Here is a 63,375-nt window from a genome sequence, read left to right as displayed (position 1 = left end):
CTCAAGCACCAACCCACCCACTTCACACTCATACTCAACCTAACAACCCACCCAGACTTATGAAACAAACAGTTTTCACAAACAGAAACTATACCACTAACATACTCATAGAACCAGATCTAGCCACAACAGAAACACTAAATAGATGCAAGAAACAAATACACACTACAATCACAAATAACTACATAGACAATCTACCAAACAATGCTGTACTTTCGGCACCAGCACCAGCCATAGACCCTTCAGAAACCCAATTACCCAGACACACACGCCGAGCAATTGGACAACTCCGTACAAACAAGTCCCCCCTACTACACCAATACCTACACAAGATAGATCCAGCCACACATCCGTCCCATCTTTGTCCACTCTGTCTCAGACATGAACACAACACCTGCCACCTGTTCGGCTGCTCGGAACTGGTCACGCCCTTGTCGCCCCTGGTTTTGTGGAACTCTCCCATCGAGGCGGCGGGGCTGTTGGCGCGCTGGGGAGAGAGGTTGGGCTGGCCACAGGAATGGGTGTAGGCCCCGTCCCGCATTTGTCGCGGGACGGGGAGGGCGAACAACAACAGCAACAATGTGCTGCTTTGCCGATAAAATGTGGGTAATATAACACAGGTCGGACCGTACGAACTAAGAGGTTTGATGATCATGATACCCTATTTTATATTCTATGACTAATCAACTTTCCTGCGTTTCTAACTCTGTAATTGTACGTATATATCATGAGATAGGTGTTTATAAACATCATAAAGGGTTCTTTGGTTAGCATTATCATGAGATATTCTCATCATACAAAAATAGCATGAGTAGATATTGTTCTGAACTCTAAAAAAATCTACTTAAAAATTTACCCAAATGCAAATTCAGCTTCATCCGGACAGGATAGGTAAGGTCCAATTCTGTCCGGCTATTGTTCGAAACTCGTTTATATATATATATATATTATTGAAAAGTGGGGTTATTGTACGACACGTTTGTTAAGAGTTCCCGAAAACCGTGTCGCGGTATTGTTCGATCAAAATGTCACTCATACTTTCGACAATAGCGCGACATTTTTGGCATATTGCGCGACAAAATGTCGCGCAATTACTGTCTCGGAATGTACCAATGTCGTAGAATCTACTTATGATTAGTATTTGCTAATAGTGCGACACGAAAAAAAGATGAACGGTATTATGCGACATGCTAATTAACGAAAATCTCGTTAGGTTAGTGTTGGACATTGGGTTAGAGGTGTGAAAAATGTATTTTTAGACACTTTTTTACAATTTTTTCTAAGGTTAAGTCCAGCTAGGAAAGGTTCTTTTACCTTAAATAACTAATTGAAAAACGTCGACTAATAACTGCCGCGGTATTACCAAGTTATATTTATATTCGACTCAGTGAAAAAACGAATATGAAGATTATTAATAAAAACATGCTCCAGTCTTCAATGAAACTTGCATATATATAAATATATGTTTTTAAAGCAATGATACCAGAAAGACGATTCGATAAATGGGCTCAGTAACTTAGAGATCACCTCTCCTTAGTTTGATCGCAATTTGATGCCATTACCCATCTTAAGGGGACCGGCTACCCTAAAATTTTCAATTTTGGCGTTTTCCGGTTTTTGTGCTCATCGTAAAGCTTACTTTCTGACGCATCGAACGGTACCAGAATCATCCCTCTACGTCGAAACTTGATTTCGTGACAGCTCCCCAAAGGGGGGCGGTTTTTAGGGCCCTTCAGTAAACTCTATGGAATTAAATACAAGGCTGGACACACTAAAAAGGAACGTATGACGTAAAGCGGCCAATCATGGCATTATCCGGTGCTTATACTCATCTTAAAGCTTACTTTCTGACGCATCGATTGGTAGCAGAACCATCTTTCTTCCTCCATTTTTACGTACACCACGCCCCATGGAACCGGGGGCGGTGGGGGGCGGCCTTAACAAATTGCTAAGGCCGTAATTACGGGCGTGACTTCATATACTGCCAGCTGCAGCCAGATCTTTCAGTGCCCATCATGACAGCGAGGTGAGAGGTGTGCAGCCAGTCGCTCTATGCCTCCCTGACTTGGTTTGAGGCTTAATTACGGTATCTTGGCTACGTTACGACTCTTTTACGTCCCTTTACGTGCCGCGCGCCAGTTTTTTTGGGCGTGGTGAACACCGCCTACTGCTCTCACGGCAAACCTATCTCCTCCTACAGTTTTCAAGCTACAGCAATGAGACATATACCATTCGATTCGTAAAGACCATACCTATCGATTGTCACATCACTTTTTTGAATTTCTGTCTGGTTCGTTTTTTATATGGGGGAGAAGTGGGGGGAGAAGGAAAAATGAGAAAAATTGGGAAAAAACGCCATAAAAAAAACTTTGTGGAAAATGAAAAAAGTGATGTGAGAGTCGATAGGTATGGTCTTTACGAATCGAATGATAGATGTCTCGATGTTTTAGGATGATATTTGTAGGAGGAGATTTCTAAAGTACCCCTTTTTAGCCGTTTTCTATGAATTTCACGTTTTCTATCAATTTTTTCGAAAAATTCATATGAGCAAAATGTTCTTATTTTTACATTTTGCGTATGTATGTGAAGTTTCATGATGATCGGATAATAACTGTAGAAGTTTTTCCGGAGGGTAGCCGGTCCTCTTAAGTCCAACTTCGATACAAACATTGATGCTCCTTCTCAACACAGAAAACGGTCCATACATTCACATTGGAGCCAGCAAAGCCCAAATTGTATCCAATAATTGAATGTCGTCATGAGCATGACATCGTTCACTGACACACGCCTCCTGCGCGGCGGCATCAAGCGAACTCTACTTGTGGTCTCTATGACTCTCCTGGTCACCATCACGCTCGTGATTTTTATGGACACGTGAGTAACTTCTTAAAGATACTGTTTATTTAAATAAATTTAGCACAGATGGTTTGAAAAATTTTTTGAAAAAAACTACGAAATCAAACTAGCATACTCTTTACAGAAGGACTTAGGCGAATTAAAATTCCAAGCTTTCGTTGCATCTAGTGAAATTTAGAATTGAGGATTCACTCTATCGATTCATTTCCTGATTCTGAAGCTACCTATTCCACCCAAATATCCAATTGTAAAAATAGCACGCTCTTATACAAAAATGAATAGAATGTGTTACTTAATTATCATTTCAATCATGACATTTTGTTCAATAAGCATTTAGGTGCAAGCTTGACTAGCATTAAACATAATTCGCTCATAATGTACATAAATTTACGAGTAGCAGCAGTTTTCAAAATTAAGCCAACATTTTTCTTACAGATGATTGCCTTAATTTTTCAGATTCCTGCTGAAGTCCTTGCTAAAACGTCAATTTTTAGGTTAGTTTTCCTGTTAACTATCGACTAAAATATCAAATTATTGCATACAATGTAACCCAACAAACATACAACATGAAGTTAGGAGAGATTTTGCTAAAAAAGATTTGGTTTAGCTCGCTCAATTTGAGCCCAAAATATTTTCTATTTTCTAAAACATAGATTTGAATAATACTCAATCTTTTTTTATAGCTGACCACCCATATCGCCTGGGGTATCAGACGTCCGACCATCGCGTTGAAGCGAAAACTCCTGTCGCAGAGGAGCATAATACTTCCTCTAACAATTCCACCCTGAAACCAATTCTGGACTGGCACAATTTTTTCGAGTACATAGAAAAGGCGGCTGGTTGTAGTAAAATTGTGAGTAGAAAGCTAGCTTTCCTATGCTAACAATATATTTACGTTCATAAGGTCAACAAACTTCTCTTTTCTCGCGATGTTGTTTTTGATGATCGAGGGTGACCAAAGTACAGAGAAATCATGCTATTGACAGCGATTACATCATAAGATCAACAGTTTCAACTTCAATCTAAACCACAATCGACGCTATTCACGGATTGCACTCTCGCCTTTCTGAAATAAGATTAATGACATCAATTTTGAGATTGCACAATTTTTTACCAGAGAAGAAGTAAATATTTTAAAAATAAACTAAGCGTCATTCACACTTGCAGGAAATGATCGGAGACCAACCAAATGAAGGAACCACTGTTTTGGACGGCGTTAAGGCAGTTTGTTTGGACGACAAAGTCTCTCCCACACCCGGCTCCTGCATCGTACTTTCCTTCGGCATGGGCAACGAGTGGAGCTTTGAGGAGGCCATGGCGGAATACGGCTGCAAGGTGAGGATAGTTTCAGAAGAGGTTTCCCTGTGCGAATATGCAAAATTACGCTACCCTGATGTCTCGAGCACAAAAAGAAATATTAGCTAATTGCACGGTTGGCCTAATGGTCCCAATTGAACGTATAAATATGGTACAAAATTATTGCTGGTTCTTAAAATGAATTTATTTATCTGTATGCATAGCACTTCGAGAGAGTTCAAAGCACTTGCATGGGTGCCGTCGGGGGAATGCGCGTCGTTTGTTAAGAATGGCTTTTAGTTTTGACGCGCGTAAATCAACTACAGACTGCGTTATATTTGTTAACAAAGATCATTTAACATTTGAAATGTTGGTAAACGAATGTATCATACGTCTTACTCACCATCGATGGTCTTTTAAAGAAAAACATATGTATCGCCCTTGGCATGTGCTGCGTTCATAAACAGATGACTCTCATCTCGGAACATGTGAACTTTAAATGCTTTGCGCTCATTAACAATTTTCTTGTACCAGCGTTTATCGTCCTGAATAAACCTATTTTTGTTTGCAATTATTGTGTCTGAACAATATTATCAATATCAATTCCCAAGCAGGTGTACGCGTTTGACCCCACCATTGGGCAGCCAGCCCGCCTCAGTGGTCAAGACATCCACTTCCGCCCATTGGGCTTGGGGGGCGTAACTGGAGTTGCGTCGTTCCATGGAACTGAAATACCGGTAATCGAGATCTGTATCAAGAAGACGCATGCAGATTAATGACATTAGCGTGACAAATTAGCCGCTCTACTGGGTTTAGCCGCTAATTTTAGAGGTGAATCAGGTGTGAAGAGCCCACAATTTTTCGTTCCAATTTATGTCGCTCCGGAAGACATGGAGTCGATTTAGAGGTGTATTAGGTGCGAATCGGATCGGCCACTTACTGTATTCGGCTGCTATTTAGCGTTTCCTTTCGGAAGACGATTACCCTTTGGGCTGAATCTGTGTAATTGAACCGAAAAAAGCAGGTGCTAAGGCTGCCTCATGATGGCCCTTGTCGGACGCTGGTCAGGCTACCTTGGGATGGTCCTGCTCAGAGTGGGGGCAGTGGTTAACTGTGCGAACGATGATCATCTCCCGATTTATAAATGGCGTCTATGAATGTACAGTTGTACACGCCGTTTTCTCTTGCCACCATCCCGCACCCCTGCCGCAGTCCAGTAATGCCTCAACACATTACAAATGGTTAAAAAGGAATGTTGTATTGAGTAGCCATTGCTTTTCATAAGATCTGTACGACTTGAAAACAATTTAGTTATAAAGATCATTGCACTTGTACACGTTGAACAGAAAAAATGGACATTTAAAGTGCTTGTGGAAGTGCTCCATTGATTCCAAACTGCATGAAGATCACGATTCTGCAAGCCAGCGAAGTTAATTTTCCTACAATAGAAATGTTCAATTTTTGGCATACGTCTGCATGAGCGGCTATGAAAGTAGCTCCTGCAGAAATGCTCATACTTGAAATTTCCAAACAACACGACAGCTTTAGTGAAGATTGCTCATGAACGTTCTCGCTGCCATGTCGTGTGGGTGTTGACTATCGCATACCAGTAGAATGTATTGGAACTGGATAAAAAGCAACTTATTTGAATTCCCGGTTTCCCATAACTGTCGTATATTCCCCAATATTCTTTATTCTTTTGGATCAGTTACTGCAGTAACTTGATTGAAAGCTTAGTAACAGCTAAGAGCAGATCTGCAAGAACTGCCTACAACATTTCAAGGAGACATTTGCCCGAAGCTGAACATTTCTATTGTTGAATAAATTTTTAGTTCGTGAGCTTGCACAAGTAATCGTCACGCAATTTGGAATGAATGAAATAATTCCAAAGCATTCTACATTGAAGAAGCATTTTTTCCTCTTGAACGTCTTGAAAAACAAAGTCATATACACCAAATTGTTCTCAACTTGTATATCTAAGTGAAAGAGAAAAAACTATTCTAGTGAAAAGTTTTACAAGATTGACGCCACCTAAATGCTTCACTATTAGAATTATTCTACTGACGCATTTCTGACTAGCGGCAGCGGCTACTGTTTCGCCTAATAGGGGAGCGTCTGCCCAAAAAAATCTGGGATATCAACTGACGGATCGATTCAAAATTTGGTACACGTATGTAACACGGAATTCTTTTTTTTTGCTCCTGTGAATTTTTTGAAAAAATGAAAGAAAACGTGAAATTCCTAGAAAACGGCCAAAAAAGGGGTAATGTAGAAATCTATCTCCTCCTAGGATTTTCAAGCTACAAAATCGAGACACAGATCATTCGATGCGTGAAGACCATATCTACAACTGGAGGAAAGGGTTTTTTAATTTCTCATTTTTGTGAGTGTGGGGGCATTTTTTCCGAAATGTTTCGAAATTTTCCAATTTCATCCCCGCCCGCTCCCCTTTTTGCAAAATAAAATCCGAACTATAACGAAATTGGAAAAAAGCCTCCCTCCAGTTGTAGATATTTTATTTGCAAATCGAACGGTATATGTCTCATTGATGTAGCTTCAAAACTCTAGGAGGAGATAGGTTTGCAGGGACAATAAGTTAACTTTTCAGTAGGGCCCGACAATGTCGCGCGCGCCTCGAAAAAGACATTCAGGGGTGCAAGGTTGCAAGACTAAACGATATTTGAGCTCAATTTCTGTCAAGGATGGTGTGAACGACGGCACGAGAACCATCCCATACGACTGCAGACGGATAACTTAAGCACAGAGTATTCAGACTAGCTATTTAAGTGTGCTACTGGTAATTTAGGCCTATATTTAATGTTGAAGAACTCCACCACCCCTAACACTTTCGCGCCCTGACGTAAACGCATAAATCAACGTACAGAGATGGTTTTGGTACCGTTAGATGCATCAGAATGTAAGCTTTAAGATTAGCATAATAACCGAAAAAGTCAAAATTTTCGATTTTGGGGCAGACGCTCCCCTTAATTGGGTGCAAGGGGCGGCATGCATTCCCCCTCCTGCTGCATCTGAACGTGTAGGACTTTGGGCGCTTCATTTTCGACATGTGCTCTTGAAGCATTGAAGCATTTTAAAGGTGTTTGTTGAATCTTCGGCGTTATTGGAGGTGTAATTATCGCGTAGATCACGACTGTTTCACCTATCGCGTAGATTCAATTTCTTTAGCCGGCAACTGTAGTAAAATCTGTTCTAGTGTTACTTCCTCTTCTTTATTAGGCGACCTCTTGGAGTTTCTGCAAAAATTGAATGGAGTGAATAGATTGAGTGAAGAAAGTCGTGTTGCCTAAATCTTTCTGTATCTTCTTTATGTTTTCCGAATATTCATCGATTTTTAAACGCAATTTTTAACTACTCACTGTTTCTTTGCATCCATGTTTCTATGCACATCCCACAAGGGTGGTAAACCACGATACACCTCATTGAATTTATCAATAAATCTATTCCTGGTTTTCACGTTATACATGAAAATAAAACGTGGCTGACGAGTTCATCCCACGGCTAGAGGGCAACTGGCAAAATATTGAGCAAAGGACGGCTTAATAATATTTGATTTGCTCAATTCACTTACAAAAGTTTGAAATCACGCAATACATAACACCAATTTCTATTATTACCTACAAACGATCAATTATCAAGCTAAAAAATCTGTATTGCGCAGTAATATAGATCGTCTAAGAGCGCTTTTAATTCTTGTTTCGTTCCAACGCATAACTTTAGGAACGTCCACATGCACAAGCATTGTTTGCGTTTAAAGGGCAGTGCATGGCTTGTCATGCTCACTCTAACACCTCAGCCTGCGTCTGAACAGAGTTAGCATGGGGTTCAGCCGCTTATTTAGGGTGCCATTCGACTCTTGTACTTTTGTTCAAAAATCTATCCTGAAAGCTTTTAATTAGCGGCAGAATGTAATATGTAGCCAATACGCCCTGAATCGTCTTTAAGCCGAATGTAGCAAGCCTCTACAGCATTTAAGAGGTATCCGAAGAAAGATTGGGTACTTGGTCAAGCCGCTTCCAAATTTATTCTGATTAACAATCATAACGAATGAGAGATTCGAATATGCTCATCATCACGTATTTCAGCATAGAATATAAGCTCGTTCATGTGTGAGTGTTTTTCTTCCATTTCAGCTGAGCTCATTTGGAAAGAATCCCACACTGGTTGATTGAAAGTTTTAAGTCTTTTAATAAAAATTAAAATATGAGAGAAACCTATAAGCAGTTTTTTTCACTGTATGTACACTCATAATTAACTGTGCGCTTTATCGCTTCTCTCTTGAACGGTAGATTCTGAATGAAAGCAAATAATTGTAGCTAACTGGTGAATAATATAAACAGTACTTTTTTCTCAGTCAAAAGGTTCGATTGCGCCGCATCAGACCTGTTATCACATTCATGGCATGCCCCCAACAGTGACCGCCTTGCATGCCTATGATCATAACTCAATTTCTGACGAGCTCGACTCAATGGTTACTTGTGTTTCACGCATAGCTTTCCTGTTAAACAGATAATTATAATCGATCGAGTCAGGCTTATCATGCTATTACATTTCTCGTAGTGTTAAAAACTGTTAATCTAACTTAAAATTGTATTACTCATTTGATATATTTTGAGCTCTACATTATTGTACAGGTATGCACATATCGGGATATTTTGAAGTTGATCGACTTGGAGAAGAGCGTCATTGACTACCTCAGGATCGACATCGAGGGCTTCGAGGTGGATTTTTTTCGCAACATCCTTAACGACGATGTCGAACTTCTGGCCAACATCAAGCAGATCGGCATGGAGATCCATCCACGTAAGAGATGTAAAAAGTAATAAGGTCAAAAAGAGATAGTTGGATCAAAGCCGAATATTCAAGTGACCGACCGAGAAATTTCACGAAGTGATATGAATTTATGTGAAGATTTATCCACAGATCAATTGTCGTTTTGGAAAAAAAGAGTATTGATTCAAAATAAATTCAATAACCTTAAGTAAACTTTCCTTCATTCAAAAATTACATTTGCGTTGCCTTGTGCAGTGGCGTCAGAGACCCTGAGAGACCTTATGTGGAGCCAAATTCGTCAGCTACGAAGCCTGCATTTCTCACAGGTGTCCAGTTTACCAAACATGGGCTGGACTTATACCTTTGAGAACAAAACTGGTTCTGCATTTTATGAAATGCTTTGGGTTAATGAAAAGTTCCGGTAGTAGTTTTGGTTTCCAGTGAGTATAAATATCTTCGGTGGCAACGTGTTACGAGTTCGAACTTTCAAAATGGGTTTCCTTGCGGCATCTAAACTTTTTGTGAGTAAATTAATTTTTTTGGTAGGCTTTCTACCAGCAGATAAGTCTCGTCGACCTTGGCAGGTAGCTCATTTAGAATTACAAAACTCCGATTTCAAACCTCCTCTTCCGCGCGACCTACCCTCTTATGTGAAACGCCGAAGGAAAAAATCATGACAGACAATAGGGAGCAGCAGCACCTAAGGCGGTTTGAACTGAAACCTCAGCACCGACAACTTCTGCGGCGGTGTTAATAGCAAACGGTATTGATTTCGTCTTTCTTTTGGCTTCTTTGGCTGTGAAGAGTGGAGGCCACTGCTGAATGAGTACATTCAAGGAGTAACGTCATCGCTTCCGCCTGTCACGGTGGACGGCGGCCGACGAAGAATTTTATGCTTACAATTTATTTATTCAGCAAACATGATTGCATAGCAATTTTCACAGGACGAACGATGCAGATTTCTTGCCAATGGGGTGCTTGATATCAGGACAGTATAAACACTTTACAGTACAACAATTTATAACCATCATATTGATAATTTACATAAATGCGTTGGAACCCTATAATGAAAGATTTTATCTATTTTCCAAATTAGAAGATTCGATCAAACTTTCGCATACTAATTTACCATTGTTACTAAACATTCGTGTCTATGTTTGCACCTATGAAAATCTGACAAGTTTTTTAATGACACAGTTGTTGTCCGCACCTCGTCCATTCCTATTGATAAATAATTTATAAACAAATTTTTGAACACCTTAGTTTTCATTATTACCTCTGTCCTTATTTGGGACTTTTTGTAGATGAACATCCGTAGTAAAGTTCCATCAACAATTTTGCAAATTAATTACACTCCATATTCAACTATTTTGAAACTAAAACAAAATTTTTAACATCAAGTCTAACTTCCAGTGATACCAAAGTTTCATTACAAAAATGAGAAAAGTCAACAAATTTCCCTTTAAATTAGAAATATAAATCAAGAAGAATAAATTTCCATCCAAAATGCATCCCTTACCACCACATTCGTCGTTCTGACGCAAAACATAGTTTCCAGCGCTTGCAGCAGAGATTAAAATCTTCAGATTTATCCACTGCTGTGTTGCTCCAGCACGCGTATTGCTTCATTTAACAACATGAAAAAGGAATTTGAAGACATAGAAGAGGGCACAGAAATTTATCATATCATTATGAAGTTAAACATTTCGGAGTCCAGCTCCATCGCCAGTTCGACAACCTAAAATAAAATACTATCATTGTATTATACAATTAAAATCACTTGTTTGCTTAAATCGCAAGTTAACCAGGAATTTAAAAGCAAAAACAATACCACAAAAATTCACCATATCTTTATAAGAGAAAACATTTCGGAGTCCAGCTCCATAGTCAGTTCACAAAATTCAGTTCAGAAGAATTTCAGTCCTAGAAACACAAATACAATCAATTAGTAAAGTAAAAGGCACTGTTAGGTTTTTAAAACGGAGAATAAGTAAAAAAAACACGAAATTAACGCGAGTAAACGGCCGATCTATTTACTATTTCAAGAGAAACGGAGCTAAAAGCGGCATTTAGACTAGGCTTGTGCTTAAATATAAATAGGGGTTCTAAAATGCGTAGATCAATAACACCGGATGCGGAAGCTAGAGTTTTAAAATCAATATCGGATACAAAAGTGTTGCACTGCCCACTGCAGAATGAGGTGGATGTGCAAGTAGGTTCCTCGTCCTATAACTCCTGCCTTTATGCCCAGCCAGCCTAGTATAGAAATTGCGTAACGTCATACCGACGTACGCTGCTGCGCACTGCGCACAATTATATCTGTAGACTAGCCTACAGAAAACCTAACAGTGCCTTTTACTTTACTATACTAATTGACTGTATTTGTATTTCTAGGAGTGAACTTCTTCTGAACTGAATTTTGTGAACTGACGATGGAGCTGGACTCCGAAACGTTTTCTCTTATAAAGATATGGTGAATTTTTGTGGTATTGTTTTTGCTCATAAATTCCTGGTTAACTTGCGATTTAAGCAAACAAGTGATTTTAATACTTATATCCAATCAAAATACGGTGAAGATGAATACCGCTGTTTTAGAAAATACTGCGACCTACTCCGCAAAGCTGTGCAGACTTCATTGGACATAAATTTTTTAGTGAAATGCAAAGTGTACGGTGTAATTCCACAGTTTCTGAGGTTTTGACTTTACAAACGCTGCCCTCATACATCTTCATTTTACAAGTCATGGCAGAGCAAGCTCCTCGATCTGACGTCTAACTGAAGCATTCAAGAAAACTACCCGCCAGATCCATCAGAAGAAACTTGATAACTTAGGTATTCATAATGAAATTCATTTGCGTAATCCTGATGAAGTCGTTTCCAACTATAGTTCATACAGCCTGGAACCTCAAACCAAGTTCTGGCTCGCTTTGGGCTTGATTTCTGTCTGCCTGTTTTTAAATTGGATTTCTATAAGATTTTTTTAGCTTTTGAAAGACTTGTTCTTAGCATAAAAAATGTTTCTATTACCAACCATCAGGAATTTCTTGGCAATTTCCAAAGTTTTGCTTACCATCATTTTTATGGTTTTTAAACCTTACAATATTTTCTCATCTGCTTTTCAGCCGCTTGATTTCCTTTTATTGAAAGACTTGGCCAAAGATAAGGATATTAAAATTTGTAAGCCAGATGTAAAGGAGGTAGTATTAGTTGAGCGCAATCGTTATAACAGTAGCCTTACTAATCTGATCTCCGACCCTTCTAAATTTAAAGAAATTGTTGATCCAATCGCTAAAATAGTTTTGAAAATAGCGGACAAAATATTACGAAAACTTAAAGATTCCGCTGTACTATCATTTGAAACTTACTTTCAACTTCATGTTTCTGGCTCTGGCCCGGGTATTTTGTATGGTTTGCCCAAAATTCATAATCCAGATTTCAATATGAAATTTCAATTCCACCTAATTTTTGCTGCTTATAATACCCCTAGTTTCGAACTTGCAAAATTTTTGGTTCCACTTTGAACTGATTTGCGACCAAACAATATACTGTGGAAAACACTTTTAGGTTCGTAGATCGCTTGAAGAGTGTTACCAATGTTCAGGAATTAACTATGGCCTCTTTTGATGTAAAAAATTGATTCACCACCCAATTGGCATGGTGCTGTCTTCTGGATTTTAAGCCAATTTTCTATAACCGATAGGTTGATGATACCTTTTCGATTTTTTAAGCATCCTTCACATGTGGGCCTGTTCTTTGACTATCTTAATCTCCAACATCTCTAAGTCTACCAAGTTCAACATGGAGCTTGAATCAAACAATATTTTGTCTTTCCTTGATTGCAAAGTTACAAAATCTGATGGCCGTTTCCAAACTTCTGTTTTTAGAAAATCGACCTTTACCGGCTTAAGCATCGATATATGTCTTAATTCATTGTTTAAAGATGTCAATGACCTTGTCATTGGTTTTAGCCGCAATTTTTACAAATCTCTTCTTGAATTATTGTGCTAATCTCAATTTTTGTATTTGCTGGTAAATTTTACAGAAAATTTACGGTTTGGGCATGGGGCTTCCACTCGGCCCTACCTTTGCCAATATATTCATGTGTTTTCATGAGGCTATATGGTTGGCCAATTGTCCTCTGGATTTAAGCCAATTTTCTATAACCGATATGTTGATGATACCTTTTTGCTTTTTAAGCATCCGTCCTTCACATGTGGGCCTGTTCTTTGACTATCTTAATCTCCAACATAAGTCTATCAAATTCACCATGGAGCTTGAATCTAACAATATCTTGTCTTTCCTTGATTGCAAAGTTACAAAATCTGATGGCCGTTTCCAAACTTCTGTTTTTAGAAAATCGACCTTTACCGGCTTAAGCACCACCAGCTTTTTTAGCTTTTGTTCCTTTCGCTTCAAATTAAATTGGATCCAAGCATTGATAAACCGCGGCTTTCGCATTTGCTCTACTTTTCTAGCCATGCACTCTGAATTTGAATTGTTGCACAATATCTTTTCACAAAATGGCTTTCCCTCGCACCTGGTGTTTACCCAAATTAAAAAGTTTATGGCAAAGCAATATACTGCAGTTGTTCACATTTGTGACAAGAGGAAAGTTCTTCAATGTTTTTTCCCTACTTTGGGCCCGCATCTGAGGCTATGTCAAAGAATTAAAAGTTTTATTTGCTAAATAATCTTCCGGATGTAAATCTTCATGTGTTGCTAGTTAACAATTTTAGAATCAACTCGTTTTTCAGGTTTAACCTGAACCTACCTGTTCTTATGCGATCGTCACTAGTCTAAAGATATAGTTGTGCGCAGTGCGCATCAGCGTACGTCGGTATGACGTCACGCAATTTCTATACTAGGCAGGCTGAACATAAGGGCAGGAGTTATAGGACGGGAAACCTACTTGCACATCCACCTCATTCTGCTGTACGTGTTCATGCCATGCAGTGCAACACCTGTATCCGATAGTGATTTTAAAATTCTAGCTTCCGCATCCGGTGTTACTGATCTACGCATTTTAGAATCCCTATATATTCAAGCGGAAGCCTAGTCTTAATGCCGCTTTTAGCTCCCTTCCTCTTGAAATAGTAAATAGATAGGCCGTTTACTTGCGTTAATTTCATGACTTATACGTATATTTATTTGCCGTTTTAAAACCTAACAGTGCATTTTACTTTACTAATCGATTGTATTTGTGTTTCTAGGACTGAACTTCTTCTGAACTGAATTTTGTGAACTGACGATGGAGCTGGACTCCGAAACGTTTTCTTTTATAAAGATATGGCGAATTTTTGTGGTATTGTTTTTGCTTTTAAATTCCTGTATTATTCAAAATTAAAATGCATATATTGAAACCTAAAATTAAGGTATAAAACTCAAATCAACCCAAATAAGACAGCAAAACTTGCCTATCAGCTAACAATCTCAAATGGATGGGAACTGAGAGAGGAATTCAAACTAGGCTTCTGCTTGAAAATATAAAGGCTCTAAAATTCGTAAGGTAGAAAGACCGCTAGTAGAAGTTGATTTTTTGTAGTCGCTGTCGGGCACCGGAATACTGTACTTCTCGGCATGAATTCTAACTGCTGAATGAGGGGGATGTGCAAGTAAATTTCCTGCTCGATAACTCCTTCCTCTATGCTCAGCAACTCTAGAATAAAAGTTGCGTGACGTCATACCGACGTACGCTGATGCGCATTGCGCACAACTGATATTGTAAACCAGAGACGCTCGCATTAGTCACGGAGTGTATTTTTATACTTGAAAAAAAAGCTGATCTTGAAATCATTCACCAATCATATCCGGAAATGGACATTTAGAAAGTACTTCATGAATAAAACTTTCAAATATTTAGACATGGTTTGCAAATGCTGGGCCGAAACATGGGAATGAACAGTAAACAAAGTATCTATTTTCACATTGGGGAGCAACCTCAGTATCTTATCCAGGCATAAATTTCTTGATTTAATTAGTAAACATCATGTTAGACGTGAACCCATTATTGAGAAGTTATTGAGCAAAATTTAAAATTTAGAGTGCATGGTATGGAAGGTTGAGCAAATACGAAAATCTTGGCGTATTAGTGTTTGAATACAATTTAATTTGTACGAAATAAATAAAAACTAAAGAAGCTGGTGCTTAAACCGGTAAATGTTGATTTTCGGTAAACAGAAATCTGGTAATGGCTATTAAATTTAGTAATTTTGCAATCGAGGATAAACTAACTTTGGCGGATTTAGGTTCCAAAGTGAATTTATTGACTTATGTTGAGGTATAAGATAATCAGAAACAGCTACACATGAGAGGGATGCTTATATATTAGAGATCGATCAGGAGTGCTTATTAGGAGGATGCCTAAATATTAGAGATCGATCAAGATTGATCGAAAAAATGCAACTGATATATTGTACAACTTGCGGCGTTTATTATACGATTCACGTCGTGACCACAATTCATATAGCAGTCTTCCAGTTAGTGAAAAGCGAGCCTGCAGTTGCTCCAGGCCGTATTGGAACAGCAGCTTGGGATACGCTTGCTGCTGGTCCATTGCTGTCGCCTGGGTCTACGATGGTGGATGATGCAGATTTTGTACCCAGTCACGACGTACAAGATGAAGGTCTTAAATGTTTCCAACTTTGAGTAATTATGGTATTGAATAATTTTTAATCGTCAAAATTTAATGTGTTTTATTGATGAATTTCGTGTTGGAGCTCAGTTTGTAGATGCTCAAAATTTGAATACAAAATAACTAGTATTTTGAAACGTCCTGCATTTACTGCCTGCTCTTCAGTTTGCAAACTAAATTTGAAAAGTTTATGCATTTCATTTCTAACGTATATATATATATTTTCATTGATGCCAGCATATTCTGTATGTGTATCCACGGATAATCAGAATTATTATAGTCACGCCTACACGATTCATTCATTCGCGTGTTATGATAACAATACGAAGATTTAGTTTTGCTTGAGAAACATCCCTTTGTTTATTGATTGCACAACTGCATATATGAGTTTATTGCTCCCTCTTCCCTCCTCCCACACGTTCCAGTCGATCCGTTCCCAGAAGGTTAAGGATTCCTCGACGACCTCGACGACGATCGCTTCTTTGCCAAAAATTATTTCTCAAACCAAATCAACGACAATCAACTGAACCTGTCCTCTTGATCGGGACCAAAGACATATAGGATTAAACATAGAAAATCGAGCACAGACACCCTAATGGCCGACTCTATGCATATAAAATATCATTTCGTGACCATAACTCATAAGACTTACCAAAACCGCGCTGGATTTTCCTCAGTTGCCGATGAGAATCTGCCATCGACAAATGGACGTCCAAAAAAGCCACCTAAGTTTTATGAGTACTCATTCGACGTCTGATGATCCCTCTAGACTTTCGATCAAGTCGTACCATATTTTAGATGAGCTTTGCCACGAGGCTCCGTTGGGCAAAAGTCACCACTAATCATTGTTTTCAGTATTTAGTGCTATACAGAAAAGATGCTCCGGAAGCGTGATCGTTTGAACTTTGCGAAAGGCGACAATGTTAAACTGTGTGATGCATTGAATGCGGCGAATTTTTCGGACTGTATTAAGGACATGAATGAGGCTGAGTCATGGTCATTTATCCTAGGCACGGTTATGTCTGGAGTTGATGCATGTGTGCCTAAGATTACGCTCGAATGAGTCAAAGAGTCCCAGTGAATGAACAATACTGTTATAGCTTCGCATAAGACCAAGAAGCAAGCCTACAACCGTTATTTACGACCTCGATGCTGATTATAACTTATACGCAGGAGTTCGAAATCAAGCTAAAAAAATCTGTCGCAGTGAAATTTTTAGAAAAAAATATTGCCAACTTCACCTCGAGATGAACAATGAACAGCAAAATTACAGTATGAGAAGATATGGTTGCAAAGAGAGAGTAATGATTGAAAAGACTGGTGTGAAAAAAATTTGGTAGTTTATGTCGACAAGAAGCTTAAATTTTCTAAGTATATTGAAACGAAAGCTCAAATCCAACAAACTTCTTGGACTGTTCAGAGGCTCTTGCGAGTTCCTAGATGCAGAAGCGATGAAGCAGTTGTTTGTTGCTGTCGTGCGCCCGAATCTAGAGTTTGGAAACGTTGTGTGGTCACCGAGACTTGAAAAGGACAACAATTTAATAGAAAGTGTTCAAAGACGTGCAACAAGTAAAATTCCAGGTTTGAAGGGAAAGTCCTATGTAGAAAGATGAAAGATTATGAAGCTTCCAAGCCTCTGTTATCGACGACCGAGTGGGGACCTTATTGAAGTATACAAGTATACTCATGGTTTATTCAAGGTCCCAGAAGGATTACTAAAATTTGAAAGAAGAACCAACAACAGGGGTCACGGCTATAAACTAAAAAAACTGCGTTGCACCTCATCCACGCGACACTTCTCGCTTCGAATTACCGCATGTGAAACAGTCTCCCTGATAGCATCGCTGACGCCCCGAGTATAAACGCGTCCAAGAACAGACTGGATAAAGCTATGGAGAAATATATGTTCAGACTTGAAATGCCTTTCGCCATATCGAACCTGGTGGAAGTCTGTAGTAGCTATTTCAAACTGTCGTCAGTTTGGAAATGATCCGGTGAAAGGACCTGCTTTTAGATCTCCTGTGAACTAGTCACGAAAAGTACAAAAATCGGCGACAGGCCACATCAGGCCTATTCTTCAGCACCGAAATCACTTTGATGTGATATTTGTTCGATCAATAGGCAATTGCATTGGGAAAAAAGACGTCGTCAGTCGTCAAAGACGAGTGACGTCTTTGAGGTCAAAATTATGCGAGTCGTTAAAGACGAATTGATGATTTAAAAGCGGAAACACATTCAGGGCATTTTTAAAGTCAAAAACTATAGTAACGTACTAAACATAATCCCAACAAACACCACCATATCACGGGTGGATAGCTAAAGGCCAGCATAGCCCAAGTCCACAGTGCGATTCATATACCTTCCCGAGAGTAACGCAGCCGGTCATTTTCACGGCTTTCGACACAGAGCGCCCACCACAACAGCGCCGTTCAGCCACAGGCACTGGTTCACAGCGCCGGAGCACAACTGGCCGGAGCGCAGCAGGCCCTACATACAACGCCTTACCCCGGCCCTACTCCGAACCTAAACTAACCTAACCTAACCTAACCTAACCTAACCTGTAGCGGTAGGGCCTGTTGCGCTCCGGCCAGTTGTGCTCCGGCGCTGTGAAGCAGTAGCTGTGTTTTTTAAAGTTGGAGTGGTGATATGAGTCACTTACACACAGCTCATTGATCTGAGGCTATGTGTAGATGATGCATGCTGATGGTTGGCGTTGGGCCCAGGGCCTGTTTACGAGTTAATTTTGTTACCCACGGCTCCGCTCCCCATATCACAATGAGTGCTAAACGATGGTTTCTTTATTTTTAATACAAAAGTAACATCCAAAAAATTGGAAAGGGAATTTTCATGCATTTTAAATGAAAATACATCTTTTACAGAGGACATGGAACAGCCATAGAGAGATCGAGAAATATGGACTTCACCATAACATCATCAATAATCAAGGCAGTAATGCTCCCTAATCAGTAATGCATGAACTAGATCGATAACTTATCACATGATCACACTACAGCATAACAAAACTTTTCTGGCTCAATTATACTTAAATGGCAAATATTACCCCATCTGACGATATGTCAGCCTTGCTTGTGGCAAAGAAAGATTAGCAGGAAGATGTATGCGAGGAAGTCTCTGTAGAAAAAATATGAAACAAGCATCAAATGAGCCTAGCCTGTAGCGGGTAGCCAATCGAATTTGACTCTGGTCAGCATCTGGATTGCGGGCGTCTACAGCACGCCCAGCGCATAAATTAACGGCTCTATGTCTATGCTTTACGATCTGGTTGTACGAGCGAAATAAGTGCCTGAATAGAATTTGATCCATTCCCTGGCGATCGTGGGTCGAGCGGGGCTCGTGTAATTGGCACCTGATAGCTTCTGAGCGGACACAGCCGAATCTGAAAAGTGCATTGAAAAATGACCCCGCGGTTCCACCCATTATACGGCGGGAGGAGGAGGAGGAATTTGTATTTCTGCACGCTATATATATGCAGCCTAGTGTTACTCGCCTAATTTAAGACTATGCATCAAGGCACTCAGCCTCGATAGTCACCTATGGCGTTTCTTCTCTATGAATTGGTCCACTAACTCCCCTCATAAATAAGATACAAGTCTAAAATACGGAATGTTTCCTTGGCTAATTATTTTCAATTTGCAGACATTAAGAAAAATTATGTAAACTTTTCATTTCAACTTCTCAGGAAGGATAAAATTTTACACCCGATGTTAGAAAAGCGTGCGACTACCATTTCTCGATGTACGCCGGTTTCACTATTTATTCTTCATTGATTGCTATGCAAAACATTTCTAAATAATTTTTCTGATATTAGATATAAGTACTTAAAGCCAAATAGGTAAGTGAAACTTCTGTGGATTAAAGCAAGAAATGACCTTTCGTTGGCGCACTTTCCTGACGGCGCAGGCAAGAAATCTTCTGTTCACGGTAAACACTCCTTTTTCCCTGCCCATTCGTGGTCTCTTCCAATCTCTCAAAGTCCTTGTCTGGGCTGCGGTGGCTTTTAAATGGTCAAGACTACAATAAACGTTTTCAAGAATTGCCAATAATACGTAAATAATGTTAAGCTTGTCATATATGAGCGTCAAGCGTTAGGATGATTAAGAGATAATCGTAAATTTGTTTTTAAATATGAAGAGAATGAATGCATGGACAACTCAGGATAAAATTTTCCATTTGCTACCACATGAACGATTATTGTAATGCAAATCATTGAATTAAATGAGCTAGAATATAGCATATTAAATTCTATACGTTCATGATTCTATGCAATCAGTGGCGTATTCCAGTATACGTATGTGAAGATTTTCCGTGACAGAAATTCATTAAATACTGTTAAGAAATGGAGTTGATTTCATGTGAATTCTATTCCTGTAAAAATTTTTATCAATGATAAAAAGTAGCCCGTAACAATATATTGAACATCAGTTAATAATTTGTAATATTAATATCAGATTAAACCACTGACTAAACTAAACTAGGCTATTGTCTCGAGTTTACACGCAGTTTGGTCTATAGCATAGCGCGGAGTTCAATAGTCTTTATTGGCAAGATCTTCCATCAAATCAAATCAAGTTATACGACAGAATCTCCAATTCATATGTCATAGTCAATGGCTATAAAGTGATCACATTGCGATTTCATTTTTTTAAATTGGGGTCAAGACATGTGGCGACATAAGCGCCCACCAGCCAGGGCCTATACTTTCAAAAAAAGTTAAGAGATCGTTAGTTCATCCGCCAATAATTGACGGCCTTTCAAGCAAATTCCACCAATCATAGACAAGAAAATAGAGCGTAAGTACATATATTCACTTAGCGAGTTTTGAAAGTATGGCCCCTGATCTCTGTCAGAAATGCGATTTCATTATATACGTGCCTAAATGATCAGTCTCAGTCAGTTCTTAAGTATTATTATTTCTGATGTGTAGGATTGCAGATTTAGAGTGGGCTGGACTTTAGATTATTCTCTTCAAATTCGTCCCTGAAGAAGTTTCCTTACTCAAGTGTTTAACCACGTGGACTGGTTTATCACTCTGAGAACTAGAGAAGCGCAGCTCGCTATTATGTTATAAGATATCGCGGATCTCTCGCGTTGAATCGTTAGATTGATCAGTTAATAGTTCAAATAGTTTCATGTATTGTGTTCTTTACCAATGCAAATTTTGCTTCCTGTTTTTTTTTCATGTAAATTCTTGGTGTAGGTTAATGTTTGAAGTATCCGCATGAGTCAAAACGAACCCGATGAGGACAGCCTTCGTTGCACTTATGAAAAGTTTATCTATCCCTTATGGTAAACTTATTGTACCGTGTTGTGGCACCGCTCCACCACGAAAACCAGTCAAAATTGAATGAACAATTTGTTTGAGATTTTCAAATTCCTTAAAATTTATCTTCTATTTTGCTGCCGATACAAGTAAACTTTCAATTTGATTGCAAGATTTATAAAAATCACCGAATGTATGCTTCATGGCTTAAACTTGTTAAAAACAATACAAGAATCTGAAGAATGAATACGATTCTTAAATCAAAGATTTTTTTCGAGCACTGGCAAGGTTTGACGTCTCTTCTCCCACGCCACGCGAACTAGAGTTCGCAGAAGACCCGGATCAGCTTCTTGACGCTGATCAAGTGGCTGTTGGTCGTTCCCATATACGACACATAAGTGTTAATCTAAGTATCCCGCAATATTTCTCACAATAAAAGTAATTATTTTAGCAGTGCCTTTTTTTTGATGTTGTGAGAAATTTAGCAATTTAACTTTGTAGTGCTGCCTACATAGATGAGGTGCAATGAAGTTTTAAATGATGTTGTCACACACAATTTACGAAACGAAATGCATTAGCAATTTAGTAAAAATGTGCCAAGTTGAACTCAGAGTTTTAGGATTGAAGTAATACTGAAATTTTTTTTATATCTTTAAGCCTAATTATGTTCAAGAGGCATTGGTGATCTGGCATGTGGTTCACTAAAATCAAATAAGAACTTTCTTAGAGCCAAGATGCAAGTCATGAAATGTCTTATTATCCCGATCTCATGGTAAGTGAAGAAATGAAGCTCTGTTTGCTTGCTCATAGAAAGTAATTTGTTGTGCGCTCGAATGTCAGAATTGCAGAAAATATAATGTTTATTGTAAAAAGTTTTAAATTTGTACTTTTACTTTATTATTACATACATTCGTGCTCTAATACCTCCATCAATTGGATGTGGAAGGACTCGTGAATTCACCCATGATTTTTTAAATTTAAAATTTTGCGTGCACCTAACGTGCGTATGCCTAACGTATTGCGATCAGTGAGCTGGTATCGAAGGACTGCATTTTTACAAAATCAATTGATGAAATGGCCATAGGAGGGCCACTGCAAACGCTTCACTGAAATGGCATGATTCCAAGCGACACATGAGAGCACCGCACAGATGCCGCTCATTGCCATGCTGTCGAGACGAAACCTATCGTCGATTCAACGCCAATGAGTGACACTATCAAAAACGGTCTTCCCATCACTGCCGTTGAACCGATGCGGCATCCACGCAGCAGCAAATTGGCATGCAGCCGAGGTAATGTTGGCACAAATTTTTGACTGGGTAGCTGGATTCATAATAGGAATATTTTGACAGTTAATTGTGTGCTTAATCATTTTAAATAATATTTTAATGCCTTCATGCAAATAAGATTCGTCACAAGGAAATTCCATTTTTGAACTTTGATCTGTATGAATTAAGCTGGTTTTCAATATGAAGAAACTTTTCATTGTTTCGTCAACCTCTTACCAGTGAATGATTGATAATTTAATAGTAAGATTTCGTTTAAACCTCATGCATTTATTCTGCCGGACGTTATTCGTGTGAAAATTATCATCGAAATATAAGTACATTTAGCCCGCTATCTATTTTCTCATAATATATTCATTTGATTCTTCGAGGTAAGTCACCGATTGTTGTAAATATAACCTGAGTACTGGAATATAGAAAAACCGAACTATAAAATAATAATTCCAATAAACACACACGTGTATAGGTGAGTTTCTCACAGATCATTTCAGAAGCTGCAAGCTGCCGAAGCATTTCGTTGGTCTGCAGATTTTTTCGAGACAAAACCATAAAATTTTTTGAGGTTCTCAAGGTTCTATAAAAAGATTTTTTAACACCAAATAAATAAAGAAATTAATTAAATAATTTATTTACAATGATTATTCACAGTAATTACCTTAAAAATTAATTACCGTCAAAATAAATGTCAATATTTCAACTGGGGAGAACGAAATTTTTTCCCTAATACTCAAGAAATTTGTCATAGCAAACGACTATATAACTGGCAATAAGGCGAATATCCTCCAAGTCAGTCAGATATCAACATTTGTTCGTGCATATGATCACTCGGACTAAAACATTGATCAAGAGAAAAAATTCATGAATAAGTTTCACGATTACTCTCAGGTCTTTATGCTCCTGTATCGGCAGCATGAAATCCTGATTTTTTGCGTTTTGTGTCGGAGAGGAGTTTACTGGAGGTATCGATACATTCTTTAAGCTGCTATTTAAGCCCTAACAATAGTTAGAAACGTGAGAAATCCTGCATTAGGGCCGCCTAGGACTTGGAGAGCTCGTAAATCAGCTTCTCTATGTCCGCATTGGCTCCCGTTACGAAAGGCAGCTGCTGGGCAGCTTGCTAGCTCGGTCAACACTTATCATCCTCTCAGACTAAAAAGTCGGAATGGAGATTCTGACCAAAAACTGATTTTGAACGGGTGACCACACAAACCCAGAATTACTTTGCACCGAGTGAGTGACTATTCGGCCGAAGCCTATATGCGGTTACCGAATTTCGTTAGGGAGGTCATCTATTTTTTAAAGTTTCAGCAGCAGGAGAATTTCTAATGCTAACGTGTTTTGGAACTCCACTTAATCTTTTTTGGGAAGAAATTTGAATCTGGATAAGTAAGATAGCATTTGCATTCACGAGTACGTGAGTTGACTGCTTCTAATTCTAGCAAGGTTTCGTCAGCTTTCACACTTTGAATTCCCTGTTCAAGCCATCACTGAGTTTTTTGTTGAAGAAAAGATAGTCGAAATCAAGTTGTCTAATGAACTCGAAGCCTCTGCCTTCCATGAACTTTTTGATACCTTCAGGACCTTCAGCAGCCCAGATGATCTCGATGGTGATAACTCTGATCTTCACGTCATTCCAAGGAATGCTCTTCAGCACCTGTCGCAAATAAATTCTTATAAAAAATAGCAATGGTCACTACTATAATCACAAATCTATATCAATAATCGCACCTTTGTCTTCGGAATGAAAGAATTTCGCTTAATGTTACATTCATTTCGACGCCCTCGACGTCGAGGGACATGTAGTCCACCACAGGGTTGCCCAGCGCCGCCATGACGCTGTAGAAGGGATAGCACGGAACTCTCACAGAATTTTGTGTCTTCTCGGCATTGGTGAGTGTGTTTTCATTTGCATTTATTTTTCCCACACTGAGAAAGAAATAATGAACATATATTATCTTTACTGATACAGTCAATTGTCAGTGATGAAATAGGGAAGATATATGACCAGATATAGCAACCAAGCGCCAAACATTATCAGGTATAAACTTTTCGTTCATTATTTGTCGACAGCAACTGCTTGGGTCTTCATGAAGTTCGGGGCTCGCAAAATTATAACACGATAGGAGAATTTGACACTTGTTAAATGCTTGAGTGATATTTCCATTCTAATAATTATATAGAATTCATTACTAGATATTTCACAACCGATTAGATAAATTTTAGTTGGCCTAAACCATTGAAAATAGGAGTAAAATCTAGAACAATGAGTTTAAAATTTGATGATATTATATTCTTTTGAGAATAACTGACTCCAAGAGAAGTTCACTGTAGTTTGTGTCAGGGGCGATGCACGCCCGCATGATGTGCGCTCTTCTGTTCTTGCTCTTGAGGGCGCGGTAGCTGCTGGGCGTCGGCTCCATCAGAACCCCCGTCCAGCCGAGCTCCCGTTCCAGAAGCAACGTGTTCGAATAAGTCTCCCCAGTGAAGGCGCCTACTTCGAAGAAAAAGCCTCCTCTCTGTTTTGATAATATTATGTAAAAAGCGGACTCGGCGTTTATTAGGCCGAAGGCCTGTCGCCGATCCTTAACATCGCAGAACATCCACAGCTTGTTGCAGGCTCGAACTCGCAACTCACTGCTGCAATTTTTGCTTTGCTTAACCGCCCGGCCTCCTTGCCGGTTTTGACCAGAAACTGTCGCACAGAGCTGGGATCGAACCCGTACCTCTCTGCGCCAATCCTGGGACTCTGAACTTTAAACACTGGGCCACCCTGCCTTATATTGACTTTTAATTTTAAAAATATTTCGATTTTCATTAGCAACAGCTCGGCAACAACAATTTAAATTATATTTGCTCAAGCGCGCAGAAACGCAACGCAACTTTGGTACTGGGAACAATTACCGTATCTTTGAAAACTTCTTTCAAATAAATATCTTGGCCATGCTGGGAAAAGAACCTCCGGTTGGGGTTGTCAAGATGGTAAGGAACATCATGTGAGGGGGCGATGAGGGCTTCCTGGGCTGCCTTGATGACGGCTTCGTCGTGCATGTCCTTCCCCACGAGGTCAGGATGCAGGAACAAGTCCTCCGTCTCGGGCGACGAACGCTCCATCGCTGGTCTCGAGGTACCTTCAGCTGAGTTCAGTGTCAAAAGTAGGTTAAAATCTTTAGATAAATATAAGTGCAAAAACATAATTTTAAGTAAATAGACTAAGAAAAATAAGTTCTACAATACTTTTTATTCAAAAATTTGTATTCGCCAAAAAATGAGTGGAATTTTCAAACATATATATTGCAGTAATTAAACGTAATTTTGCAGTAAAAAAAGCCGGAACTAAATTTAGAAAAGGTTGAAAGATCTCCTAAATGAGAGGGCTCACTTTCAATATTATCAATGTTCTCTTTACTTGTGAATGCACGAGTCAAAATTATTAGGAAGAGGCATCCGGCAAAGGCAAGCAGAAGAGCTTTGCGGGAACATTTCTGTGCCATTAGCTTCATTCTTCCTAAGAAGGTCCTTTGGTGGGTTTTCATATTTGCTAAGATTTTTTTGGGAATTTTTCTGTAATATAAACACTGTTATTGAAACTGAAAATTAAAATATTTTAAAGGTTAATTAAGAACAATAGACATTACAGTTTTATAACGGGATTGTCATTTAATTGTATTTTATCGATTTCCACAATTGCTTGAAGTCAGTTGAATGCGAATGTTTTGCATATCTGTCAAATTAAAGTAGTAAACAAGATGAGAAATTAATCTATTTATTTGCTGTATTTTACACGCTGGGATCAAGTTATAGCGCCATGCTGAACACACGTGCTAATGTATAATGAAAAGTTGTGACATGTTGCTGGCAGAGAGAGGGCAGAGTAAATATGGTGTAGGTAATTATTTACACCAATGCATTCGCATTGAAAGGAAAGCTATAATTACTGCTATTGATGATGGCCGTGTACCGCTATTTGACGATGCTATTGTACCGCTATTGATGATGACTGAGACCGTAGTTAGGTGACGGGCCGAAGGTATACCATTACAACGAGCCCTCACACTGTCGTCGGCTGTGAAGTTCAAAGCACAGAAGATTGTTTACATTTGGGGTGGGAGGGAGATGGCATGAGGGTGAGCTTGGTTCTTAGCCCTCGAAGTCCTGTTGTTGTTGTTAGTTGCCAGGAACTGTCGCTCGGCGGTGCCCCCGCAGAGGCGGCGGCTCACGGGGAAGAGGAGAGAGCGATGTCCAAGGATATTGCAGATAGATGGGAGAGATGATTGGAATGCCGCAGTCGGCTCAGGGTTAGTCCAGAGGTTAAGTGGGGTTAGAGAGGTGGGGTGCGATGGACAGCTGAAGAGGTGATGGGTGGTATGATCCAGAACGTCGCATGGGTGGTATGATCGTCGCATGGGTGGTAAGAGGTGATGGGTGGTATGATCCAGAACGTCACTCAGGGCAGGGAGGGCTATTTGCTGCTCCAATTCGGGCAAGGTACGAGTTGAGTCGCGGTGAGTAGCCAGAGCGGAGCTGGGAAAGGGCGATTCTGGCTACTCTGGGGAGGAGCCGCTTACTGAATGAGATGGGGGGGGCAGGAATCATTTACATCTTGCTAGGAGCTGCTGAGGCCAGATAGGAGGAGACGGCTGAGCTGTGCAGGGTGCTGAGGGCAGTGGAGTAGGAGTCGGGGGGAAGGACTTCTTTTCCGGTAGGTGAGAGACCGAAGGGAAGTAGCGGGTCTGAAGCGTTTGTAGGGTACCTGGGATGGTGTCCTGTGGAGCATAGGAGAGAGAGGTGCTCAGCCACGGGTATGACTTCAGCTTTGCTGTGCAAGTGGGAAACTAAGGCCATTTGGAGAGAATCCATGGCTATGCTGAGAGGAGAATTCTGAATGGTTTGCAGCTTAGAGATTGCCGAACGAGGGGCGTTAGGGAACCACACATGGGCACAGAGTGGAAGGTCAAAACCCTCCCAGCTGACACGAAGGTCTTTTTTGTGATTGATGGGTGTCGGAGGTGAAGAGGGTGGTGTGGGATTTGGGGATGGATACAGACAGCCCCTTCCGACGAGCCCATGCCGCCACATTGGAAGAGTGGGAAGAGAGGACAGCAGATGCGTCGGCAATCTGCACGGTCCCCACAGCGGCTGTGAAATGGTCCGCACAGGAGGTGATTAAAGGGGCGGACTGGGGGAAGTCTGAAATATAGGAATTGAAAAGGACGGGCGAGATGACGGTGCCCTCTGGAACTCCAGCGTGAACCGGACGTGGGGAGGAGATGCAGCTGTTGTAGGAGCACCAGGCTGACCTGCCTCTGATGAAGTAGATCAGCCAGCAAGTGATGTTGGCGTGGAGGGGAGTGGAGGCGATATGAAAGATGAGCTGAGCGTGAGGCACTGTGTAAAATGCCTTGCTGAAGTCTATGGCCATTGCTATTGTCCGTGTTGGCGGGCGGTGCTGGTTGAAACCTGTAGCAATGGCCTGGGTTAGAGGAAGTAGGGCAGATATTGTGGAGTGGAGGGAGCGGAAACCGTGCTGGGAGTCCATCAGTGGAAGCGTTGCATTGAGGGAAGGGAGGAGCAGACGCTCCAGCTCCTTCACAAATGGGCAGAGGAGGGAAATGGGCCGGTATGAGGAGCTGATGGACGGAGGTTTGCCTGGCTTGGGAATGGCAATGATTGCAGCTTCCTGATGGCAGGAATGTCGGCCTTGGCGAGGGACAGATTGAAGAGTTTGGTAAGGTACTGTATGCCTCTGGGACCCAGGTGTTGGAGGTGGAGGATAGTGAGGGAGTACGGGCCAGTGGCGATGGAGGTACGCGAGCCACATACTGCCGGTCTGGTCTGATCCGGAGTGAACGGGGGAGGTGTGCCATAAAGGGGATTGCAGCACTTGATGCCTCTGTAAGTTGACCTGCAGAATGGGTCACGTTGGTAGCGGAAAAACCGCATGAATCGGTGGCAGAAGAACAGGGCTATGATGTGGTCTGCGGTGGCATGGGAATTGTTGGAGGAAATGGGTTGGTTAGGGGCTTGTCTGGTTGACTTGCCGGAGAGGGAGCGCAGGAGCGACCAAAATTTAGGTGGGTTTTTCTGCAGGTTGGTTGACTGGACCTTCATGATCCAGGTTATGCACGAGTGAGTGGTATTGGCTGTTAAGATGTTGTTGTAGAGGTCCGGAAGGCTAGGATGGTTGGGGTTCAAGGCACGGGTCCTGTCACGCTAATGGATGAGAGGGATGGCTGCGGGTGGGAAGTTGAGAATGAAATCTCTTCTACATCCGAGAGGGATATGTCGACGGGCCGCCGCGGTGAGAATCTTTCTAAAGAGGATCTCTCCCTGGGAGCAAGAAGAACGGGGAGCAGTGGTACTAAAAGCGGCCTTGGTGTCGGCGACATAGGCATCCCAATCTGCTCGACGGAAGTTGATGTAGGTGCGAGTAGGACGGTTTTTGGAGGTGTTCATGGAGTCCAGGGAGATAGAGATGGGAAGGTGGTCAGAGTTAAGGCGGGACCCAGTGTTGTCCAGACAGCGTATAGGGCCAGATGAGGACTGATGAGGGCAAGGTCGGGTGATGATGGGGCTGCTTGTGACGGGAGCCTGGTGGGAGTGTCTTGATTGAGGAGGACAAGCTGACTGGAGTCTACTTGTTTCATTAAGGCTTCGCATGGGGCGGCCGCGTGGTCATCCTGAGTGACGGAGAACCACGCTGAGAGTTATGAGCATTGAAGTCGCCCATAATAATGGTGTTATGGACTTCCATCTTGAGCAGTAAGGTCAGGGAGGGAGAAAATCCGGGGAGCAGGAGGTGGGCGGGGGATGTAGATGTTGTAGAGGTAGGATTGTGTTCCATCAATGGAAATAGAGATATCCTGGGGTTCAATTGTTGAATCGCTAGGAACAAATGGTCAGAAGGGATCGGGGAGTACGAGACGGTGTGGTTGACAAAGAAACAGAGACCGCCACTGCCTGCACGCACGAGGACCAATGGGTCTTTCGTGGCGGACCAAGGTGTAGCCAGGGAATGTTGGAAGGTTAGAGGCCTCGGTCTGCCTGCTTTTCTGAATGGCTGAGACAAGGATGGAGTGGGCGACAAAAAGTGGGCCAACTCAAGTGGGCAATGCCGCCGGCCGTTGCAGTTGAACTGGAGGAAGTGGGTGAGGACAGGTGGAGGTCCGTTGGCAAAGTGAGGACCATGTAGGTACGGCGATCCAGGAGGAGGGCAGTGGGGGGAGACGGCTGGGGTGGAGGTGGGGAAGGAGGAGGGGGAGGTGGTATTGGGGAGGAGGGAGTTGCAGTACACCCGGGGCAGGTGCAGGTGAGGCAATACTGGGACGCCCTGCTGAGTCCGGAGCACAGTTTATGGACCTAGAGGTTGCAGAAATTGCACAGGAAGGAAGTGCCCCGCCAGGTGACTGAGCGCCCGCAGATGCCACAAGGGTGAGAGATGACAGGGCAGGCAGGATGGATACCCGTCATCAAGCGAAGGAGGGCGATGGTGACTTGGTCGAGTGGGCGGGCTGCGGCTGAGGTTAGGAGGAACGGCAGGGAGAAGCGACGCCCCACACGGGAGCGCGGTCAAGCCGAAAAAACGGCTCGCAGCAGGTCCAGGAATTGTGTCCGCGTTTTGGCCTCCGGGAGCAACGGGTCGCCACGGAGGGTTCCATCCACCACGAAGAGGCCAGGACGTTGCATGGTATGGAATTCTTGTGTTGGCTGAGGTTGGGAAGATCACGCCGCCACACTGCTGCGTAACCAGTGCTTATTGGTCAGTACTGTATAAATTCTTTCACCAACTCAAAAAACAGGCTCAAGTATGACCGAAAGGCTCATACATGTCCAACTCTAAAAAAAAGGCTCACCATGTCCGATGGTGAAAATTATGCATATGTTAATGAAAGACCTGTGTGCCTTGAATTTTACACGCACACAATAAAACACCCTTCTTTTTTAGCAATCAATTAGGACGGAATTTTAAGACGGAATTAAATGCTCGCACACATATGTACTATTACACATATATGCTATAAAAAATACACACATATATAGTATTTCTTCATATATTTAAAAATTTCAACCGACCGTCGGATCATGAAGGAATCAGCCTAGGTATCTAAAATCTTCCACCCTAGTGCGCATGTTTGTGTGTACACGAGGACACATCGTACGATCGTTTGTGTATGCACTTCGGAGGCTTCGGAGGAGCGAATGCTTTATCTATTAGCAAGAAATAACCTGCTGTCTGCATTCGAAATGAGAAATTTGCGGGGTAACTTCAGGAAATCGAAAAATTTTAAATAGTAATGAAAATGAATGCCTCAACGTAACTAGTAAAATCCATGCACAGTTACTAGTGCAGCTCATTCCTCACTCTCGTGCACCCTCTGCAACGTCACTACGCTGCTATACGCTGCCGCCGAAAATCACACAGCCCAGTTCGCCCAGTGTACCGAGTTCAGAGTTGAAGCGTCCGTGAGTGGGTCCCTTTAAGATCTGAGCAAAGCCTACCGGAGCATCAGCTTTTATGCATAAACTCAGTTTGTAACTAGTAATCATTTCGACATAGCGTGGTTCTAAAATGAGGGCAAAAATTAGGTCTAACTGTTCTGCGGGGGCCTCAAAATTCAGCGTCAACGATGGCAGAAAGATGTGAACCATAACGTTCGTCAAAATTGAGGTTGCAATTAGTGATCATTTTGACGTTGCTGCGTTGGATGGCAATTTCCGCAATCAATACATTTGAAAATTTACAGTTAATAACAAAAAATCATAACTATGGTTTATTCCTGTACTTTACACCAGTAACTAATCTAAAGATACGAACATAATGGAGCACAAAGTAACTGAACCCGAAGAAAAAATTTACTCGCATTAAATTTTTTACTTGCAGTTATGTCATAACGCAAGTTGCTAGCAATGTGGTGCCCACAAAAGAGTGCCGACAGCCTGTCTTGATCATGAATCTCCACCCGAATTTTCTAAATGCAGTACCTTCCGTTCCACAAATTGATGGAGTTGTCGAGATGAATTATAATTAAAACCTAAGACAAATAAGTAAAAGCCACTCAAATAACAACTGATGCAAAGCATATACAATAGGCTGGTACATTCTATCATTGCCGAAATTACTGCAACGTCCAATTGCGTAGTTAACTTGACAAGTAGTAGTAGTAGTAGTATAATATTTGCTAGCGCTTCAGCTATCAAACTATTTTGCACCGAAGGTCAAAATATGACATCGCCAGCTAGGCGGAAGGTCTCAATTATTCCATGTCTTAAGTTAATCATTACCCACATGGGCAGAAGGTCTCAATTGCCCAGCCCGCTGAAGCTGGCTCGGAAGAAGCAGCGTTAGCATCTCAAAGAGACGAAATGACAAGGAGAGTCAGGTGAAAAGTAACAGAAACTAAGAGACTCGAACAAGAGGTCGCTTACATGGGACGTCGGCCGCCCGCACGAGAGAGACAGAGAAAGGAAATGTAAGGAATCCTGTCTACATAATAACTTAATGTAAGGAATCCTACCTACATAATCACTTAACCCCACAACTGAGACCTGCAGTCAGACACCGCGAGCTCAGCGGCGGCGCGCTCATGCAGGAACAATACCCCTGGGAGCGCGAAATCCCATAGGACTTCTGACGATCACAGACACGCGTCAGAAGTCCCCATTGAGGGGTTAACTCGACAAATCAGACAGAACGTTCGTATGCAATCATCGATTCAATTCTCAGGATGTTTGAAAATTTCAACCAAGAGCATGTCTAAAAGATTTGTTTCTATAACAGCTCAAGCAGACATGCCCTGAGCTGAATATTATTTTTGAATGAATCTATAGTTTATGAGCTTGTAGAACAATGATCTTCACGCGATTTCAAATCAAAGAAACACTTCCACAAGCACTCCTCCTTAGAGAAGCATTTTGTTTTGTTCAACGCCTTCAAGTGCCAAGATTTTAATAACTGAATTGTTCTCTAGTCTCATACACCTTGTTGAAGGAGAAAAACAATTATAGCGAAAAGCCTCGGTCACTTATCACACTATCACCGCGTCACGATTAGAAGTCTACTGGCCGTCTACATCGGCCAACGGCTTTCGGCTACCGGGTGCGGGGGTAAACCCATGAATGCGGCATTTGAACGAGTAGGACTGTCTGTACTTGCTTTTGAATGTGTGCGCATGAAGCATGGAAGCATTTAAACCGTACTTGTTGAAAATTCGTCGTTTTGTTACAGTAAACATGATTCGTCAACTAGCAATTTATTATTTCGCAAATCACATGGTCTTGCTGAAATTGATTCCTCCGGTTATCGTTGATTCAATATTTGCTTACAGACGATCCATTAAATTATTTCAAAAGTGGTATTGTGCAATAATATAGAAATGTCTAGAAATTGAATATAACCTGACTTTTTGCGACGCATAACGTTAAGGCGTAAACACTTGCATGCACAGGCAGTCTAAAGCAGGGGCTTGTTACGCTTGCGCTAAGGCCTAAGGGTACGTACACAGTGAAAGCAGGTTGCCAGCGTGCTGGTTACCTGCTGAGGCTGGCGCCTGAAACAAGCGCGAGAGGGTGTTCACAGTGGAAGCAGGTAACCAGCACGCTGACAACCTGCTTTCACTGTGTGCGTATTAATTAATTAGTCATTATTAACTGATCACTGTGTACTAATTGTAATAATACTAATAGTATCACTAATAGTGATAATTCTAAACTAATAATAATTAGTGCGTATTAATTAATTAATTAAACAGTGATTAATTGATAACTGTCGATGCTCATCATGTGTTATTACCTCTCAAAAATCCCTCCAATTGAGTGCAGACTCCTCGCCACCTTTATAAAGTTGTTTGTTTACATGAGAACCTCGACACGACGCCACAGAAGGGCCAAAGAAACAAAGAAAATGGAGGGTTTAAAGGTACAACTAATTTAAAATGACCATATGCCAAGCAGGTTGAGCAGATAAGAATGTGCAGTACATTCCGGTAAATGAGTATAAGCAGGTTGTCGGCAGAAGCCTATTCGTACAGGTTTTCACTGTGAACACTTACATTATTATCCTATGTTCATTCTTGTGGCAGGTTGGAGCAGGTTGCCCGCGCGGGCAAACCTGCTTCCACTGTGTACGTACCCTAATGCCAGCGTCTGAGCAGGTTTGGCATAGAAAAGCCTGATCAGGTGCTGATTTCGGGCGTCAAAATACGGTGATATTTTTGGTCGAAAAAATCCCCCAAAAGGCTTCTAATCAGCGGCTGAATGCAGTAGGTGGCCGATACACGCCTAATTCGCTTTTACGCCGAGTGAAGCGAGCTTCTCGAGCACCTAAAAGGCATCAAAAAAGAGATATTTAATAACAAGAACTAAGGCTTTAATGAGTGAACGTGGTAAAAGGCTACTGGCAGCGCCATGAAAAGAATATAAGCAGGAAAGAGTAGCAGTACGAAGAAAAATAACTATAAAAAAACTGACAGTTACACACAAAAAGACGTTGTGCGGAACAACTGTGAATCAACCGGATGAAAAAACGGCCTGCATATATAATTTTTGACCTATCAACTGAACGAATGGATTAATAGGCCATAACACAAAGTAAATTCAACGAATTGCGTTTTTTCATCTGGAAAAATGTCAAAAATGTCATTTTCACATTCTTCATAAACTATGCGTATGAAAACAAAGCTACATACAGTGACTTCAGACAATTCATTATCTTACTACCAATCTTTAAACTAGCGAAAGAAAAGATGGTTAAAACTCATGAATAAAACAGTAATAATAAAAAGCTTCATATACAAAACATAAACCATGTGTTCACAAAGCCTATACTACGACCTATATATGTAAATACCACACAACTTGTCTAAGTTTCGGACCTGGGCGCCTTCTGATATGTACAAATGAACTCAAATGTATAACTAGTGATAGTCTAATAGAATCATTTGAAATAAAAGCACAATAAAAATGAACAAGGGACATTATAATTGCCATTTTTAATTAATTTTAATTGCCAAGGGGCATTTTATAATTGCCAATAAAAATCACAAATTTGACACTGTTATCATCAACACTAACTAAAATGCAATCATAAAAATCTCGTATCGCTTGAACAAAAAATTACCAGCATCCCAACACGTTTTCTTACACCACAAATCTCGATTTGACAGTACTCACTCGGCGTGATAATTTTTCAAGAAGAATAGGAGGGTAACGACTCGATACACAGGAGGTCAATTTGTCAGAAATCAAAAGGAACGCCTTGAAATTTTTCACATAAATCTCTTTATCAACTACTTGCGCTCATGAGAATTGCAAACGGTCTCACAATTTTCAGCTTAATCTCTAAGCTGACTTACCACTATCAGTATTAAAATTAACATGAATGATTATAATATACTGTTTTTTTCAGTTATGACTGTTGTGTAATTATTTGTAATTGCAGTAATTCAGCAAAATTCTGTATTGATCGTAATCAGTCGCATATTTATCAATCTATAGGAACTGAGAAATCGCTAAGAAAATTTAGCATATTTTCATCGAAAACTTTTCAGTTCGTTCGTACTCATTATTACGAAATTAGGAAATGCAAGTATAATTGGTTGATGTGACCAAATTTATAAATCTAAGAAGAGGATAAAGCGAATAACGATACCTTTACAATTTTGATCTTATATAGAGCATGGGCGTTGTTCAAACAAGGATTGCGATTAGAAACATACATGAATAATTCTGTATGAGGTGGCAAAAATGGTTAAATTACTTTTAGACACAAAGACATTGCACTTTGCTGCGTAAATGCGTGTCACTGCGTAACTTTATAATTATTTGAAATGAAAAGGGTGTTCAGTGGATAATTTTCAAAATATTTCATCGCTTCTAATTTCTTTGTATCATTATATAACAGCATATCATTGCTACGTACATAATTATTAGAAACCGGTTAATATGTATTAAAATGTAGGTATACGTTATTTTATGATGTGGAGCCTTTCCTCGAGCCATCGGGGTAACCACTTTTCTTCAATAAAAACAATAATAAATCCTTAAAAAATACCGATCATTTTATGTACCTTCAAAACTAAAACAATGACGGAAAGACTCGCTTTAGACGGAGCTCACAATTCAGAAGGTTCATAATTTCTCAAAATTGCGCATTGCATTCAATTAAGATTTTGGAGAATTCTAATATTTATTATCTGAAATAATCATTGTGCGAAGAGGTGCAACCGTTCTTAAAATATAATGAACCTCTGACTAGAAGAACCCCAAAGTACTGAGGCTGTCGATAACTCTGGATATGATAGGGTCTTTGTGCCTCAAGATCGCATCGTCGCGCACTTTGAAATTCTTGAAACCGTCGCACTTACTCATGAGTTCGGCTACGCAGTCCGCTCGGTAGTGTTGGAGTTGCGCGTCGTCGGTGTCAACAGAGTAAGATAAGCAACCGCCACCTATACAAGCAAGTGGATAATGGTTATGTAAAGTCATCACCCGCTCTGTATTATGGAAACACTTGATATAATGTCCAGGTTTTGTGTGGTTCATCGCTCGGTAAACGTGTTGAAACATGTGCATGTAGTGAGGAAAATTAGAAGTCAAAAACACATTATTTGAATTCAAATGAATGAGTCACTGTTCCACGTTTGGAAGTCTCTTTCTCCAATTCTCACCATAACATAACATAACATAGTGATGTCGGCGCTAAAGTGTAGGCCTGATGTGGCCTGTCGCCGATTCTTTTCCTTTTCGTGCCTTGTTCATAGATCTAAACTCGTGTCATTTGACCGGATCTTTTCATGACTGGCGATAGTTTGAAGTAGCTACTAGACTTCCACCGGGTTCGATAAGGAGCTAGGCATTTCAAATCTGAACATATATTTTTCCATGGCTTTATCTAGTCAGTTCTTGAACGCTTTCATACTTGGAGCGCCAACGATGTCATTGGGGAGGCTGTTCCACATGTCGGTGATTCGAAGCGAGAAAAAATTTTGTCGCGTGGAGAAGTTGCAGCGCAGTTTTTTTAGCTTATAGCCGTGGCCCCTGGTGTTGGTTCTTGTTTCAAATTCTAGTAACCCTTCAAGGACCTTGTATAGACCATGAGTATACTTGTATACTTCAATGAGGTCCCCACGCAGACGTCGATAACTAAGGCTTGGAAGCTTCATAATCTTCAATCTTTCTTCGTAGGACTTGCCCTTCAAGCCTGGAGTTATCCTTGTTGCACGTCTTTGAACATTCTCTATTAAATTTCTGTCCTTTTCAAATCTCGGTGACCACACAACGTTTCCAAGCTCTAGTTTCGGGCGTACGACGGCAACAAACAACTGCTTCATCGTTTCTGCATCTAGGAACTCGTATGAGCGTCTGATTAGTCCAAGAAGTTTGTTGGATGTGTTAGCTTGCGTTTCAACATGCTTAGAAAATTTCAGCTCCTTGTCGACATAAACTCCGAAATCTTTTTCCACACTAGACTTTTCAATCATTACTCTCTCGTTGCAACCATGTCTTCTCATACTGTAATCTTGCTGTTCATTGTTCTTCCCGAGGTGAAGTACTTTACACTTGTCAGCATTAAACCGCAGCTGCCACGTATCAGCCCAGTTAACTAAGCTGTCAAGATCATCTTGCAATTGCGATTTATTTGACGCATTCTGCACTGAATTATAAACTTTTGTGTCGTCGGCATACATTTCAAGATCACCTTGCAATTGCGCTTTATTTGACGCACTCTTCACTGAATTATAAACTTTTGTGTCGTCGGCACCATTTTGCCGGTGGCAACAGAACGTAATGATTAAAGGTCAGCAGCAGGCAAAATAATCAGGAGCGGCAGGGTTGACGACCAATAATTGGAAAGTAGAGGTGGTTGGATTGATTCCTATCTGAATGAGACAGATAAACAGTTTGAACCTAAGAATACCTATTCTGAGTGATAACGCATTGGATTCTAGTATGATGTACAAATAAAATCAAAACATGGATAACACTATCTCAATAATCAAAATAACTAAACCTATTAGTTTCCGTTTAGGAACACTACACAAGAGTTCTCATTGAGAGCTATAAGAAGGCAAATAGTGAAAATAAAGCAAGGTGTGGTCGTTCGTAATTACAGGTGTCGAATAAGGGCAAGCAAGCCGGCGAAGCCAAACTCTAAGGCTAAAAGTTAAGTTAATGTAATTAATTAATTAATTCACGAGAAGCTACATGGAGCTACACAAACCCAACGGTGTTCAACCACTGGCGTGGGTCCAGTATAATAAAGGCCTAAACGAACGAACACAGAAGCGCGAACATGCAATTTAATTGAACATATCAAAATTGAAACACAAAATCAAATCAAGCTAAAGAAATACAAGATTAGCCGAGGGTGGTAAAACGGTTAACACTATTTAAACAGGAGGTCAAAATAGAGGCAAGGTTAAGGGAATAATAATTACGATCGAGCTAATGAGCGTCGACTTCGCCTCCTAACACGAGACCAACGGTAAGTATTTAAACAATGACGTAATTGGATAATACATTTTACCAATTTTGAACAATTCGTCGACAGAAAATTTTGTCCTTGTTATGTCATCTGGTGAAAATTTTTAACTTATGATCATTACTTCTTTCAGCATGTTAGTCAAACAGTTCATGTTAGATTGTGTATATTGTTTAAAAAAATACCGAGGGCTGCCTGTATTAGTGAGCTGAACTACAAAGTCAGCTTGTTGTTTTACTTGGAAAAATGACATTCAATCAAATAATTTCAAGCGAAATCAAATGCTGATGTGATGAAATCCAAGCATGGCTTGATCATTAAATTGATCATTAAAGGTGATTTTCCGATCACGGCCATCAAAGCACACGTGAGCGTAGGAACCGTAAGCATCAATTCCATAGGATATTACGACGCAATAAGATTATTAATACGTGAAACACTATAACCTAAATTCCCCATCAGCCCTGGTCTGCGAAAACAAGTAACGATCTGACCAATTATACATCAATTAAAGAACAAGTAAACATGCCAGCCTGTTCTGCCATCATCGTATCGTTTTAATTAACCGTTATCGGCACCGACAGTACAAATTCATAAGATGACCAGACTATCAGTTAAATGGTGGTCTCATCTTCCTGTTCGGCTCGTGGTTCACATGATAATTAAATAGTGGAAATCATGTATATAATTCAGTTCTGTAAATAAGGTAAAAAGTTTATTCATACATCAAGATGGAAGTGCACAAAAAGTTTTGAAATGTTTCTACACGAACTCTGATTCCGTTTTGAACAAAAGAAATGAACTGTTAACTGTGATCGGAAACGAGTGTATAGACATTATTTGTATTACAGAGACACTCCCCAAAAATCACGGGGGGAAAATTTTACCAGTTGAATTTCAGTTGCCAGGTTGTGATTGCTTTCATAATTTAAAAGAAGAGCAGTGTAGTAGAGGTGTAGGTCTGTGGGTTAGAACCTTTTATGGGGCCCAACAAGTTAAGTTATCAGCAGAGCACCAATCAGCTAGAGAATCAGTGTGGTGTGAGCTTTCTTTAAAAAGCAGGGATAGCCTCCTTATAGGTGTCCAGTATAGATCACCCAAAAGTTCCCCTGATAGTGCTGAACAGTCTTCTACCAATCATGACTTTCAGCAGGTCGCATACGTTAATCGTTGGTGACTTTAATCCTCCAGAAATAGACTGGGCACATGAATCCTCTCCAACATTATTTTCGATAAAGAGTTTATTTTCTTCGTTAAAAAGCCTTTGTTTGCTGTATGATCAACTTCTTTTTACTTAGCAATAAATGCCGCATAGTCCAGTGCTCTCTTGTTCATGTCACTGTTGCTTTTTGATTGAATTTACCATAAACATGGGAAGCTACGATATAACTCGATAAACTCGCCAAAAGAAATCGTGAAACCAGTGTCGGATATCCTGTCCTCGGATATGAAAAACTAAAGCTAGCGAGGAACAATGTCACAGTTCTCAACATCAATATAGACTGAGATAGAGTAAAAGTTTGACCAACTAATCGATCGCCCGTCCACACGCTCAAACTTATCGTCAATCTTGCATGAGCCCAATGGTCTCGCACGTCCGTCTTTTCCAGGTTTGTCAAACCTCAAACTCCGCCCACCCGTCATACAAAACGTCAAACTTTGAGCGTCCACACGCTCCGTCTTGTCGTCAAATCAAGACTGACGATAAGTTTGAGCGTGTGGACGGGGCTTAAGAAGAAACCGAGCATGGGACGCAGTTTTATCCAACAATTAATATATACAATGAAACACGGTTTAAATATTATTATTCCCGAAAAACGACTAAGCACGAAAGAGATTACTCTCAATGTTGGAGTTTTAATCACTTTTCTGCACAGCGTAACAGTGCTCGTTACTGTCGAAGGATGGCTCCAAATATTATTTAATCTCTTTTCTTTACAGCGTAACAGTGCTCGCTGCTGTCGAAGAAATGCTCCAAGTCGGCTCGCTGGTCAGTCTTATCGTTGTAGTTGAGAGCCTCGCAGAGTCTGCACATGTGGTACACGGGAGACTGGAAGAACCCGTGCTCGTTGAGTACCCGGTACCGTCTCCTCCAGAAGTGGTACTTCTGGTACTCGGCAGGATGGTCTAAAAGGTACCTGAAATGAAAACACAAAGTATAGCAACCATCGGATAAGAGAGGTGAAGCGGAAGTCTAGACTGAGTACGCCATTGAAAGATGTCACATACTTTCGTTCAACTAACGTTGATAGGAAAGAGGGTTCAATTGGTGTTTTGTTCCGTACTGAACTGCGAAATTTTTCATATTGAAATGCATTGGTGAACTTGGTGAGCGACTAACATACTGGTTGCGCGTACATGTGTCGGACAAATTTACGGCCGGGCTAGCGGCCGGAATCGCGGCCGGTCTCTCGGACAATATCCAAATTTAGTGACTAAGGAATATTTTTAAAACTGATGAACGCAGCTCGATGAAACTTGGTACACGTATTCATTAGGACCTCACGGTGATGTTTAGCTCGTAAAAATTGTTTCAATTTCACCTTTATTCGTGAATTATACGGTAATTTGGGCCGAAGCTTGCAGTGACCAAGAAATTTCTTCTACAGGGTCTGCCATATATATGGCAACGGATGTTTGCTATATAAAAAAGTGGTTTCTAGGAGACTTTTTTTCTATAATGAAGTCTAATATCATCAATTAATTCATATATTTTATATTGCAGAAGTCTAAGGTCTAAGTCTAAGTCTAAGTTTTATATTGCAGAAGTCTAAATTTACTATTACTTATGGCAGCAGATAGAAATGCAAATGTAACCCTTCATGAAAAGGGCGAGAGTAATTAAGTCATTGCAAAAAGCTCCAGATTAGTCTTGAAACTGTGTGGAAGGTTGTAAAAAAATTCAAGGAAACTGGTGAAACATGCAATCGACCTGGTCAAGGAAAGAAACGAACCCAGTTAAAATTTTGAGCCGAGACCGGCGCCGGGTTTAGCCGGGCTGGTCGCGCTTTAGCAGGATGCAGCCGTGAAACTATAACCGGCCATCTATCCCTAAAACGGCGCTGCGCCATGGCTAATATATAGACAAAATTCTATACAGCTCGGCAGGGCCGGAACTCTGCGCTGTTGCAGCGCTGGTACTTGGATTGCCCGGCAGGGAGCTGACAGAGCAGCTAAGCAGGCCGTGCATGGGGGGGTTTTGAGAGAGGGAGGAGGGGTAGGGGTTGGAAACAGCTAGTGGCGGGAGAATGAACTTCTTCATCTAGTTCATTCGCATAGTACGTTATTTTGGGTCAATTTCTGGTGCCAGTTATGATATTTATTTCACGTCAGTATTTTGAGGCTCGAAAGATGCCAGCACATTCTGGATCTCATTGAGGATGGCACGCTGCCCAACTTGATGTTCAGTGACGAGAAAAAATTTGATATTAAACAAAGCGTTAACCGTCAAAATGACAGTTTGGAGTTGGGATGGATCTGTGGCAACCAGAACAGCAAGCAACACGACGTCAAAATCCCATGTCCGTGATGGTTTGGGCCGCGGTAACCGCCACTGGGAGGTCTCCACTCGTTTTTGTCCTCTCAGGAATGAAATTGAACATTCAGCGATACATTTCGGACATTTTGGAAGCTGTGTTGCTACCTACGCCCCGTAAACACTTCAACGGCTCACCATGAAGTTTTCAACAAGACTCTGCCCCATCGCATGGCTCAAACTTAACCCAAAACTGGATTCAGGGTCACATACCAGCCTTCATTAGCAAAATTGTAAAAAAACAATAAAATGAAAAAAATGTCTAAATTGACACGAGAATGGGACTTGATCCCTCAAGAAATGCTGCGTGTCTCCTGTGAAACTTTCCCGCGTAGAATGGAGGCCGTCATTAAAAATAAGGGTGGTCATATTGAATAAATATGTCTGAGAATTGTTTAGGTAATTCTTGGCTACTAGCTCATCCAATAAAAAAACATGCGGTGCCATAAATATGGCGGACCCCCGTAAACTACTGAACAGGATTGAACGAATTATTGATTATACATTTCTAACCACCCAACGGTGATGTTTAGCTCGTGACAATTTTTTTCGATTTTGCCTTCGTTTGCTAGTTATACGGTGCGTTTGCACACTCGACGCAAATTTGAAAATCGGTTTCAGAAATGCCTGCCATTTCTACGTGTATCCGTATAACTCGCGAATGAAGGATAAATAGAAAAAATTGTCACGAGCTAAACATCACCGTTAGGGTGTTACGTAGGAATAAATACTCAAAGTTTTGTTCAAATCTGTTCTAAAGTTTGGAAGAAATTTCTAGGTCACTTCCAATTTAATTTGGCCCGTTTTGCTGTATATCTCACGAATGAAGTTGAAATGAAAAAAAAATCGCAAACGAAGGTAATATCAAGAAAATTGTCTCGAGCTAAACATCACCGTTGGGAGGTTAGGAATTTTTATACAAAGTTTCGTTCAAATATGGTCTGCAGTTTTAGAGAAATTTCTTGGTCACTGCAAATTTCGGCTCGAATTGCCGAATAATTCACAAATGAAGGTGAAATGGAAAAAATTTGCACGGGCCAAACATCACCGTTAGGTTGTAATGAATACGTGTACCAGGTTCCATCGATCTGCGGTAATTAGTTCGGGAGATATTACTAGGTCATTCAATTTGGAGATTGGCCACGAGGCCGGCCGCGAGTCCGGCAGTAAATATGTGTGAGACCTGTTGCGCACTGGCATAGCCCTGCAGATGAAAAAACAACATTGTCGAAGCTCACCGTGGCTCGAAAAAGAAACTCCACAGCAGGTCTCTCTTCAATAATTTTAGACGAGTTTTAGCTTCGGAAACTAATCATAGAGAAGCAAATTACAGATATCGTCAGTCCGCGACTTATGAATTAAATTTTCCCAGACTAGCACGATGATCGGGGACAAAAAATCAAAATAGCTTTCCCTGGCTAGCACGCAACAGATTCAAAGTAGCTAAAGTACTAAATCAACAAGTACACTATACTGACAAGCCACACAAAGAAGCATCAACACAGATCCACAGTCACTCTAAACAACTCCATCATTTCACACACACATGAAACCAAGGTTCTAGGTGTCACTTACAACACTTTCATGTCTTTCGGACCATAAATACAGAATATCAAAACACAATGCAGACCCAGGCTAAACACACTAAGAGCCCTCACAGGAACAACATTCGGACAGAGCCAAGAAACCATCACACTAGTGTACAAACAATATATACACTCAGTGAAGGGCTATGCCAGCCCAGCATGGGCATCCATAATCTCTCCCACACTTCACAGCCACCTACAAACCATACAAAAGACAAGACTTAGAGCTGAACTTGGAAGCACCCAAACCTCACCATCCAGCCACATTCACGCAGAAACCAAAGTCTTCTTTCTAGAAGATCACCTAGATATGAAAGGCACCCAATTCCTCGCATCTGCACTCCATATACAGCTACTATCTCTCAATACTTAACGTCTTACCCCCGCCTACAGATCCAGCTAACTTCATCAAACATACAGTGTATGTACACAAGCATCTAACCAGGAACATACTCTCGAATCCACCAATCAACTATATCATTGATAATTGGTAGATTATATTTATTCCATTCGACTTTTAACCCAATGTTGCAGATTTCACGAACTCCGCAAGGATAGACTGAGCGGCGCTCTAAAATACCAATTTCTGGTCAGGTGATAATGAAAATGTTTCAGTCATGTCTATAAATTTTACATGACAATGTTTTAGGTCCTTTCTTTACCTTATTTGCAACTAAACTAATGGATTTGACTAGTAAATTAGATGTCGCGTCCAATAATAACTGCAGATGCGTTTCATTACTGAATATATGTAGGTAAGCATTTACATGATTAATTCGTCTAATTTTTCTAGCAAGCTGTGGTAATACAATTGAAGGTAAAATAAACTAACTCTAAAATTTGCTTATGGAGATGAACTGATCAATTTGAGTTAGCGATTCAACGTAATATCCTGAAGCGATCCTCCATCAAATCCTGCGCTGGCGTCAAGCTTGCATTTAGGCCATAAGTTCACGACTAACGACTGTCCTCCTGAAGAAACGCTAAGCGCTCCTTCAAATGGAGCTGTCCGTGAAAATCGTTCAGTATTTCCAAATATAACGTATTATAATTAAAAAAAATAACTTTCACATGAGGAAGAATATCTATAACTAGAAATGCACTTACTGTAGGTGTTGTGCCAGGTGTTCGGGGCCTTTGAAGTCATCGACGTGAATAAAAGAGTTCGGGGGCAGCAGCTTCTGATAATTGTGCTTAGGCGCCCCCATCACCACAGGTACAGCAGACTTGTTCAATGCGTTCCACCAAACCTGCCCTCAATTAAAACATCAATTAACTCTTTGAGCCATTCATGTAGTAAACCATTAGATCGAAACGAATCATAAATAAAATAGGAATCAGATCATAAAAAGAAAGCCTGCAAAATAACGTCGAACACTCAATGAACAGTGTGGAGTTTTCCTTTGTCGTGTCATATCGTGTAGTGCCGTGCCACATTCCACACCCACAGAAATGAGTGAGACATTGTCCAAAAAGCTACGCTTCCTTTGATTTTGTGTCGGTCATCCTGACCTATTTTGCCCAGCAAAGAGTGAGTGCGGAAAAAATGTGACACTATTTGTTCGACAAGAAGCATTCATTGTTTTGCGTGATGCAGTAAGCCAAGATATACGAGAAGAATCACTTAAAATAGCGAAAACTCACCTTCTCTGTCACGTAGTCGTCGCAGTTTGAGTTTTCGAACGCCAAGTAGAACTTATAATCGTCCAACTTGTCGCAGTTTGTGTAAAAATGTCCCTCGCATTTGAGCGGCCCACACCCGCCGTACACGTCAATCTCGATGTATTTCTGCAATTCGGCCAAGTACTTGTACCGTCCGTTACTGCCTCCGCAATTAGAGCCCATCAAGGATACATTTTTCGTCTTCAATTTATAAAAATCTTCTATTGCCTCTACATACTTTTCTTTAGGCAGGGCAACAGTTCGTCCGTATGGTGTTGGCACACTTGAGTCCATTCGGTAGGTCATCGACCAGTTGAAAAACCCGTTGAAATGGCTTAGGTTGCGGTCACTCGACACCATCATTACGTGATAGGGACTTTCGTCAGCCAACCACGCCCAGAGCTGTCCGGGGGCTCTTGGTACGTTAACTGGGGGACCTGGGATAAGGTGCATGTGGAAAAGCACGATGTCGGCCGCCATGATGTCACCATCTGGTGATGTTACTTTGCAGTTATTCACAGAACAATCTTCAAATGGATCAAATTTCTTAGAAGAGCCTGTTTTGAAAAATCGTTCATCAAGTTCACCTGAAAATTTTTTATGATTCCAGATATGGATCGTGAAAATTCTATCTTGTTTAGCGCCAATATTTTCGTTCAAGAACATGCGCCGACCGAGTACTGACAAACGACTGATCTCGGCTGGGGTAAGGTTCCTCCAGTTGTAGTCAGCGTCGTTATTTTCTCTATCGGCATCCACATCTAATTTTGTTTTTGGATTGATCTTAAGTTCCGGCTTATCTAGACCATCGATCCCCCTGGTCCCATTTTCGTCATCATCAGGAACTTCCTCCAAGTACAGTACATTAGGTTCTGATCTATACCTCAATGTTGGATAATCTCCAGCCACCAAAAACACGAGCCAAATGAGAAGTGCAGCCGCCCCTATTAGAGCAACAAGATGCTTGCCGCTACACGGACGCCGCAGAAGTCCCAATACCGACTCTTTCGTCTTGCGAAGCATCACGTACATTGTGGCGGAAGACGTCCAAGAGCGTGTCAAATTGAAGCTTTGTGTCTTTGTAGGTGTGGAAAGTTTTAACGCAATAGCATTTCTATAGATAATTCAGTAAATTAAGATTTCAGAAACGCTCTGGAAGTGAGATAAAACAATTAATGTAAAATTGACCCAGCAGACGCTTAAAATTACAAATCACACAATAAGATCTTCAATTTGTAGTCCAAAAACGTATGTGCACGCACACCAATGTGCACACACAACCCACTAAAATACATGTGAGACTCTGCAGACTTTTGACATGATTCGGGACTATTCGTACTTCTCGTGACGTGATTTGAAAAACGCATCGCTACAAAATAACTCTAGCATTAATTTGATTCGCGCTTGATTTATTTGCTCTGCAATGGTTCGACGCAGCGGTAGCACTAGTAGAGTGTCCATTGTCCAACTTATCTCACTATTACTTCCGAACTATACCATACAGCAGAGCCAGCATGAGGCTGCAAAAACTGGCGGTGAAAAACTGGCGGTCTTAGCGCTGATGAAGATACACAATACATAAATACATACATGAAAATACACAATACATAAATACATAAACCAATAACATAAAAATTTCACTTTATAAAGTCTTCGATTACCTCAAAAAACTTAAAATTTTATTTCACGTAGTGCCTGCCAAACAATTTTTTAAAATAACACAAATAAGAATAATATACTAATGAACTCATCGGAACAAGCTACGTGTATTTTAAAGTAATTAACTGATGAAATGCTTCGAAAAATGTCATCAAATAGAGAGCATAAGTGTCGTTGCGATCGAAAGCCACACTGTAGTTGAAGTGAGGCTGGAAGTTCATGTCTGGTTAACGTTGGTATCCTTAGTATCCATAGTATCCTTAGTATTTGTTTGGGACATAGAAGTCCCAGGCCACGATGGATCACCGCCTCTGATTATCGTTCATCTGCCCTCATTTGGGCCACCTGATGCACGATGCTGTTGCTTGCTTCTCGCCGCTGGTAGTGTTGCAGGGGAGGTCGATCTGGGATTGTGCTCAGGAACACGTCTAGTTGTCTATTAAAGGTCTCCAAGGTGAACCCCCCCTCTCTTAGATCCCTTGGTAGGGCGTTGAACAGCCTTGGTCCTGCCACGGAAAGTGAACCTTCCCGCAGGGATTGAAATCTGACTGCGGATCTTTGGCAGTATCACTCTGGTTGAAGTTGGCAGTATCACTCTGGTTGAAGTGGCAGTATCACTCTGGTTGAAGTTGGCAGTATCACTCTGGTAGAGGTGGCAGTATCACTCTGGTTGAGGTTGGCAGCATCACTCTAGTTGAGGTTGGCAACATCACTCTGGTTGAGGTTGGAAGTAGGCTATCACTCTGGTTGAGGTTGGTAGCATCACTCTGGTTGAGGTTGGTAGTATCACTTTGGTTGAGGTTGGCAGTGTCACTCTGGTAGAGGTTAGTAGTATCACTCTGGTAGGGGTTGGTAGTTTCGCTCTGGTAGCAGTTGGTAGTATCACTCTGGTTGAGGTTGGTAGCATCACTCTGGTAGCGGTTGGTAGTGTCACTCTGGTTGAGGTTGGTAGTGTCACTCTGGTTGAGGTTGGCAGTGTCACTCTGGTTGAGGTTGGCAGTGTCACTCTGGTTGAGGTTGCTACTTTATCTTATACGAGAAGAAGGTAGTGGAATGTAGTGGAACGTTAAGAGGACAGCATGTCTTGGTGTAGTCCAAATCTCAGCTCATTATGCCCCAACATATGTCGAGTTAATTCACGAGTTAATTTCACTAGTTAATCAGTGATTTCGATTTCATCTAACACCTGAAATTAGAAGCAGGAATCGAGGATAAGGCCTCACAATATAAATACCCGGCAATTCTCAATGTGCACTATTTCATCCTGACATTTTAGTAGTTTCATATCAGTATTTAAGCCCCCCAAAATAACACTAGATATCACTCGTTGGTTATATGATATTAACATAACGCAATTCTCTACACAACCATTCCCGGTAAAAGCTGAATGCCTATAGTGGCTGAATAGGTTAAAGATGAGGTTTAGCTTAATGGCAGCTGTAAGGCCACTACTGAGCCGTACACCTGGGCCCCATGTTGACTGTGCAATAAAGCGCATCCGCTGGTTACGCAAAAACCCAACCCTAGACCTGCAGGGAAATTTTGGTGAACAACGAGAATGCAAACCAAGCAATCGACACTGATATTTCAAGCTTTTAACCCGCACCCCCCACAAACTGAATTGAAAAACAAAGCTAAAGCAATAGCGAAAAAACTCGTTTCAGATGGAGATACAAATTCAGAAGGTTCATAAGTGCTCAAAATGGTGCTTTGCATTCAATATTATGCGAATAGGTGCAACCGTTCTTAAAATAGAATGAACCTCTGACTAGAAGAACCCCAAAGTACTGAGGCTGTCGATAACTCTGGATATGATAGGGACTTTGTGCCTCAAGATCGCATCGTCGCGCACGTTGAAATTCTTGAAACCGTCGCACTTACTCATGAGTTCTGCTACGCAGTCCGCTCGGTAGTGTTGAAGTTGCGCGTCGTCGGTGTCAACAGAGTAAGATAAGCAACCGCCACCTATACAAGCAAGTGGATAATGGTTATGTAAAGTCATCACCCGTTCTGTATTATGAAAACACTTGATATAATGGCCAGGTGGCGTGTGGTTCATCGCTCGGTAAACGTGTTGAAACATGTGCATGTAGTGAGGTATGTCGTTGGGGCGTGCGTGATCTGCGTTTCTCGATTTCAGCGTGTCAAAAAAGTAGACATTGCGGAAGTCGTATGATGAATATTCGATGTTTTGTCCTTGTGCCGTTTCTTTTATTTTTTCCATTAGATCTTTCCATAGCATATTGCTTCCCTTTGGCATGATAATTTCGTCAATGTCAAGCAGAGCTATGAACTTGAACTTGTTCATGTTTTTATACAGACAGTCATTGTATGGAATTAACTCGTTTTGATATTTATTAGTGATTCGTTTCATCAAGTACATGTGCCTAATTCCCTTGATGTTAGGTTGATAGCCCGGTAGAGTGATCGATGTCACCTCCACCAAACCCAATTTCTTGTAGTAATTCAAAACTTTTGTGATGTTCGGATGAACTTCCAGTTCATAGAGAAATATTTTCTCGGCACCGAGGTGGCGCAGCGTCTCGAACCACTCCACGAGTCTCACACTTAAATCTTCTTTCGGGAAATCAAGGCCCTTCACGCACACCGCAAATTCACCTTTTTTTCCGCCTTCAGGCAAGTTGTTAATTACCATCAAGTTAGTGACGGCCATGTCGCAAGGTTTTTCAACGAGTGACACTGATTCTGGTACAAGATGGCGATAGTCAACTGGAATTTTGCAAGACCACAAGTAAGGCTGGAAAAGTCCATTTTTGTGATTCCCCCACTCTTTTACCCAAACGAGCTGATACTTAGAAACCTCTGCAAAAACAGGAGCCTCCAATCCATCAAACCACAACTGGCAAATTGTTTGCACTGTTGGCTCAATTCTATTAATCATACCAAGCATCCTAACAACAGGTTCCATAGCCAAAAGAGTTCTGTTATCGTAGTAAGCACCGTAGAGGTGGAAAGTTCCATTTGATGTCTTCAAAGTTTGCCAGTACACATTATTAAATTGCAAATCAATGAGCGATGGGAAAATGGCACATGTGGCATTCTTGGCAGGAAATTTGTTGTTCAGTGACTGCCAGTACCTGATAGGCAAATTAGGAATTTCGCTCTGCAGTATCTTGGCATATTCTGAGTCGGGTAGAGAAGGCGAGTTGTCAACCAAGGGCTTTGCCAAAATTAAGTTGTAGATTTTTGACGATGAGCCGTCTGTCGTGTTGACTTTCTGCAGCAGAAGCCGACCACTCTCTGTGTAGGAGGGCCCGAAATTCGTCGTGCGAGAATACCTGCACAAATAGCCAGGTATCGGTGGGATGCATGGGAGTAGAACTGAAATTTTAATGCATCAGGACCCATTAAACCATCAGATCACATTTCAATAATAGCTATCATTTCATAAAATCCCATAAAAAAAATCCATTAGTCCCTGCAAATCAGTTAATAGAACAAACTGCCTGTTATAGAAGAACACCATCATTATACACACAGTATCTTCACAACCTGACCCATACCAATAGAAATTGACGCAGACATCGACAACTGGATAAAACACGTACAGAACGCCACATAAATTTTAATCACCTCCGTAATCCAGTGCAATATTCCCGGCATAAAGCCAACGGCATTAAACCCACAGAATAAAAACCAATTAAACATCAAGCCACTCTTCGATACGTTCTCATACACGGTCTAGCATTAATACTTGACAGACAACTTATCAATTGACGCCAACTACTCCCATCTTACAAGCAACTCCAAACTCAAAAATAAAAGGATCTCGTGAGCACTTCTAAAACGAACAAATCCCTTGAAAATTTTGGTCAACCCTTCAAACGCAGTCTAGGCCCCAACGCCTTGTAAACCTCACACGTAACGATACGCAACACGACACACCTGAACAGAAAGAACCCAACTTAAGCAAGCAGTACGTGGCCAGACACTTTCACATAGAATGATACAGATAACAAAGACTACAACACCAAACATATCCACACCTTACAAACCAGGTAAACAACAACATACACCTCACTCATCTGCACAACGGTGGAAACTTTAGCCGAATGCACCCAGGAGGTTTTCGGCGCATAACCATTAAATTAAGAACTTCGCGCACACTGAAAACAGAAAACTCTTGTCACCAAAGGCATCAAAATCCTACAACTCAAACACCTACCGAAAATATAATCCACTACCTATAATACATATTCAATTGAAGAGTGTCCGTATATTGGACATGTTATTGGCATGTTTTGTGGGTTGACTTGATTTCGGGAGTTATGAGTTATGTTATAGTGAGAACTGACATTTCAAATAAGTCCGTACATGTTTTGTCCCACTATATATAAATGTGCGTCAATTTCTTCTGATGTCGGGTTATGTGAGTATTGGGTGCGTTGATTGAGCTTCTTTGTTTGCTTGGTGGAAGTATCAGAAAGAACGAATGTGTACTTCAATTGGGTTTGTAGACATGAGTATTATTAAGGAAATCTCATTGGAGAGTGTGTGTGATGTATGCTGGTGGATGTTATGAAATGCCTGGTTGTTGTGTATGACTCTTTGTAGAAGGAATGTTGTTCTAACTATAATGACGGTTGGCAAGTATAGGGGCCGATGTGGGCACATTTGCGTTGGGTAATTAATTTTTCTTCTCTTTGTGTCAAGGTCTCAGTTGTGGGTTTTGGTGGCCAGAGGTAAAAAGTTGTTCTAGGTGATTACGTCAGCAATGAGCAGTTCTGTAAAATTTAATATCTGTTTAATATCTATGTCAAGAATAAATTTTGTTCTGATATAAAAGTCATTGCTGGCTGAATGGGTAATTTCGGCACGTGTCCTGTGTTCACGGTGACAATTAGGTCATTTTTGTATTAGGTCATCATTAGTTTATATGTATTGTTGCATTGTGCTTAGATGTGATTGGGTGGCTGTGTACTCAGAGCCGAATTGTCTTGATGATATTGTTGGGAACGCCCTCGGTAAAGCAAAGGGCGCTGAAAATAGAAGAGATTTCAATCATACCCTTCCCCCACTTCTGAAATAACTTGTTATCGTTCCAATTCCGTAGGCTAAAGTGAATGGCTTTTATCTATATATTTTCTGTTCTGTACCTACTTGTGTGCGTTTATTGTATTAAGTGAGCAACTGGATATTTGTTAGGATAATAATCCTGACAATGTGTATATAAGAGAGAAGAAAATAAGGCATCCAATTTGTCGCATGTGAGACTGTTGCGTTATAGAAATAATGGAATCAACTACATTACTCCCTACTTTAAAGTCTAGTATAGCTAATACATAACGAATATGCCTAATATTATGACGAAAACCAGGTTTCTTTATAAAGAATTAATCAATATCACGTTAATTATCTTCGTTTGTATGCGGTGATCATTATGACATTCATTGCAGTGAAATGCGAGTATACGTACCTTCATTGAATGTGTCAGTCAAAATCGAACTAAATGAAATTTGCTTTAGTAGATCGATCGTCAAAATTAATGGAATTACAGCTATATTCAAGGCTTTTCATCGCATTGGCTGTACTAAATTTCAACAATGAACCACCTTTGGACGGAATATTTAGTGACGACGGCTATCGATTGTTAGCAATACTTGCTTATTTAGAATCAGAGTAATTAGTTTAGGCAACCAGAGTAAACACAATGAAATTTAATTTTCAAATCATGTAATTTAGAGTGATCCTACCACGACAAAGGTGATGAATTGTAAATCAAGACAACGATCATGAACAATTTCTGCAATAAGAGAGCAGCTAACTACGTACTCAACTCATAACAAAATGATCCCGATATAGGCACCTATATACACTAGCAAAACTGATTTATTATTATTAATATATACTAGAAAACCGTGTTATTATTACCCGAGGAAATATGATTATTAATAAAATAACTAGATTAGCTAATTTAGGTCATATGAACAGAATTAAACACAGCGTAAATACAGAAGAAATGAACAGATGAAAAAGAAAAAAATAACCGAATCAGAAAGGGTGTATAGCTAACCACAAGTGCGGCTTGTACCTGAAGGCGGCGTACAAGACGGAGCACCATATCAGCCACGCGCAGAAGAGCTTGCACGCTCTCCACCTGAATGTACGGACCAGCTTCATCCTGCGCGAACGAGTAACAATTAATTAAACAAGTCAGGCTGTTCCGTAAATGTCACAATAAAATATTTGTGCCAAAAATGCATAAGGCAACCCTTGGAGTCCATCTTGAGTAACTGATTTTGTTTAATTTTTTCAGAAAGTCCTTCAACATTGGTGGGGAAATGTAAAGAGTGTGAATTATTTGGTGATCCGACATATCAAACTTCATGCATTATTGCTCTTTAACGTGAAATTACCCATGCTCATATTTCCGTTCGCAAAATTTAATGCAAATGTTTTGCGGTTCTATCGAATTACTGTAATAAAAACAGATGAAAATTTTATTTATTTATTTGCTGTTTATAACACGCTAGGTTCAGGTTGGAGCGTCATGCTGACCTGACGTGCTACTGAATGGTGAAATGTTATGACGTTTCGCTGTCAGCCCAGTCAGAAATTAAAGGCTTTTCATTGGCGCATAGAAATGGATTAAGGTCGAGACGAACGGACGGGGCCCCCGCGTATCATCTCCGTAACATCGACGAAGTGTCCACTTTTCAAGCGCGACGGATCGCTCTTAAACGGTACACGGCCGCGGTCCGTTTCCTAGCCTCTCTTGCTTCTCAATTTCTGTGTCATCTGATGCCAAGTAGCGATGTAGAATCCCAGTATCTGTGCGGACTTTGTATCTCGGTACTTCAAACTTGGTGCCGTTGAAAATGAAATGCATATCGTTAACTAGGGTCCAATCGTAGATTGTCGACAAGTCATCCTGTAACCTCTCGCAGTCTAGATATCTGCTATCTTCATCAGTACTCTTGTATATTGTCCGCAAATGACGATGTAGATGCGCGGGTAAGCTCCGAGTCGATATCGGCAGTGTGGACGAGGAAGAGGATCGGTCCAAGCACTGAGCCCTGTGGAACTCCGCTTTTAACCCTCGCTTTTCTCGATTTCGAGTTTCCAATTGCAACAGCTTGTACTCTATCTGTAAGGAAGTTGTGGATCAACTATAATAGCTTCCTCCTACTCCAAACAGCCTCAGCTTTCTGAAGAACACCCCTTGGTCAACTTTGTTAAAAGCTTTAGCAAAGTCCATGTATACTGCGTCCACGCCAGCTCCTTCCTCCAGCTGAGCCACCAGGCGGTGATATTGCTCCAGTAACTGTGACAAACAGGAACGATTTCGTCGGAAACCATGTTGTCAATGATTATACAGGTCTACCTCTTCTCTATACTGGACAAGCCTCCTGGCCACTACCTTCTCAAAAACCTTGATCACATGTGAGGTCAATGTCACATGTGATCAGTACAAATGATGGATCACTTTTGGGGTCTAGGGTCTGTCCCTCGGGCCTCCTTCGTGAATTGGCGTTATCAGTCCCACTTTGAGGCCCTTATTGATAATTCCCTCCGTCATCGAGGCTTTCGAGGAATTCCCTCCGTCATCGAGGCAGAGCCTTCAGTGCTTCAACAAAATTCTTCAACAGCACTGCCGGAATTTCATCGGGTCCTGGTGCCGGAAACGTCGTCAGTTCTTTGATACTTGTTCTGGACTATGCTTATTTTTGGCCCAGTGACGTAAGTAAAATTGTGAAAAAAGTAAGAAGAACCTAACCTGGCTGGACCTAACCTTAGTAGAAAGGTGTCAAGCAACGTAAAGAAGGGATTTATACACACCTAACCCTAACTCTAACCCTAACCTAACGAGGTTGGCGTTTTTTAGAATGTCTGGTAGTGTAGTTCATTTATTTTCTTGTCTGTTTTTTAAGTACAAACTAATTGTAAGGTATATAACCGGACTCGATTTTGTCCGATTTTCTAACCCATGTCCGGTAATGTTGCCAATTTGTCCGGTAATTGTACGAAATTCTTATATATAGATATATAAGAATTTCGTACATTCTTATATATATATATATTATACTCATATATATTAAATTCTTATATACATATTTATATATGTATATATAGTGTACAGATATTCAAATGCCCCTCCCTACCCCCCCCCCATTATATGGAGGGGAAGGAGGGGGCATTTTTTAACGCATTTTGCGGATTCGGCTGTGTCTGTCCCGAACGTATCAGGTACCAAATACGCGCGCCCCGTAGTCGCCCCCACGGTTAACAAGGAATAGACCGGATCCTAATCAGGTGCTCGTTTCCCTCGTACAATCAGAACCCAAAGCGGACATCGAGTCGAAACGTCGGAGCTTGCTGCGTCCTTGATCCAGCGGCTGACAGGAATAAAAATTTTGATAGAGTAGGTGTGTCGAGGCCAACATTTGTTACCAAGACTCGTAAGCAGCACCGTGCAGCGCCGCGCCGCTCAGGGAGCGTAGATAAGGGAGATATTGCCCTCTGCAGGGGGCTGAGAGGGGGGAGGGTGATAACATCATCCGTGAGGGCAAGGGTTACATCCACCGCGTACCGTCCATCATCCACAGCGCACAATCCATCATAAACCGATCACCATCCATCATTCACCATGCACCTTTCATCTTACACCGCGCACCATCCATCATCCACTACATCATCCATCATCCACTCGCTCCAATTATTATCCACCATGCACCAACCATCATCCACTACACCATCCATCATCCACCTCACACTATCCATCATCCACCGCGCACCATCCATCATCCACCACGCCCCATCCATCATCCACCACACACCATACATCATCCATCGAGCATCATTCAACATACTCCACACACAATCCCTAATCCACAGCGCACCATCCATCATCCACCGAGCATCATCCGTCATTCACCACGCACCATCATCATCCACCGCACACCATCCATCATCCACCGCGCAGCATCCATCATCCAATACACACCACAAATCATCCACCACGCATTCCCTATCATCCGCAGCACGCCTCATCCGACAGTTTCACAGCCCGAATGATTCTTCCACATGCTTCACAGCTCCTACGCCTCATCCACCAGCTACACACCTCGCACGTTTCACTCGCCAGTTTTACAGCTCACACGTTTAAGCCACAATTTCACAGCTCGCACTTTTGACCTCCAGTTTCACAGCTCACAAGTTTCATCCGCCAGTTTCACAGCCACGCCCCAGCCCAGGTTCAGGTTTTAAGCGCCCTGTCACCGCAGCTCGAGACGTTGCGCTGATAAGAAGAAACAGCGCTGCTGATAACAACTCAGGGCGACGTTGATAACAGAGCTATTGACAGGACTTGAAGGCGGGGGTTTCAGGGAGATCAAGTGCAGGAAGATCAAGTGCAGTAAGATCAAGTGCAGGAAGATCAAGTGCAGGAAGATCAAGTGCAGGAAGATCAAGTGCAGGAAGATAAAGTGCTGGAAGATCAAGTACAGGAAGATCAAGTGCAGGAAGATCAAGTGCAGAAAGAACAAGTGCAGGAAGATCAAGTGCAGAAAGATCAAGTGCAGGAAGATCAGGTGCCGGAATATCAAGTGTAAGAAAATCAAAAGCTGGAATATCAAGTGCAGGAAGATGAAGTACTGGAAGTTCAAGTACTCTAAGATCAAGTGCAGATAGATCAAGTGCAGAAGGATCAAGTACAGGAAAATCAAGTGCAAGAAGATCCAGTGCGGGAGAATCAAGTGCATGAAGATCAAGTGTAGGTCGATCAAGTGGCAGCTGAATGCGTCTTCCTATAGGGCAACCGGAATACGGATTTATTTTAGGTTAATTACCTTGGCCTGAAATTTTCAGGTCAAGGTAATATATCCCGACATAGTAATCGAAGTATCCTGGACACGCACCTCAATCGCCCCTATGAGGTACTGTATATCGCGGTGCTGGACTGCAAACATACATTCTATGACATATTCTAATTAGATTTGCAATTGTAATATTCCTTTGCCGGATGAAACTGAAATTATTCGTTTCTTAAATCATAGACATTTTCTACACCAAAAATTGAATTTTTCTATCGTATGTCAACAGACGTCCTGACTTTAGTGAGGAAAATGCCTGAGACGAGGGCTGACTAAAATCGTAAGAATAATTAACGATCTTTTCCGTATCAATCATCAATCTATTGTTGATCCTTCAGTAACTGCTCTTCAAAATTTCATCAACATTTCAAATGAATACTATTTTGCTGGCACGCGTTCACGGGAAGACCGCACGTCAGAAGCCTCTTGCTGTATAGGTAGATCTCGGATGACGGACACGTTGCGCTGTTAACGGCGTGGCGGGGCTTGGCGACTATAAATACATAGCTGCGTCAAAGGCAAGAAATTCAAACGATTATATCTTTCTGGGGTAAAAATAAGTTAAATAACATACGTGAACATAGTACAAGTTTCATGTTCTCAGTCACTTAACCTAAGCTAAATTCTGATCTCGAAGGCGCTCGCACATATTTTGTCTGGAAAACGAGATTTGTGGATGCAGCTAAACCAACTCGGCGAAGGTGAAAAAAGCAAGCATCAGAGTCCCTCACGTTTCGCGGTTCGATATTGTAGCAATCTTCTTGAGCAAAATTTCAGCCAGCATGATAAATCTAGTATTCTAGTATGCCAGCATTCTAGAGTAAAAATTCAGCCAGTTCTGTGGAATGAGTGTTAAGAACGAATTAGATTATTCCTCTCTCATATTAATTTCAGGCGGCAGCCTATAAGTGCTATCACCACTTATCGAACTTAAGTGCAGCAAACTTAGGTGGAACCGGGTGGCCTTGCAGACATTTTTATACTTATTTCATTATTTTCTTGAGCCGTAAAAAACGGCGGCTTATACAAATTTCCTTAATGAACCGATGACAGATTTGAAGGTTACTTTAAAAAGCTTAAAGAATATTTAGTTTGGAGCCTCTGACGTGAAATTTAAAACAGCAATGCTGCACCTAGTTGCAGGCGCTGACAATATATACATATATAGACGCCTTCAGCTGCCATTTGACCTTACCCGGCCTGATAAGCGCTCTCTTACTTTCCACGCCGCACAGCTCAGGCGCTGAAATTAACAGAAATAGTGACAGGTCTCGGAAATGTTCTTAAAGAACGTGAGTGTGTACGGCGAATTTTGTAATAAAATTTTTCATTTATTGCGAACTAGCAGCTTCGACCGGCGTAGCCCGGGATAGACTATCCCCGGAATTCTAGAATCCCGTAATCCCAAACCTGTTTTTCCTAATCGCTGGTAAAATAATAAAGCGAATGAATGCTAACGAGAAAAATACAAGTTTAAATCCATGTTTTTTCATAGACCATGCAACCTGTTAGAATCTACGTGGTAGATTCTTGTTTCGAGATCTGGAAAAATTTTGTCTTTCGAATTAAGTTCATGAACCAATGTCATTTTCCTTCACTGAAAAACTAAATTCTAATTCTTAGTCTACAAATTTTCCCAAAGTTTTAATGTGCTTTGCAATCCTCGATAATTCGATAGATTTTCAGGTCCAGATAACATCCCTAAACTAAAGTATCATCCGAGCCCCAACAGCCCCAATATACAATATACCGACACGATAAGTATCCTGGATACCTTCCTTAACAGCGCCTGTGTACAATATCCCGGCACTTGGTATCCTGGAACAACATATAGGGCCCCAACAGCCCCTACATTCAATATCCTGGCACGATGAGTTTCCGGGAAACCCGCCTAAAAAGCGCCTTTATACAATATCCCGACACGAAAAGTACCCTGGATGCGATGCAACTGCGACGGCAAGGCGCCTAAAGAGCGCGTCTCGTCAACAGAAAATTGAGCTCCCGGTTTATTGTTGATGTAAAAGCGCTGCACGTTCATGGCATGCCTAAAAGGAACGTGATCCTGCTTCGTGATACTCCTGAGTGACAGGCGTACGCGTTTTTATAAATATCAGGCGAACAATTGGGTTGCGAAATCAATGCTGAAATTATGATAATTCAGCAGGTGAATACAATAATGTTTTTCTTTTATTTCGTCTATAAAAAATTTAACTGAAAAGTGCACCTGCGTTTTCTCCATTGAAGTATTTGAGATACTTACGTGTACGATGGTGCAGTTCGGAAGTGTTTCCAGTCGCCATACACTTGACATGGATATATATAGTTACCTGGTACACACACTAAGGTGCACGAGCGAGCACTTCTCTGCGCCAAGAAACACCTCACAGTGAAGACACTTCTCTGAATGTTGCAAGTTTGCGATCAAATAGCGCAGCTTAGCGCGTTGCGGATAACGGCTATCAGGGAAGCAGATAACGGCGAATGCCGGCGGAGCCACCGCAACCCCCGACCTCGGTAATCCACTCGCTCGTGCATCAAGTTATAATTGGATTAATAGGCGAATGAACATCGCTTGTGCCGACTAAACTGGTCAAGCAAATCCTCTTCTGGCGTGAAACTACAAGGATGAATCCCCCAACCAGCTGCGGCATGCGCATTGTTTCCACGATACGAGACTGGAACTTACGTGTGGCATGCGTGTTGTATCCGCGATACGAGACTGGAACTTCCGTGAGTCATGCGTGTTGTATCCACGATACGAGACTGGAACTTACGTGAGGCATGCGTGTTGTATCCACGATACGAGACTGGAACTTGAAAAATACATAGGAGCAAAATGTTTTTCTTTTTACCTTTTACGTATGTATGTGAAGTTTCATGACAATCGGATAATAACTGTAGAAGTTTCGTAATGCAAGTTCGGTCCCCTTAAGCAAAAATCTTGGCCTTGCCAATGTAATGCATCTTCATCTGCCGCATTCGACAGCGTCGTGATTGCTGCATGGCACTTCTAAATGGGCTCGAAGGGCGGCGCACAAAGGACAGCGTTGTGGCAAAATCTTCCATGTGATCCTCAGGAATACTCATGGCCAGGCTTGGGGCGACAGCGATGATGTGTTCAGCCTTTATGACACCGACCGACCGATGGCCTTCTTCGACAACTGCAACATCGCCTGAGATGTTACCAGGGCATTGGCTGGTAAAAGAAGGAAACCTATTAGGGTACCGGAGACTGCATTGATGCTTCCGGCGATAAAGCCTTGTCTTCTGGCAACAAAACCTTTTCTTCTGGCAACAAAACCTTGTCTTCCGGCAATAAAATCTTGTCTTCCTGCAACAGATAGTTGTGCTCTGTCAACAGAACCTCGTTTTCCGGTAACAGAACCTTGTCATTCGGCAGCAAAACCTTGTTTTCTGGCAACTAATCCTTGTCATCCGGCAACAAAACCTTGTCTTCTGGCAACAAAACCATGTCTTCTGGCAACAAAACCTTGTCTTCAGGCAACAAAACCTTGTCATCCAGCAACAAAACCTTGTCTTTCGGTAACAAAACCTTGTCTTCCGGCAATAAAGTCTTCTGGCAACAAAACCTTGTCTTCCGACAACAAAACCTTGTCTTCCGACAACAAAACCTTGTTTTCCGGCGACAAAACCGTGGCCTGAAATAATGATCCATTGTTTAAAACATTTTTTCGATGCTACCATTCGTTTCTATTACAATTTCCTAAATCAGCCTTCATGTGACCACCTCCAACTTCACCAAAGTCCGGGAAGTTCAGCACACAATCAAGTTGCCTTCTGGAAGTTTTTGAGGAATTTTCCCACCTTCTCCCTCACTCGTGAGACGAGCGGGATATTATTTTAGGTTTCGTAAGCGAGTCTTTGTGTTCTGTTGAAGATTGCATGGGAAGTTTGAATGAAGGTTCGAATTGTGAGAAGATTTAGTTATATATGGATGAGGTTATATGGATGAGGTTATATGGATGAGGTTATATGGATGAGGTTATATGGATGAGGTTATATGCATGAGGTTATATGGNGCAAATTCGTGATTAGAGAGCTTGGAAGTTGGTGGCTTTGAGTGCATTGTTGACGACCTCGTCTTATTTGTGATAGCTTTCCGCTAACACCATTCAATTCACGCATGTGAAGGGCCATTGCTAATTAACTAATGCGTGAAATTTCGCCTCTTGGTCCGGCCCAACATATTATTGCCTTCAGACGCGCTTATATTTTGCCACAAAGCTTGCCTGATACGTGAACACGCTTCAAATTCCGTCGGTCGCGATGTCAATACTCGGTTCATTATCTTGTCTTAAGATCCTCATATAAGTGCGTCCACTGACCCACTTACTAACAACTTTCTCGAGGTTAGCACAATCTTAATTTATTAAATTAAACTCAATTTAAATCGTCAATAAAAGCCGTTATAGCCACTACTGAATACCGCCTAATCTGCAACAGTACAGAAGGTGTATATTTATTCATTTTATCATTAAAATACCTTTTCATATGCACATACCTTCTGCACGTATTGGTCATAAACTCAGTTGCCAGACTCTGAAGTTAATTCTAATGGTATTATTAATTATCATTTAATGTATAATTGCGCATCCTATACATCTTACCCTTCATCTATAACAAGCGGCAATTGCGTCTGTCTGCTGCTCCTGTGTTGACAGTTGTTAGTTCCTGTTTTGTCGGTTAGGTTTACAGGTGCGACTTGCAATATTGCCGAGTTCATTTCTTTTGCTGTTCAAAAATGAAATATTGAATATAATTTTTAACTTAGGAATTTAAAAGTTATAGCGTTTCTTTATAGTATTACCGTCCATTCTTCATTTCAACTCTGAATTTAAACTTCGCCTCCGAAATGTTTTGCGCGCCCGGATAACTTACCGTGGATTCCCAATAAAATAAATCAAAACAGTTATTTTTGCGTTATTTCCTTGCACTGTTCTCTCATTCAGAATGAGTTTTCAGGTCCTGGTAACATCCCGACACGATAAGTGTCCCGGATACCCACACCAACAGCCCCTATATACAATATCCCGACATTATAGGTATCCAGGATACGCCCACCTCCAACAGGCCCTATATATAAAGTATCCCGCCATTATAAATATCCTATATGCGCGCTTTCCCCCCGCCCCCAAGTCCCTGTATACAATATACCAACAGGGTAAGTATCCTGGGTAGCGACGTAGCATGCTCATTGCAGGGGTACCTATCCTGCTCTTTAATACTGCTGAGAGTGACGGGGGTCATATTTATCAATAGCAGGAAAATAATTTGCATGCGAAATCTCACTAAAGACAAAGAGAATTTTTGATCTCGATTGCGCAATACATATCAATTCAGGAATTATGTACTTTAACGTTAACTATCGCAAATCAACTTAAAACACCGACAAGCTAGGAAAATAAATGATTTCAACTCGAGGCAGCGACGGTAGTAATTACAGGTTCATGGGTTCGTTCATCTCTGAATGACGCAATTAACCTACACCTATCGCAACTCGACTTGAAGCTCCAACAGTATGGAGAAATATGATAATTTCATGTCAAGGCTGCATTGGTATATAGCAATTACAGAAAGGTTCTTAGAATCAGACTTATCTCTGCATTACGCAATCAACCTATAACCAGAGCTGGGAAACGCTACTTTGAAATGTAGCGGCCGCTACCGCTACCGCGGCAAGCTCTAAATGTAGCGGGCGCTACCGCTACCGCTAAAATTGCTTAAATGTAGCGCCGCTACCGCTGCATGTAGCGCGCTACTGCCCACTGGTAACAACTAACATGTTGACACTAGTAACAGGCTGAGGTTGACAACATTACACCGAAATCTTTCGTACAATTTTATTCTGTAATTTATATTATGTATGTATCATGCTGGTTTTTAAATAATATTTAATACTATTAAGTAAAATCAAAAGGCTTTACCTATAAATGTAGCGGTAGCGCTGTAGCGGCAAAACCTCGTATCGCTACTTAAATATGTAGCGGGCGCCACCGCTACCGCTACAATTGCTTAAATGTAGCGCCGCTACCGCTACATGTAGCGCGCTACTTCCCACCTCTGCCTATAACTGTCATAAATCAACTTGAAGCTTCACCAAACTCGAGAAATGAGTTTATTTCAACGCAGGGCAGCGGCGGTAGAAATTTCAGGTTGGGTTCTGTCATCTTCTATTTAAACTTAATTTAAATCTGGATTACTGCTGAATTACTGCTGAATTAGTCCTGAATTATTACTGAATTACTGCTGAATAACTGCTGAAAAACCTATCTGAACTCCTGCTGAACTAGCCAGCTGGATTACAACTGAATTATACAGTTGCATTTCTGCTGAATTTCCCAGCTGAATTATTTATCGGCAATGCGTCATGATCTTACTCCACACTGAGGCCCGTTAGGGCTCATTAGATTGCTTTCTCACGTCATCATAGGGAATGATCGTATTTTTAAATTATTAATGTTTTGAAATATTAGCATTTTCTGAAATATTAAACTCCGCAGGATTCATTAGTTCCTGTCTCCTGCTAGCTATTTTGATGCACAACATAGCGCCCCCGCCATCACCTCCCATATCACCAGCGCCCCTCCATCTCAATCATAAAGCGAAAGGCTCCAAAGCTCAGCTAATGTAATTGATTTGCCATACGAAGGTAGAGAAGAAGAGAAAGCTTAACGCAGGAATTAATTTAGCGTAGAGAATGTAAAAAGCGTGACCCTACGTTCTGTAAAGTGTGAGGTTGCAAACACTCGTAATCTTGCTCGACCTGATAAGCGGCCTCTTGCTTATCACGCTGAGCAGCTCAGCAGCTCAGGCGCTGCATATGTAACAGAGATATTGGCATGGCTCGGAAATGTTCTTAGAGAGCGAGAGTGTGTACAGCAAATTTTGTTATCGAAACGCATACGAATGATTCTCTGGTCATTATTCGTACGTGTTTCGATAAGCAAATTTTGTGTGTAAAGAGTTAAATTTATTTCAAACTACCTGCTTCGTCCGGCTTTGCCCCGGGATCGATAAAACCTGCAATTTTGGAATCTCGTCATCCCAAACCTGTCTTTCCTAATCGCGGTTATAATAATAAAGCGAATGTATGCTATAACGAAAAAATAACAGTTTAATCCCAAATCTTTCATAAGACCTGGAATAATTTATTATCAGCTCAGAAGATTCTTATTTCAGAATCTGAAAAAATAATGCTACTTTTGCATTGAAGTTATAAACCAATGTCATTCTCAGCAATTTGAAAACTAAATTCCAATTCTTAGTCCAATATATTTCCAAAAGTTTGGCTATGCCCTGCTATCCTCAATAATTCGATAAATTTTTAGGTCCCGGGAACCACCCAACTCGATAAATATCTCAAATACATGCCCCAACTGCCCCTATATACACAATATCCCGACACGATAAGTATCCTGGATACGCGCCCCAACTGCCCCTATATACACAATATCCCGACACGAT

The 63,375-nt window shown here is 41.1% G+C and overlaps 4 protein-coding genes across 5 annotated transcripts; 1 reads left to right on the top strand and 3 right to left on the bottom strand.

Annotated features, from left to right (window-relative positions):
• The first annotated feature begins 2,649 nt into the window (after window positions 1–2,649).
• Window positions 2,650–9,944, top strand: LOC108669285. The gene is made up of 7 exons (XM_018156591.2): window positions 2,650–2,874; window positions 3,313–3,350; window positions 3,540–3,709; window positions 4,024–4,191; window positions 4,767–4,889; window positions 8,805–8,973; window positions 9,199–9,944. Exons 1-7 carry the CDS (start codon window positions 2,759–2,761, stop codon window positions 9,366–9,368), a joined length of 954 nt encoding a protein of 317 aa, XP_018012080.1. The 5' UTR covers window positions 2,650–2,758; the 3' UTR covers window positions 9,369–9,944.
• Window positions 9,945–22,818: 12,874 nt separating this feature from the next.
• LOC108669283 lies at window positions 22,819–26,079 on the bottom strand. 2 transcript variants are annotated; one of them, XM_018156588.2, is made up of 5 exons: window positions 25,520–26,079; window positions 25,042–25,274; window positions 24,451–24,656; window positions 23,907–24,066; window positions 22,819–23,794 (listed from the first exon to the last, which is right to left on the bottom strand). In XM_018156588.2, the coding sequence occupies exons 1-5, from the start codon at window positions 25,671–25,673 to the stop codon at window positions 23,597–23,599; spliced, it is 951 nt and encodes a 316-aa protein (XP_018012077.1). In that variant the 5' UTR covers window positions 25,674–26,079; the 3' UTR covers window positions 22,819–23,596. The 2 variants fall into 2 exon arrangements, with proteins under 2 accessions (XP_018012077.1, XP_018012078.1); XM_018156589.2 differs by having other exon boundaries at window positions 25,547–26,079.
• A 13,270-nt stretch (window positions 26,080–39,349) lies between these two features.
• Window positions 39,350–45,545, bottom strand: LOC108669286 (4-galactosyl-N-acetylglucosaminide 3-alpha-L-fucosyltransferase FUT6). The gene is made up of 3 exons (XM_018156592.2): window positions 44,381–45,545; window positions 43,844–43,986; window positions 39,350–39,753 (listed from the first exon to the last, which is right to left on the bottom strand). The coding sequence occupies exons 1-3, from the start codon at window positions 45,428–45,430 to the stop codon at window positions 39,537–39,539; spliced, it is 1,410 nt and encodes a 469-aa protein (XP_018012081.1). The 5' UTR covers window positions 45,431–45,545; the 3' UTR covers window positions 39,350–39,536.
• Window positions 45,546–47,795: 2,250 nt separating this feature from the next.
• Window positions 47,796–53,597, bottom strand: LOC108669282. Its single transcript, XM_018156587.2, has 4 exons — window positions 53,565–53,597; window positions 53,208–53,342; window positions 52,066–52,199; window positions 47,796–49,356 (listed from the first exon to the last, which is right to left on the bottom strand). Exons 1-4 carry the CDS (start codon window positions 53,595–53,597, stop codon window positions 47,826–47,828), a joined length of 1,833 nt encoding a protein of 610 aa, XP_018012076.2. The 3' UTR covers window positions 47,796–47,825.
• Between the last annotated feature and the right edge of the window lie 9,778 nt (window positions 53,598–63,375).

The sequence above is a fragment of the Hyalella azteca genome, unplaced genomic scaffold, assembly GCF_000764305.2.
Source record: "Hyalella azteca isolate HAZT.00-mixed unplaced genomic scaffold, Hazt_2.0.2 contig2333, whole genome shotgun sequence".
In the NCBI taxonomy this organism is placed as follows: domain Eukaryota; kingdom Metazoa; phylum Arthropoda; class Malacostraca; order Amphipoda; family Hyalellidae; genus Hyalella; species Hyalella azteca.
The sequence above is the reverse complement of the archived record's forward strand: the minus strand, read 5'-3'. Positions and strand labels throughout refer to the sequence as shown.

Excerpts from the sequence above, each read along its gene's own strand:
- LOC108669285 (XM_018156591.2), top strand. The coding sequence starts at position 2,759 with ATGAGCATGACATCGTTCACTGACACACGCCTCCTGCGCGGCGGCATC. Across the intron at positions 3,351-3,539 it reads GCTAAAACGTCAATTTTTAG|CTGACCACCCATATCGCCTG; the intron begins GTTAGTTTTCCT and ends CTTTTTTTATAG. Across the intron at positions 3,710-4,023 it reads CGGCTGGTTGTAGTAAAATT|GAAATGATCGGAGACCAACC; the intron begins GTGAGTAGAAAG and ends TCACACTTGCAG.
- LOC108669286 (XM_018156592.2), bottom strand. The coding sequence starts at position 45,430 with ATGTACGTGATGCTTCGCAAGACGAAAGAGTCGGTATTGGGACTTCTG. Across the intron at positions 43,987-44,380 it reads ACGACTACGTGACAGAGAAG|GTTTGGTGGAACGCATTGAA; the intron begins GTGAGTTTTCGC and ends AATTGAGGGCAG. Across the intron at positions 39,754-43,843 it reads CACCTGGCACAACACCTACA|GTACCTTTTAGACCATCCTG; the intron begins GTAAGTGCATTT and ends TTTTCATTTCAG.
- LOC108669282 (XM_018156587.2), bottom strand. The coding sequence starts at position 53,597 with ATGACGGAGGGAATTATCAATAAGGGCCTCAAA. Across the intron at positions 52,200-53,207 it reads GAAAGCTGAGGCTGTTTGGA|GATGAAGCTGGTCCGTACAT; the intron begins GTAGGAGGAAGC and ends TCGTTCGCGCAG. Across the intron at positions 49,357-52,065 it reads TATACACCCTTTCTGATTCG|GTATTCTCGCACGACGAATT; the intron begins GTTATTTTTTTC and ends CTATTTGTGCAG.
- LOC108669283 (XM_018156588.2), bottom strand. The coding sequence starts at position 25,673 with ATGAAAACCCACCAAAGGACCTTCTTAGGAAGAATGAAGCTAATGGCA. Across the intron at positions 24,657-25,041 it reads AAGAAGTTTTCAAAGATACG|AGAGGAGGCTTTTTCTTCGA; the intron begins GTAATTGTTCCC and ends TTATCAAAACAG. Across the intron at positions 24,067-24,450 it reads TACAGTGAACTTCTCTTGGA|TGTGGGAAAAATAAATGCAA; the intron begins GTCAGTTATTCT and ends TTTCTTTCTCAG.